At 51.2% G+C, this 69,004-nt stretch overlaps 3 protein-coding genes across 6 annotated transcripts; 1 reads left to right on the forward strand and 2 right to left on the reverse strand.

Annotated features, from left to right (window-relative positions):
• Window positions 1-461: 461 nt before the first annotated feature.
• HNF1A (HNF1 homeobox A) lies at window positions 462-18,147 on the forward strand. 3 transcript variants are annotated; one of them, XM_068989512.1, is made up of 10 exons: window positions 462-981; window positions 8,671-8,870; window positions 10,557-10,743; window positions 11,548-11,789; window positions 12,646-12,797; window positions 12,908-13,109; window positions 13,744-13,935; window positions 15,250-15,371; window positions 15,436-15,598; window positions 16,935-18,147. In XM_068989512.1, exons 1-10 carry the CDS (start codon window positions 650-652, stop codon window positions 17,054-17,056), a joined length of 1,914 nt encoding a protein of 637 aa, XP_068845613.1. In that variant the 5' UTR covers window positions 462-649; the 3' UTR covers window positions 17,057-18,147. The 3 variants fall into 3 exon arrangements, with proteins under 3 accessions (XP_068845613.1, XP_068845612.1, XP_068845614.1); XM_068989511.1 differs by having other exon boundaries at window positions 15,454-15,598; XM_068989513.1 differs by lacking the exon at window positions 13,744-13,935 and having other exon boundaries at window positions 15,454-15,598.
• Window positions 18,148-18,225: 78 nt separating this feature from the next.
• Window positions 18,226-28,350, reverse strand: C17H12orf43 (chromosome 17 C12orf43 homolog). 2 transcript variants are annotated; one of them, XM_068989873.1, is made up of 6 exons: window positions 28,212-28,350; window positions 24,596-24,638; window positions 24,299-24,397; window positions 20,554-20,627; window positions 19,915-20,005; window positions 18,226-19,417 (listed from the first exon to the last, which is right to left on the reverse strand). In XM_068989873.1, exons 1-6 carry the CDS (start codon window positions 28,333-28,335, stop codon window positions 19,081-19,083), a joined length of 768 nt encoding a protein of 255 aa, XP_068845974.1. In that variant the 5' UTR covers window positions 28,336-28,350; the 3' UTR covers window positions 18,226-19,080. The 2 variants fall into 2 exon arrangements, with proteins under 2 accessions (XP_068845974.1, XP_068845973.1); XM_068989872.1 differs by having other exon boundaries at window positions 18,226-19,414; window positions 28,212-28,335.
• Window positions 28,351-31,809: 3,459 nt separating this feature from the next.
• On the reverse strand, window positions 31,810-46,471 carry OASL (2'-5'-oligoadenylate synthetase like). The gene is made up of 4 exons (XM_068989874.1): window positions 46,280-46,471; window positions 39,814-40,105; window positions 38,785-38,960; window positions 31,810-31,833 (listed from the first exon to the last, which is right to left on the reverse strand). Exons 1-4 carry the CDS (start codon window positions 46,469-46,471, stop codon window positions 31,810-31,812), a joined length of 684 nt encoding a protein of 227 aa, XP_068845975.1.
• Between the last annotated feature and the right edge of the window lie 22,533 nt (window positions 46,472-69,004).

Below are 69,004 nucleotides of genomic sequence, written 5' to 3' on the forward strand. Positions count from 1 at the left end.
TTTTCCTCCTGGGAGGCCTGGTGCCCGGGCTGGCTGTGGGGGGTGTCCCCAGATGGATGTGACCTTGCCCTGCCCTTGAGGAGAGTTGGCCCAAAGGCCCGGAAATCCTTGCTGCTTCTGTTCCCAAGGGTAACCTGCTGTTTGGTTCCCTTGCTCCAGCCTGACCACTACAAGGTCCTGCGGGGGTGGGACCGGATGCTGGTCACCCAGAGGCCTCCCCGGCTGCCAGCACCTTGCAGCCCAGCTGTCTGGGCCCCCCGTCGCCGCCTCCCCCACCCTCCACTCTGCCCGTTCCTGTTGAAGGCCGCGGCTCTACCACTCTGCACTGCCATGAGGCCTGCACTGCGCAGGGTGAAGTCCAAAGTTCAGTCCCTTCGCTAAGCACACGGATAAATATGAACCTTGGAGAATTTCCCCAGCTCCAATGTAAACAGAGCGGGCAGGGGCCCTGATTCACTGGCCACTGGGGCCAGGGTTGGGGGTTGGGGGTGCCCACAGGGCTTGGCTAGTGGGGTTTGGGGGGGCAGCGGGTGCAAGGAGCCTGGCTGGGGCCTGCCTGCGGGCCGGCCAGCACGGAGCCAGCCCACGCGGTCGGGGGAGGCGGCCGGCTCGGTGGCCCCTGGCCGCGTGGCCCGGCGCTAGTGGAGCCATGGTTTCTAAACTGAGCCAGCTGCAGACGGAGCTCCTGGCGGCCCTGCTCGAGTCAGGCCTGAGCAAAGAGGCGCTGATCCAGGCGCTGGGTGAGCCGGGGCCCTACCTGCTGGCTGGAGATGGCCCCTTAGACAAGGGGGAGTCCTGCGGCAGTGGCAGTGGCCGAGGGGAGCTGGCCGAGCTGCCCAATGGGCTGGGGGAGACCAGGGGCTCGGAGGACGAGACGGACGACGATGGGGACGACTTCACGCCGCCCATCCTCAAGGAGCTGGAGAGCCTCAGCCCGGAGGAGGCGGCCCACCAGAAGGCCGTGGTGGAGACCCTGCTGCAGTAAGGACCCCTCCCTTGTCCCCCGCTCCCAAGGAGCCCTGAGAGAGGGACCCACCCTCGGCTTCTGCCCGCCCTTCCCAGTCCAGAGTCCCATGGGCTGTAGCCTGGTTGTTGCGACGGGGACAGGGGCCCGTTAGAGCTTGGAGGTGGTGGGAGGGGGGTTCTGACTTGGAGGCTGGAGTCTCCAGTGCCCGATCCGGCCCTCTGCAGATCCGGCCCTGTGCAGGGTCCCGTCCCCATGAGCCTAGGCTTGCAGCCCAGAGCCTGGGAAGTGAGGCATGCCCCGCAGGGGAACCCCAAGATGGGAACAAAGCAGAGAATCCACAATTTGAGTACCCGGGGAGAGAACCAGGGAAGGGGCGGTGGTGGGAATTTTTAGCTACCAGGCGCATTTCTAGTCCCTCAATCCTAACTTCCCTGCTAAGCATCGGGGCACAGCCCTGGCTGGGGTTTTGGGGGCCCCCTTGGCCTCCCCAGAACTCGAGCTTTCAGCCAGGAGAACCCAGGTCTTTCTTACCTGCGGGAAATGGAGCCTCAGGAGGGGAGCTACTCCCCTTTCCAGCACAGCCTCAGGCCCCCCATCACCAGCGGTACCGCTAGAAGCCTCCCCGCTTCGTACCCCCACCCACCGGATGGCTCTCCCTATCTCCTGGAGGACGGGGTGGGTCTGAGCCCTCTGCTCCCCTCTCCTCAGCAGAGCTGAGCTGGTTACTAATTACCCATGGGCTTTATTATTTCTCTTTTGTTTTATAAATTTATAAATGGCAAAAGGCTCTGATAAGGCCTGTGATCATTAACTTGTAGGGCTGGTGGCCTGGGGAGGCCTGAGCCAACTCCGACTTCCCCCTAGGTGGGGGTGGGGGAGGTTGGAGGTGAGGGAAGGGGAGCCTGGGGGCTTCAGGGAAGGCCCCCCTCCAAGGCTCTGTAACCTCCCTCCTAACAGCCCGGGGAGGGGTGCCCCGCTAAGGTTTCACAGGCGTCATTTCGGGCAATGTTGAGATGAACTCTAGAGGAAGCTACATACAGAGAAGGATGAGGAAAGGAAACTGGGGCACAGAGAGGGGGAAGAGCTGGACCAAGGACACCCAGCTGGGGCTCCACGTCCCTCTCTTGGGACCGGGGTCGGAGCTGGGGGCAACTGGGGGTGACTGGGGGGGTGGGTTGCTGAGGAAGAGTTCCCAAAGACTATCTCTTTTCTGTCCAAGGTCCGGATCACAGCCTGGGGTGGGGGAGGGTGGGATCCATCCCTCAGGGAGCCCTCAGGGCCTGCCAGGCCTTCTGAGGGCCGGGGAGGGGGCAGGGGAGCAGCCAGGGCCCCCTGACTTGGCAGGAGGCGGAGGGCAAAGGGCCCTGCCGGGCTGCAGGGGAGGGGCATAGAGTCAGGCATCACCAGACCCAGGGAGAGGGCAACCTGGACAGGGTGGGGCTGGGCCAGAACTGCTCAGGGCCCCAGATGGGCCTGGGGGCTTTCAGCAGGGAGTAGGGGGCAGGGAAGGGGTACCAAAGGCCTTACCTGGCTAGGTGGGGCCTCTTGACCAGTAGCCCCTCCGGTGGGATGATAGGTGGACAGGAAGGCTTGATCCACAGCACGCGACTGGGAAGCAGGGGTCAAAGTGCTCTCTGGGGACCAGCAGAGACCTGGAGGCGGAGGGAGAGAGGGGAAACAAGAAGGAAGAGATGGGAATGGCGGGGGCATCTCGGGAGATGATGGAGAGAGAGACCTGGAGAAGCAGAGTGGAGCGGAGGAGCCAGGAGGGGCCTGGGGCTGACATGCAGCTGGGAGAAGGGGCTGGGGAGAGAGCGAGGTGCCCCAAGCTGCGAGGAAGCTGGAGTGCTTGCCTCCCGCCCCGACTGGGTTTTCTTTAATGCTAACAGCATGCTATTTACTTTCCATTTAAATTTGAGATGTTGCTATAAATTATCAACCAGCTCCTTGTTCCTGCGGAGTTTATAACTAACTACCTGGGTTACTTATTGTTCAGGTAACAAAAGGGATCTGAAAATGCCCCGAGGGGGGAAAGTGGGGCCTTGAGCCTCAGGACACAGGCTGCAGAGGGGTGGGGGACCCCCGTGACGGCCCTGGGTGGTGGGGGAAGTTGAGGCTGGAAAGGATGGCGAAGGGGTAGGACTTCCCCAGGAAGCCAGGTGTGACCTAGAGTTACCTTGGACGTGTCTCTTCTCATCCTGCCTTGGTTTCCCTGACCGGGACAATGAGTAAAATTCACACTCCCCGCCCACCCTGGTTCCCCGACCTCTTCCTCAGGTACCTCTGCCCCCACCACTTTCCCCCACTTACACGACACTGACTTCACTGATTCCCACCTCAGGACCTTCTCCCTGGAGCCTTCTTTCTAGATCTTCCCATGACCAATTCCTTCCCCTTTTTGCTCCAATATCACCTCGTCGGGGAAGCCCTCCCTGATCACCCCATCTAAAGGGAGGTCCCAGCATCATCACTCTCTCTTCCCCTATTTTCGTTGACTTTCTCCTGAAATGCATCATTACTTATGGTCATCTTATTTGTCTGTTTCCTGTCTCGGCCCATGGCTACCGAAGCTCTTCCGGAGCTGTGTTCACCACTCAGACCCCTGGTCTCCAGCCCGGTAGCTGACATACTTCATGAATGAATGAGTGACAACTAGGTTTCTCTGAGCCCTGGGTCCATCTGCTGCTATGACCAAGGGGGGAGCCGTCCCCAGGGCTCCTTCCTGAGTGTCCTCCTAGGCCCTCCTATCTCTGAGCCGCTCAAACTCGAGGGTCTCTGGTCCTCTCCACTGGGCAGTACCAAGGCCCGGAGACGCAGGAAGACAGGGGCTAAGGTGGGGCAACCTGACACCCCGACAGAGGCCAGCCTGCCTGGACTTGATCCCCAGCTCGGCTGGGGAAGGCAGTTTCAGTTTTCTGAGCCCCAGTGTCCTCTGCAAGGCAGAGCCGATCATAACGCTTACCCACAGGGTTAAACAGCATGTAAGTACAACAAACGACTGCTGTTATCAATGGTCCCATTTTACAGATGAGCAAACTATGGCTCAGAGAGGCAAAGTGACCTGCCCGAGGTAGTCTTACAAAGCAGTAAGGCCAGGACTTGGACCCAAGCCCTCCACACTTGACCCAGCACCCTGAGGTCGCAGGCCTGTCTTTGACACGTTCGCCTCCCTCTTTACCCTCCTCCATCAGTCTCACTGTTAACCACTGACTGATTTCCACGCAGTGCTCTAGGGCTCACGTGTGTGTGCGTGCTCAGTCACCAAGTCGTGTCCGACTCTGAGATGCTATGGGCTGTAGCCTGCCAGCCTCCTCTGTCCATGGGGTTTCCCAGGCAAGAATGCTTGAGTGGGTTGCCCTTTCCTCCTCCAGAGGATCTTCCTGACCCAGGGATCGAACCTGCATCTCCAGCATTGGCAGGCGGATTCCCTACCACTGAGCCACCTGGGAAGTCCCCCAGGGCTTAGAAGGGCTTACAAATGCATGAAACTCATTTTCTCCTCCTGATAACCTATGAAATATTATTAGCCCCCTATCACGGTTGAGGAAACTGAGGCACATGGAGGTTAAGCAACTTCCCAGAGCCACCTGGAGGGTGAGTGGTAGAGCTGGGGTTCATGCTGAGAACTCGGCTCCCCTCTAGATAAACGGCCCTTCAGGCTGGTCTCCCAGCTCGGCAACCTTGCACCCACCAAAATCCCATGGGCCCGTAAGCAAGAAGCCCAAAGTCTCAAACCCCTGAGGGACTCCAGAACCGGCAGGAGGTGGGAGGAAGGAGATATGGGCAGATCTCCACCGTTCCTGAGCCCTCTTCCCTCTGCTGCGGGGCTGGGAGGCGCCAGGACTAAATTGTGGATGGTGATGGTGGAGGTGGTGGTGGTAACAATACAGTTGCACTTACTGAGCACTTACTGTGCGCCTGGCCCTGACCTCAGCATTTCACCCCCACTAGAAACTCATCCAGTTCTCTCAATAGACAACTGGGAGGCAGACGTGGATCTATCATCCTGTTACAGGACGGATGAGAGGCGTGTACACGACAGGCGTGAGGTCACAGTGGTGGGATTCCAACCGGGGATTGGCTTAACTCAAACCCATTAGCATGAAGGCAGGAGATGCCTGGAGACTGGGCCTCTTAATTCTGCCCTGGGGAAAATGTCCTGAAAAGAGCCTGTTCTTGGAGACTCCATGTGTGTGTGTGTGTGTGTGTGTGTGTGTGTATGTATGTGTGTGTGTATGAGTGTGTGTGTTTTGTGGAGGTGGAGAAAGCAGAAAACAGAGACAGAGATGGAAAGAGAGTGTGTGTGAAACAGAGACAGACAGACAGAGACACGCGGGGTCACATGGACAGGGGGCGACGGCAGATCTTTAGTTTGAGCCTGGAGAGGCGCTGCTGAAGGAAGACTGGGCTCCTTCTCTCTGCAGAAGAGACAGAGGGAAGGAGGACCTCTCTCTCAGGAGGGGGACGACTGCAGTTGCGGGAGGAGGGACGCCATGGGCAGCCCAGCCCCGGAATCAGATAAACATGTTTGCCGTGGAGCACAAGGCTGGACTTTGTCCTGCCCTTCCCTCCCAGGACTGACTGGCATCTGGGGAGCTAGTGGAGGGGGGTGGTGGCAGGGAGGAGAGGCTTCTAAGGGCCCCTGAAAGCAGGGAGACAGGGCTCAGGGAGATGTCAGGAGTACAGGCAAACAGAAATAGTCCTGAGTCCCAGTGAGGTCCCCTTGGACAAGCACACACCTTTCTGAGCCTCAGTTTTCTCACCTGTGAAATGAGCCGACAAGTAGCACCTACCTTCCAGGGTTAAGATTTAAATGGCCAGCCCTTAACACAGTGCCTGGCTCACTGTGAATACTCAAAAACATGCATTCTCCCGGCTACCAATCAGCCACTGACTGCTGATTGTTTTAACTGCATCTGTCCCTATCTTCCCTTCCTCCCTGCCTCTATGGGAACTGCTGATAAAAAAGGAGGAAGTCAGAGGGCCAATTAGTATGAAGGTCTCTGTGCCCTTGTGTCTCAGAAGGGCACCGTAAGGGGGGCAGTTGAGACTGGTTCTTGGAGGAAAGAGAAGGCCCAGGGGGGAAGGCAATTCGGGGTGGGCTTTAGAGTGCTGGGGGTGGGGTTAACTTGCTTTTAGATTTTTTTTCTCACAATTTAGTTTTAAACATGATCTATGTAGTATATTATCATGTATGATATTGATATATGTGATACATGATCCTGTATCATATAATTTACAAAGTGCAGAAGAGTAACAGAGAAAAGCCTCCCGCCCCGTCCCTAGCATCCAATCAGTGTCTTCAGTTCATTCTGTATCCTTCCTGTATTTTATGTGAACACAAGCAAATATGTAGAAATCTTCTTTTATCCCACTTAGAAAATTTTTTTTTTAAATTTGGCTGTACCAAGTCTTCATTGCAGCATGCAAGAGCTTTATTGCCTTGGGTGGGCTCTTAGCAGAGGCATGTAAGATCTAGTTCCCTGACCTGGGCCCCCTGCCTAGGGAGCACAGAGTCTTAACTACTGGACCACTTTAAATTTCATTTTTATTTTTTTTAATATATAATTTTATTTGTTTACTTTTTGACTGTGCTGGGCCTTTGTGGCTGCGGGGGCTTTTCTCTAGCTGCAGCGAGTGGGGGCTACTCTCTAGCTGCAGCCTGAGAGCTCCTTATAGAAGTGGCTTCTCTTGTTGGGGAGCATGGGCTCTAGCGCATGTGGGCGTCAGTAGTGGGGGCACCTGGGCTTGGGAGTCATGGCTCCCAGGCTCTAGAGCACAGGCTCAGCAGTTGTGGCGGACGGGCTCGGTTGCCCTGAGGCATGTGGGACCTTCCAGGACCAGGGATCGAACCTGTGTCTGCTGTACTGGCAGGTGGACCCTTTATCACTGGACCATTAGGGAAGGCCCCACACAGCAGATGTACCAGACGAATTGTTCCAGCTGAGCTTGTGCAGAGCTTTCTCAGGGGGTTGGAGGGAGGCAGCGCAATTTGGCTGATCAGCTTCGTTTTGCTGGACGTTCAGGTTGTATCCAATCTTTGTCTGTGACACGTGACGCAGCAACACATCACCTCCCGCACACGCCAGTCGTCACTTATGCCAGTATTGGAAGCCTCCGATTTCCGAAAGCAAATCGCTGCGACGAGGCGGTGGGAACACAGGCTTGGGATCGCACAGACCTGGGTTCAAACCCCAGTTCTGCCTCTCTCAGCACGGTTGCACCTGCCATGTGATGTAGCAGAAGCTCAGGAGAGGATGAAGGGAAGAGAGGAAGGCTGAGACAGAGCAGGAGAGGGAAGGACTTATATCGTACAGGCAGCCTGAACCCTTTCTGTTCCCCACGGTGAGCTGAGGACGGGAGGCTGAACCACAGTGGCCTCAGGTCCCTTGAATCCCTCCGGTGACAGAACTACGTACATTTTTTCTTCCAAGAAGTTCTTGGGTTGCCAGCCCATAACCCTGGGACTCTGTTGAAAAACTAGCCATCCGCCTCAGGACTGTGTGGAGACTGGCCGCGCCACCGTCTAGGGTTTAGTGCAGATTTTCAGGAGGCATTGTGATGCTATGTAACTTTTACCAGATGAGCCGACTTAGAACTAAATCCCTTGAGCTGGGGTGGGACTCTGCTGGGCTGACCCCATGACCTTGGGCAAGAGATGCACGTGACACGGTGCTTTGAGCCTCAGTGACCCTGGCTATCAAGTGGGAGAATCATGTTTCTCGCCTTCTTGGCGGATCCAATTTCTTTTTCCCAGTAGGTCACTCTCATCTGTACATCCACCCGCCCACCCACCTATCCCCCCACACATCCATCCATCCATGCTTTCAACTGCTCATCCATCCATCTACCTTACCCCCTATTCATCCATCCATCTACCATCTACCCATCAACCATCATATTGCTTCATCCACCAGCCATCCTCTCACTCACCATCCACCATCAATCCATTGATCATCCCATTACCTATCCATCCATCCATCCATCCATGCTTTTATCCACTTATCCACCCGTCTACCCTACCATCTGTCCATCCATACACCCACCTATCCATCCATTTATCTACCAGCTACCCATCAACCATCCCATTTATCTATCCATCCATTCTCTCACCCACCACCCACCATCAATCCATTGGCCATCGCATTACCTATCCCTGCATCCATCCATCCATCCATCCATATATACACACACTCATTCTTTCACGCAGTCACCAAGGGCATACTCTATGTCAGGCCTAGGTTGGGTGCTGAGAACCAGACAGTCCCTGCCCTCCAGGTGTTCACAGTCTCTCAGTAGATAAGACACAGTCACAAATAACATTTCTAGGTAGAATGAGAAGGGGCCTTTAACAGAGGCACGGAAGTGAGGATCCTCCCCACGGACCTGTGCAGCTTCCAGGGGAGCCTGTTTAAGTCTACATGTGTGTCCGTGTGTCACTGTGTGTTTCTAAACCTATATCTGTTCCTGTGTGTGTGCAGGGCTGGTTGGGGCCTGTCTACACGTCTGCCACGTGTGTGTGTGTCTGTGAATCTCTGCCCCCATGTCCTTGTGTCCTGACATGAGTGCCCATACCTCCCCGTCCCTGCGTCAGGCCACAGGCCCCTAGGCTCCGCACTTGCCTCCACTCACCACCCCGGCCTCCCGGGTGGACAGGGCTCCCAGCGCCCACCCTTGGCTCAGCAGACTGTCCTTTCCCCCAGGGAGGACCCCTGGCGTGTGGCCAAGATGGTCAAGTCCTACCTGCAGCAGCACAACATCCCGCAGCGGGAGGTGGTCGACACCACCGGCCTCAACCAGTCCCACCTGTCCCAGCACCTCAACAAGGGCACGCCCATGAAGACGCAGAAGCGAGCCGCCCTGTACACCTGGTACGTCCGCAAGCAGCGAGAGGTGGCCCAGCGTAAGTAATGACCAACAGCAGCCCGTCTTCCCGGCAGGGCCTGGGACTCCCTGCAGCTCGAGGGCGGGGGCTGGAAGTCTCGCCCCCTCCCCATTCCTCGGATAGGCAGACGGACCAAGTCGAGGAGTGGGTGGTGGGGGGTGGGATTCAACCAGCGTGTGTCACCTGTTCTGCGGGAGGCGCTCTGGTGGAGGGGAAGAGGGTTGATCCTGGGCATCGAGAGATGGATGAACTGGGTCCCTGCCTTCTAAGAGCATCCTGTGCGGAGGGGAAGCCGGAGGACAAATCCGCATGATTCGGTGAGACAAGAATTAAAATGTGATAACACCAACAAGAGCCAGCGTTTCTGGAGCACGCACCATGTGCCAGGCTCAGCACAGGGCACCACAGGAACGTTTCCAAGTGTTGAGCTTGCAGAGAAGAAGCTCCTCTTCCTCAGGGAGGCAGGGGCATCAGGAGGGATCACATGAGGGGTATGACCTCTCGACTAAGTCTTGAAGTGTCAGTTGAATTTTGACCCCTGAAGGTGCAGGGAAGGGTGTTTCAGGCAGAAGGAACAGCAGCAGCCAAGGCTCAAAGGCGAGGTGTACACTCAGGGAACCCTCCACTGCAAACCTGGGGAGAGCTAGGAGTGTTCTCATTCAGGGCATGGTGGGTTTTACCACCTGAGCTTCATACCCTATAGAGTCCCAAGTACACTTCCACACTTTAGAGCCTAAGTGTAAAAAAGATGGGTTTTGATGTTTCTTTTATAATGATCCAGGTTTGTTTTTAGGCAATACTCATACTTAGTTTTAATAAAACAGAAGAAAGATTTTGCAATAAAAAATAGGTGTCTTCTCCTAAAGCAGCCATGGGCATACCTAGTCTCATACAGATCCTTCCAGAGGTATAATATGCATATAGCGCTGCTCTTTAGTCACTTAGTCGTGTCCGACTTTTGCCACCCCATGGACTGTAGCCCTCCAGGCTCCTCTGTCCATGGGGCTTCCCCGGCAAGATTATGGTGAACATTGAGGCACCAGGGATGACCCCCGTGCATACATGAGCCATATACTATATATATATATATATATATATATATATATACACACATATATATATTTCCTCTGCTGTTTGAAGGGCAGCTAGCTGTTCTGTTATTTGGAGGTGCCATTAACTGGCCTCCTACCAAAGAATCAGCTGAGAAAGTGGCTGTATCTCTTCTCTCCTGGCTAATACTTGTACTTTAGGCTTGATTTTCAAGGCTAGAATGTCGAAAATAACTCTTGAATCTACTCAGGAGATACAAGTTCAGGTTTCTGCTCTACTGTGTGGCCCTGGAAAAATATTTAACCTCCTTGACCTTCAGTTACATCTTCTGTAAAATGGGATGGCATACGTGTCCAATGTGAATGAAAGGTGATGCTTACCTGGAGCCTTATATTGAGGACTGTGAGATTATATCGTGGCCCAATAGAAAAGTGTGCAGGGGCTGATTAGTGATGTCTGCCTTGGACGCACGTGAGGCAAGGGGTGGGGTGTGTACTGTGTGTTTGTCATCACGGGGTTAGGCGGTTTCTGGGTTCGAGCAGCAAGCTCCTCTGGCTCAGCAGCCTAGGAATGAGGAAAAAGCAGAGGCATGCTCAGGCTGATGCGGGAAGGTGGGCTGGCCAGTGTCCTGCTCACAGCTCTCTGTGCCCACAGAGTTCACCCACGCAGGCCAGGGTGGGCTGATTGAAGAGCCTGCAGGAGATGAGCTACCGACCAAGAAGGGGCGCAGAAACCGTTTCAAATGGGGCCCAGCCTCCCAGCAGATCCTGTTCCAGGCCTATGAGAGGCAGAAGAACCCCAGCAAGGAGGAGCGAGAGGCGCTCGTGGAGGAGTGCAACAGGTAGGATGGTTGGCGGTCGGCAGGGCTGGCTGGGTCTGGGCTGGGGAGAGGCTGGGGAAGGTAAGGAGGGCTCCAGATCCTGAGGGAGGCCCCCTGGTTTTGAGAGCTCCTGCTGTTGGCCCAGGAGTTCTCAGCTCCTGTTCAGGGCCCGAAACCTGGCTCTATTTCTGGCACCCACCCCCCCACCCAGGGGTCCCCAGCCTCCAAATCTAATGCCTGATGACATGATGTGGAGCTGATATAATAATAATAGAAACAACTGTTAGTCACTCAGTAGTGTCCGACATTTTGTGACCCCATGGACTGTAGTCTGCCAGGCTCCCCTGTCCATGGAATTCTCCAGGCAAGAACACTGGAATGGGTAGCCATTCCCTTCTATAGGGGATATTCCTGACCCAGGGATCGAACCTGGGTCTCCTGCATTGCAGGCAGAGGGAAGCCCCAACAGAAGCAGAGTGCACAATACATGTGATGCATTTGAATCACCCCAAAACCATTCCCCGCTCCCCAGCCCATGGAAAAACTGTCTTCCGTGAAACCGGTCCCTGGTGCCAAAACGGTTAGGAGCTGCTGCCCCGCCTACCCAAGCGCCCCTGAGTGGGGCTGCGTGTCTCACCCGCCCTCCGCTTACTGCGCTCCCTCTGTATGAAGAGACTCAAGAGAGCCTAAGCCATTTGCTCAAGATCGCAGAGCAGACTGGGCTCGGAAGCCAGGTCTGTCAGCTTCAGCTGACTCTCAGGTAGAGAGCCCTGCTTCTCAGAACCTCCTCCAGCCCCAGGAGGCTCACAGTGCCCATCTCTCCAGGGCAGAGTGCATCCAGAGGGGCGTGTCACCGTCGCAGGCCCAGGGACTGGGCTCCAACCTCGTCACAGAGGTGCGTGTCTACAACTGGTTTGCCAATCGCCGCAAGGAAGAAGCCTTTCGGCACAAGCTGGCCATGGACACGTACAGCGGGCCGCCGCCGGGGCCAGGTCCCAGCCCTGTGCTGCCTGCCCACAGCTCCCCTGGTCTGCCCCCGCCTGCCCTTTCCCCCAGTAAGGTCCACGGTGAGTGCCATGTGGGCAGGGGACCGGGCAGTGGGAATATGGGGGTAAGTGGGAGAGGTGGGGAGCACCACCCAAGGACTGAAGCCACACAAACCGCTTAGCACCTCATTATGGCTCCAGCTCTATTCACGCTGCCCTATCCGCCCCACCCCTCTCCTCTCCTCTGACCACTCAGCTCCACCCACCGCCCTCTCTTCTGTCTACTGCATTCACTCCAACCCCACTGGATCTGGGTCACAGCAATTCATTCCCGATCAAGCCAACTCAATTCCTTTCAGCTCAGTTCAATTCAACTCAAACCAGTTCAACTCACCATAATCTGAGTTTCATTTACATTTCATACAGTTTGGTCCAATCCCATTCCCAACTGATCACTTTAACTAAATGTATTTCAAGGAAATTCAGTTAATCTCGTATCGTTCAGTTCAATTTCAATCCAATTCGATTTGATCCAGTTCAACTCAATCAATCTCAGTTCATTTCGAGTTTACTTCAGCTTGATCAGTTTCATTCAACTAGATCCAATTCATTCTGTTCACGTTTGCTGCGGTTTAATTTCATTAGCCTCAATTCAGTTTGGCTCTGTTGTCTTTCACTGAGCACCGACTGCATATCCGGTGTAGCCCTGGGCAGTGGGGGCCACAGAGCTAATAAAACACAAAGCTTGTGTTCAAGGGGTTGAACAAGCAGCCAGCACAGGGCCTGGCAGGAAGTGAATACTCCAGCAAAATCTGCTGGCTGCATAGAGAAAGATGGTGTGAGTGGCCTGAACAAGCCAATACAATTAGGGGTGTTGGGGGCCGTGGGCGCAGGCAGGGAAGTGGGGCGCTGAGGCTGGACACTGCTCCCACTCCAGGTGTGCGCTATGGACAGCCTGCCACCAGTGAGGGGGCGGAAGTGCCCTCAAGCAGCGGTGATCCCTTGGTGACGGTGTCTGCATCCCTGCATCAAGTGTCTCCCACCGGCCTGGAGCCCAGTCACAGTCTGCTGAACACAGAGGCCAAGCTGGTGAGTGTCCCCCCACCTCCCCCATCTCCCCTCGGCTGGGAGATTCTGCGGCAGTACCCAGGGAGGCAGGGTGGGGCCCCGCCCTGACTCAGTCTGGCTTCCCCTCCAAGGTCTCAGCCACTGGGGGCCCCCTGCCCCCGGTCAGCACCCTGACAGCACTGCACAGCTTGGAGCAGACCTCTCCAGGCCTCAGCCAGCAGCCCCAGAACCTCATCATGGCCTCGCTTCCCGGGGTCATGGCCATTGGGCCTGGAGAGCCTGCCTCCCTGGGCCCCACGTTCACCAACACGGGAGCCTCCACCCTGGTCATTGGTAAGCCGGTGGGGCTGGAAGGGGGCCATCTGGGTGAGGGGCTCATGGAGGCTCCCGCTGAATCCAGGAATGGGGAGAGCCACTGGGACTCATTCATTCATAGATTTATTGAGTGCCTGCCCCATGCTCCACCAGTGATACACAAGTGAACCAAACAGCCCCAGAACTCAGCCACCCACGTAGGGGAGACAGATAAACAATACATAAGTTACACAGTACCTGAGACGGTGAAACAGCTTCGGGAAAACAGCATTGCAAGGGGGACTGACGTTTCCTAGGTTTTAGGGTGTTTTTTTTTTAAAGCTCAGAGACTTTATTCACAGAACTATTATGCAGAAGCTCAATATATGACAGAGAGGGAGTTGCTGGGGAAGGGTTACAGAGTTAAGCCCCAGGGCCTTTGCACAGCTGTGGAACCCCAGGGCACCAAGGAACCCTCTTTGACACACTCCCTGCCCTTATAGTGAGCTAGCAGCTCAGAGAGGGGGAATCACTTGCCAGGGCCTTAACGCAGTGCAAGGCTGTTTCCGGATTACCTCATCCCCTCCTCCAAGCCACAGGCTCTAGGAGGGAGGGATGGTGCCCCTGGTGGTGCCGGAGGCCTGGCCGACCCCTGCCCCTCCCACCACTCCAGGCCTGGCCTCCACGCAGGCACAGAGCGTGCCGGTCATCAACAGCATGGGCAGCAGCCTGACCACCCTGCAGCCCGTCCAGTTCTCGCAGCCGCTGCACCCCTCCTATCAGCAGCCACTCATGCCCTCTGTGCAAAGCCACGTGGCCCAGAGCCCCTTCATGGCCACCATGGCCCAGCTGCAGAGCCCCCACGGTGAGCACCCCTTGGCCCCCTGCTGGGGGGTGGGGTGGTGGGAACCCAGGGGAAGGGGCGGCATGGCAGATGCTGTGGTCTGTGTGTGTGTCTGATACTCACAGAAGTGTGAGTGCCTCTGTGATGGGGGCTCTGAGGGTGCTCAGATGCATGTCCATGGGCTGAATGCATTTCAGGGTGTGAATCCATATGGTCATGTGTACACACCCACGTGTGCCCTTGGGGCCATGTGTACCTCTCAGCTTTTAGAAAGGTGATATGGTGCATATACCGTGAAGACATACAACACTCTCAGCAAGGCTTGGTCCAACACCCCCTCATCAAACACCACTGTTTCTGCAGCCAAAAGGAGAATTCCATGAAGGGCAACCCACTCCAGTACTCTTGCCTGGAAAATCCCATGAATGGAGGAGCCTGGTGGGCTGCAGTCCATGGGGTCGCTAAGAGTTGGACACGACTGAGCGACTTCACTTTCACTTTTCACTTTCATGCGTTGCAGAAGGAAATGGCAACCCACTCCAGTGTTCTTGCCTGGAGAATCCCAGGGATGGGGGAGCCTGGTGGGCTGCCGTTTATGGGGTCGCACAGAGTCGGGCATGACTGAAGTGACTTAGCAGCAGCAGTAGCAAGGTTAATAGGCTCAGGAACGACTTCGTCACCAGACAAGCTCTAGCACCAACCTGATGAACACCTGTTAGTTTTCAGACCTTTCTGGAACCTGGACTCCTGGATGAGGGATTTGTGGACCTGACGTCTGTGTGTGTGTGGTGGAGGGCACCATTTATGTGTGTCTGTGGGTGGCTGTGTTTTCATCTGAGTCCACACGAGCATATGTGATTTGTGTCGCTTCTCTGCTGGCGTCTGTGTGTTTTTGGGGGGCTGGGATTGCAGATGAAATGCTGGTTTACGCTGTGCAGAGGGGTCCTGGAGGTGGGGGATAAGATGTGCCCCCCTCACCAGGGCACCGACCCTTCCGGGCCCTTCCGTCTGGGGGCCGGTACTGAGTACCTCATCAGCACCTGCATCTCTGGGTCCCTTCCACACCTGCGCTCTCCAGGTGACGGCCGGGGTGGGCTCCCCGCCTCCCCCAGGCTCCTCCCCACAAGACAGGCAGAGCAGGCCCCTGCAGTTGGTGACAGCGCCCATCTCTTCTATCTGGAGCTCCCAGGTTTTAGAAATCAGCCGAGTCCCCGACCATTGCCCCACTCGGGGGCTCACCAGGCCCAAGCCCCTGAGTTGAGGCCCCTCGGGGGAGGAGCCCAGCCGGACCCAGGTGCCATGTCCGTACCCTCCTTTTTCCTCCCTCCTGGCCAGCCCTCTACAGTCACAAGCCTGAGGTGGCCCAGTACACCCACACGGGGCTGCTTCCGCAGACCATGCTCATCACCGACACCACCAACTTGAGCGCCCTGGCCAGCCTCACGCCCACCAAGCAGGTAAGGCCCGGCCGGCCCCGCCGCTCCACGGGCCCTGGCCCAGCCCTCGTCCGGCAGGGCTCAGGAGCTGCTCTTCCGCCAGGTCTTCAGCTCAGACGCTGAGGCCTCCAGCGAGTCCGGGCTCCACACGCCGGCGTCGCAGGCCGCCGCCATCCACATCCCCGGCCAGGACCCTGCTGGCATCCAGCAGCTGCAGCCCAGCCATCGGCTCAGCGCCAGCCCCACCGGTGAGCCCCCTTGCCCCGCGCCACCCCTTCTCGCTGTCCCCACAGCTGAGGAGGGAGGTGGGCGCGGCGGGTTGGGGGGAGGGGTGGACATGCGAGGGGGCACCGGTGCTCCCCTGAAGTGAGACAAGAGGGGTGTGAAACCACAGGAAGCGGGCCTGTCTCACCGGAACGTCCACTAACTCGGTGGAGGACGAAGATAGCCTGAAGTAGGGCGGAGTCAGGCGCGCGAAGGGCTTGCTGCGGGCGCCGGAAGTGACTCCGTGGTGGTGCTGCTCTGGCTCGGCGGGTGGCGTGTTTTGAATCTGTTGCCAACAGTTAAAAAACTAAGCGCTTTCACACCTTTCTGGCTTCTCCTGGATAGTCAGAAGGACTCATGTTCCCCCGTAGCGACCACAGAGGCCGCCACATCCCACCCGAACCCTGCATTTCCGTTCCCCAAGAACCCGAGTCTGCAGCCCGCAACGCCACGGTGACGAGCAGGCACTGTGGAGTCAGGCTGCTGGGCTCTGAGACCTGGGGCGGCTACTTGCTAAGTGTGAGTCTTGGGGTCCTCCATCCAGCCCTGGAGGCTGCAGGGACGGTCCCTGGGGGCTCCGCGGTCCAGGCTCTGTGCTCGACCCATGAGATGGGCGGCAGCATCCCTGTTTTCCAGATGAGAAAGCACCCGAGGAGGAGAGGGACTTGGAGGTGGTGGGGCCAGGACCCAGACCCAGGTCCAAACTCCACATCCATTCATTAACCATGTGAATCAGTCAGGGTTCTCCTGAGACGCAGAACCAATAGGGATACACACACACGTATTTAAGAAATTGGTTCATACAACCGTGGGGTCTGCAAGTCTGAAAGCTGCAGGGCAGGAGGCCCTGCTGCAGTCTCCTTCTCTGGTAAGCCTCACCTTTTGCGCTAAAGGCTCCGACTGATTGGATGAGGCCCACCCACACTGTCAAGGGAAATCTCCTCTACTTAACACCAACTGATGTAGGTGTAACCACATCTGCAAAATACACGGCAACATCTGTACTGGGCTTTGGATCACGACTGGGTACTAAACGGCAAAGCTGACGCAGGAAACTAACAACGCCGGTTCACCAGGGCTCCTCTGACGTGCTCGCTAAACTGTGCTGGGGCTGTGGGGGCCACACCCTGGCGGCCCTGGAGCCGGGCTGGGTTAATAAGGCCTGAGGGCTGAGGTGTGACTTTGGGGTTCTAACCTGCTGAGACTCAGGAGGTGGTGGGGTGCTACTTTCCCATCCCAAACACCCTCAGGGACGGTGGTGGTGGGGCGTGGGGTCGGGACCAGCGTGGCAGGCACCAGCCGCCTCCTCTGCCTCCGCAGTGTCCTCCAGCAGCCTGGTGTTGTACCAGAGCTCAGACTCCACCAATGGCCACCTGCTACCGTCCAACCACGGTGTCATCGAGACCTTCATCTCCACGCAGATGGCCTCTTCTTCCCAGTAACCATGGCCTCCCAGGGGCCCTGGAGCCTCCAGTCTGCTGGATGGGTGACCAGGACATCTGAGCCTGCAAACCTTTACTGCTCACCGGGCAGCGGCTCATCCCTGGAAAACTGTGCCTCAGTCCCCATCCCCATCCTGGCAGCTTCAGAAACGGGGGCTTCTGAGGCGCCCCAACCTGAGGAGGGTTGCTTCAGTGCACAAGTGGGGACCGTGGAGAGCTGGAGAGCAGAGCCTGTTCCTGGTGGGTCACGGGGAGGGACTGTCCCTGCTGCCCAGGGTAAATCTTGTTGCTTGGAACACAACCACCCCGAGGCTTGGAGCCCTTGCACCCCGCAGGGAACTGCCAGCCACACTTCTCAGGACAGCAGCCCGTGTAGCTGGCAAAGGTCATAGGTCAATGTGGCCCCAATTCTGTCACCTATGCCCCAATCAGGCCATTCCACCCAGCCCCCCTGCTATTAGCCGCATGCCCCTTTGGACCTACCTGTCCCCCACTCACCTAAGCCTCACCTGAGTGGCTCCTCTGGGCTGGGGCCTGGGGAAACGCAGGCCTCTCCAGCTCTCTTCCTCCAAAGCCAAACCTCTCCCCAGCCCATGACCTCCGGTTTTCAACATTTGTCCCCACTGAGCACCACACCTTCTGAGGCCAGCCTGGCATCCTGCATCTACTGGAAAGCCTCCCTCCCCTGCAGGCCGAGGCGTCGTCCCTGCCCCTAGTGAGAGCCTGGTGCCAAGTCGAGGCTGTGGGGCAGCACACCCTTCCCACCTTCAGGAGTGAAGCTGCTGAGCTCAGAAAGCAGCAAGGCCAGGAAAGCAGTGCTGAGGGGCCCAGAGGGAGAAGAGAGGCAAGATCAGTGGAGGGGTTGCACCTGGGAGCTAGGGCCAGCTGGCTGAGGGGAGGGTTCCCAGCCTCCCACCCCACCCCCCCAGGAGGCTGAGGTCCTGAGCGATAAGGCAGCAGTGTCAGCCCAGGGCTCACATGACCTCATCTCTCGGGGGGGCTGCTGCAGATAACCCAGCCCTCTTAGACCATCTCGACCCTGGAGTGACAGGGCAAGGGGACAACTAGCATCAGTGCAGCCTGCAGTCAGCTGAGAGCGAGCCTGTACATTTATTTAACTTTTAGTAAACATGGACTGTGTCGAACATCTTGCTTGTCGTGTAGGTGGGGTAGGCAGGCGGAAGGGGGCTCGGGGCCTGAGGAGGGGCGGGGCCGGCACACACACTCTCACATCCCACCTCTGTCTTCCTGGCTCCACCCAATCTCCGAGGCCAGGCCTCCGAGCCGGAATGCCTCCTTCACCGTGAACTTCTGCTACTTCTTGCAGGACATGTGGGTCCAGGAGCCCCAGGCCACGAGTGCTGTGACACTTCCTGCAGTCTTGAAGTTGGGGTGTGGGAACACTTCCTGGGGTGTAGGCAGGAGGACCCCACCTGCGTGATGCTCATCAAGTTCAGCACTGACTCAGGGGCAGCACCCAGATCCCCGTTACATTTCCGTTTCCTCGACAATTTATTTTCCATAATCTGGCTGGCTCAGAGACACAATCACATACGGCATATTCATATTGTGGAGACAGAAAACTCTGGAAAGCTGGGTGTGGGGGCAGAGTAGATCTCTCTCTTTTCTAGACAGTGTTTTATGAAGTCTGTGTGGAGGGAGACACACAAGGGGCTCCAGGGCCTCGGAGGCCCACCCCACCTTGTCTCCTTCAGGTTGTCTCCTGCACCAGGCTGCGGCGGTGGAGCTCGACTACTTGGCCTTCAGCCTTGAGTAACCGGGAGTCTCCTTCTTCCTGGGGTCACAGAATGTTCTGGTACCATAGGTCTGACGCGGCCCAGGGGGAGCACAGGAGGGCAGACCCCCCTCACCCTATGACCGCTTCTCAGCCCCAACGCCTGGGCTGGCCCCAGTCACGGGCAGAGCCTGGACTCGTCAGCCAAATTCTTGCATTGGAGAGGGACTCAGGGCTCGGACAGGCTAGTCTCTATGGGAAGCCTGAGCTCCCTGCCCGCACACTGGGCTCAGTTCGAGGGCATGGCAGCAGCACTCTTTGTTGGCGGGGACAGGGAGGCCTCACTGGCCTTCTTTGCTTTTTTCTTCCGCTTCTTCTTTTTGGTCCCAGGGGGCGCCTGGTCCCCGTTGAGCTGGGCACACTCCTTTTCCTGCCTTCCGACTGCAGCCTTGCTGGTGGCGATAGAGGCCACGTCGGCGCTGTCCTCATTCTTGGCTTTCTTTTTCAACTTCCTTTTCTTCTTTTTCTCCACGAGGACAGGGCCGTGGATGGCGGACTCCTGGAGGATGTCGGAGGCGGACACAGCCGCCTCTCGGCAGCGCTGTAACTCATCACCATCATCGCTGCTGCCAGGGAGGGCGGGGGGAGTGTTAGAGGGACTCGGGATGGGACCCCAAAGCTGCCGCGCACTGCCCCAGGCCAGGCCATCAGACAGAGGCCAGGGAGAGACAGCGGTATGCGGAGAACTCAGGCTTGGCCGGGGGCAGACCTGGGTTCCCACATAGGCTTCTCTCCTTCCAGGCTGTGTGACCTCATTTCGTGACTTAACCTCTCCGACCCTCAGGGTCTTCACGTATCAAGTGGGGATCTTAACAGAGCCTAGGCCTCACAGGGATGTCCCAGGAGTGTGGTGTCGGGCACGAGATGGGTGCTCCGAGAGCAGTCAACATCCAGCCCCCAATGGAAGCTCTCCCCCTCCCACTGAGTTACTATGTCTCCAGCTACCTGGCGGGACTCCTCCTGGGTCCAGGCCTGACTGGGGTCTGCATGGCTATCTGTGGGTGGAGGTGGGGGCGGATCTGGTCAAAATGAGGAAACCTGAGGAGAGGACATGTCATCTCACCTGGAGCTGGAAGGCAACCGTTTCCGGCAGGGCTCGGGAGCAGCTTCCTTCTCGGGGCCTCTGGGGATGGACGTGAAGAAAAGGCGGAAGCCTGCAACCCACGGGGATGGAGTCAGCACGGCCAGGGGCCCGCAGGTGCCAAGGCTGCCCCACCTCTGTCCTCACGGAGCCCCTGGTCCAGAGGGCATTGCTCCTATCTAATAAGAGAGCGGTGCCTTGCAGGATGAGAGGCAGCATGCTTCCTTCTACTGCAGAGACGGGACCGGGTGCTTGAGGGGTTGCCAGCCACCAAGTCAAGCCAGCAAGTCTCCCGAGGCTTCTGGGACGCAGCAGCTGAGCTGCCTGCCTACGGCAGCTTGCAGAGTGGTGAGTGAGTCGGGCAGGGGACAGAGACTCATGTGTGAGAGGCTGTGGGGTGCAGCAGGCGCTCCTGCTCAGGGTCACCTGGGGCCAGTGGCCGCATTTCTGGCCCCAGCTCCCCTCATGGGTCCGCCTGTGAACAGGGTCACCATAACATCTGCCTCGGACAGGGCCTGCAGGCATGAAGGAAGATAGTATGCCAAAAGGGCATTTTGTAGCTCCAGACTCACAGGAGGGGCTTAATAAAGGAAAGCTGTTATCAACAGTCAAGCTGCTCACCATCATCCTCCAGGGCGCCTCGCTGCACCTCGGCCTTTCTTGGCTCCTTCACGATTTCTGAAATGGTAATGGAGCTACGGGAAGAGACAATGGATTTAGGATGAGATTTTGGGTAACAACAACAAAAATTATTTTTAATTAAAACTTCTTTTTGTTGTTGCTAAGTGGAGGGGACAGAGTAACGCAATGTTACACACGGAGGCAGAGGGCCCCCAGGCTGATGGGAACATGCCTGGTCACAGCCATAACGTGGTGAAGAGCCCCTGTCAGCTCAAACGACGGTGACTTACTGGTTCAAACCCTACTTTATCCCACAAAGTGCTGAAGAAGTTTTGAAGATACTCACAGTACAACAGAATGCAACTTCAAATAAGGCAAAGAGAAAACGAGAGCAAGAGGGACAGAAAGAGCCAGAAGTGTGGCCAGGAAGCCCGACAGACTTGCTAGACAGAGGGCACACATTTGGTTCTCAACTTCCTGGCAGCAAGCCCGAAAAGGGAAACATGACTGGTTGAGGAAAGAACGTTTCAGAGGTTCAGCTCCTAGAACAGGCAGACCTGCTTTTTTTTTTCTTTTCTTAAAAAAAGCTTGAGTTAATACATATTGACACTCAGTGCCAAGAAATAACATGGGGAGACCCCAGGTATTCCCCACCTGGTTTCTCCCTCGGACAACACCATGTGTAACTAACATCCATGATCACAACTGAGAAACTGACTTTGTTACAATCCACTGACCTTTCTCAGGCTTCAGACCTGGGTTTTAAGTTCTGATTTTTGTCACTTATTAACAAGGGACTTCATCTCTCTGAACCTGTGTTACCCGTCTGAACACTGGGAGTGATGAGACTCCCGGCTTCCTAGAGCTGTTACAAGGTTCAAATGAGAAAGTGGACTCCAATCCCTGAGCATGGAGCCCGGCTGTGAACCAGTAAATGCCAGCCATAACAATGATGAAGATGACTACTGCTGTAAGATAAGCAACCAGTGGAGTTCCCTGGTGGCTCAGTGGTAAAGACCAAGCCTGCCAATGTGGGTTCAATCCCTGGTCCAGGAAGATCCCACATGCCATGGGGCAACTAAACCCATGAGCCACAACTACTGAGCCCGTGCAGGCCTGCGAGCTGCAACTACTGAGCCCATGTGCCACAACCACTGAAGACCGTGAGCCTAGAGCCCGTGATCCCAACAAGTGAAGCCACCACAATGAGAGCCCCTCGCACCTCAATGAAGAGGAGCCCCCACTCGCCACAACTGGAGAGAGCCTGAGCAAAGCAAGGAAGACCTGGCACAGCCGGAAAAAAAAGATAAGCAATGAGCTCCACAGCAATGTGCTTTCTCTTGCACAGACGAAGAGGGGAGAACTGCCGAGACCAGGAAGCAGGTCTTGGGGAGTGCTGGCGAGGCAGTCACCTCGCAACTGGAGACCAACGCTCTAAGCGACGCCCTTGCAGCAAACAGAATGATGCGCTGGGCGCTTCTAACTGCCTTGTGTAGGTGCCGGAGGCCTCGTCCTGCATGGGACACGGTCTGGGGAGAGGGAACAGAGATGATGCCAACAGGGTCCTGAGCCTGTCCTGGGTATCTAACCCAGTGGTTCACTGTCAGTCAGCAGGGCCATTAGGCGATGTCTGGAGATACAGCTGGTTGTCACGGCTGGTGGAGCAATGTTACCAGGATCTCGTGGGTAGAGTTGAAGTACGCAGCTAACCCTGCTATAGCGCTCGCTACAGCGCTTGGTACAGCCCCGCACAACCATGAACAATCTGGGCCAAAATGTCCATGGTGCCAAGATAAGAAACCTTGATCTAACACAAGGGACTAACTGGGGTATCATTTCTTTGTGTGTGCTATGTTGATTCAGTCGTGTCTGACTCTGTGCGACCCTATGGACTACAGTCCATCAGGCTCCTCTGTCCATGGGATTCCCCAGGCAAGAATACTGGAGTTGGTTGCCATTTCCTTCTCCAGGGGATCTTCCCAATCTGGGGATTGAACCCACATCTCTTATGTCTTCTGCACTGGCAGGCGGGGTCTTTACTGCTAGCACCACCTGGGAAGCCCTTAAAACACAAGACACTGGCTCAGGATAGCTGTGCACACTGTGTGCGTGCCAAGTCACTTCTTTGGAGAGAAATAAGTACAGACCACTGCAGGAACTATCCTGATGGTGGGTGACCAACGCCCTGGTGGATTTCCACCTGGGGAAATGCTCGTCATGGATCACTGCAATGTCAGGTGGCCCTGGTTACCCTGAAGCCGAACGGTCACTGAGAAAAATCACTCCCTCGGACTGAGATGCCCACCTGACCTTCCTAAACACGGTAAGCACATTCCCACACTGGGGACTGGCACTAAGGCCGTGGGGGTGCAGGCTGCTGAGGGCTGGCCCAAAGTTCTGTATGGGATTAGCAGCAGCTGTGCACTTTGGGAGGGCTCATCTGTCCTTTTTGATGGTTACTTCATATTGAAGGACCATAGCCCAAACATCCTGAGTCTCCCTTTCGAAATCTGCTAGGGCTTTGTCAAGTGAGGATAGATCTAGCCCAGCCTGCCCCAGACCAAGTCCCATGCCACGCCACTGGTCATCCTCGGAACAGAGGCCCTGTGGCCAAACATGCTTGGAAGATGCGGGCTAAACAAAGTTACACAGGACTCTTTACTGCAGGACTTTTCAGAGCCTTGAAGACACTACTAAGAATCTAAATCTCCCAGGGCAGGGCTTCCCTGCTGGCTCAGTGGTAAAGAATCCGCCTGCCAATGCAGGAGACATGAATTTGATCCCTGATCCAGGAAGATTCCACATGCCGCAGAGCAACTAAGCCCACTAAGCCCAGTAAGAAAACTACTGAGCCTGTGTTCTAGAGCCTGGGAGCCCCAACTACTGAGCCCACATGCTCTAGAGCCCTTGCTCTATAACAAGAGAAGCCACTGCAATGAGAAGCCTGTGTACTTAGAGAAAAGCCCACACAGCAACAAAGACCCAGGATGGCCAAAAGTAAATAAATAAAATTACAAAGATAAATTAATTAACCTCCCAAGGCACAGTGGGTATGCAGAGTACAGCATTTCTCCACCTCCTCTTTGCAGCTGGAGCCCTGGTGCCCAGAGCCGCACTCTGGACTCAAGTTCCTGGGCACCTACTTTAAGAATGCTGATCTGGATCTCTCTCTCTTTTTTAAGTATTTCTTTGGCTGCGCTAGATCTTACTTGTGACACACGTGATCTTTTCTTCAGTTGTGGCATGTGGGAGCTAGTTCCCTGACCAGGGATTGAACCTGGGCCTCCTGCACTGGGATCGTGGAGTCTTAGCCACTGGACCACCAGGGAAGTCCTGCCGACCTGGATCTTCACAGATTATATTCTCGCAGCACCTGCCATACAGTAAGCACTCAGGAAACAGGAATTCCACTGGTCCCTTGTCCTCTTGTGGGGGGAATAAGCTCTTGCACCCCGGGGTCCCCTCTTCCTCTTGGGGCAGCAGGAGAGCACAGTGGTTAAGAGCAGGGCCCTGGAGCTGAGCCCACTCTGCTCCCTCCTCCATGACTGCAGGCACATGCTTCTTCTTACAGACGGGAGCCTTTTCCCACAGCTGGAGAACAAGCACGACAGGCCCTGCACAGTAGGGTGATGCCTTGTGCTTACCACAGTGCCAACTTACATCTGCTGAGCTCCCAGGCCTCGGGGGCCATTAGTCCTGGAATGAATGAATGAGGGGAGGAAAACAGAATGTAGGTGTTTGCTACCTGTCCAGCAGGGCTCCCAGTTTCTTGGCTACATGGGCTCGGAATTCGGGGGTGGTCTGAAGCTCATTGCCATCTTGTTCGTGCTCATCTACCTTGTGCCTGCAACACATACGAAAGGACCTCACCTCCTGCCAGCTCAGAGGCTGCCCCCAAGAGGGTGGGGAAGACATGTGTCTTGCTCACCCTGACATACCAGGGTGTAGCAGGGAGTACATGGGGTGGGGGTGGGGGGCGCAGGTGGCAGGGGCCAACATCAATGAATGAACAGATGAAACCTGAATCCAAAGTGCACAGTACCTGAGGCTTGGCTGGTTGGCTGGCAACTTAGCATTTGTAGCACCTGTGGAAATAATGAACACTGAGGTATTTACAGAGGAAACAACTATACCATCTCTTGTGTGCTGGGCACTATTTTATGTGATTTACACCTATAATTTGTTGAATCTTTCCAAAAACCCGATGGGACTAACAGGGGTGGGAGTGGAGGTGGAGCAGTCACCATCCCCCATTTACAGAGGAAACTGAGGCAAGGAGATGTAAAATAGCTTGTTGTTGTTCAGCTGCTAAGTCATGACTGACTGCGATCCCATGGACTGTAGCCTGCCAGGCTCCTCTGTCCATGGGCTTTCCCAAGCAAGAATGTTGCCATTTCCTTCTCCAGGGGATCTTCCTGACCCAGGGATCAAACCCATGCCTCCCGCATTGGCAGGTGGATTCCTTACTGCTGAGCCACTGGGGAAGCCCTGTTAAACAGCTTAGCCAAACAGCTAACAAGTGACAAGAACTGGGATGAGGATCCAGGCTGTCTGGCTCCAGAGCCCCCTCTTCATCACCATGCTGAATAAGCACGTCTAAGTGTACTTTGATTCCAGCATTTATTGAGTGCCCACTGTGTGCTTAGCTGTGTGCTAAGTGCTCTGGAAGAGAGAAACAAAGGGGGCTGAGTTATGCTGATCACTGGACGGGGAGTCTTGCTGGGGTCTCAGCCTCCTCACTCCTTAGAGGCACCTTTCCGGCAAGTTCATTCATTTAAGAATTATTTTGCTGAGCAAGGTACAGGCCCTGGGGATACCATGGTGAACAGACACTAGACCTTGTGAAGTTCACATCATGCAACCTCTCACTCAATAAATTTGCGGAGCAAGTATGAGCCACAGTTGACTCTAGGTACTGGGGTTGGAGGGGTGAAAGGAAAAAAGGCAGGATAAGCAAAGAAGCAATGTAGAAGAAAGGAAAGCATTACATATGAAGGGAATCACATAAAGTATGATGATCGTGGAGAGAGGGCATGGAACCCAGTCCTCCTGAAGAGATGGTGTCTCAGCTGTATTAAAGGATAAATTGGAGCCAGACAGGAAGGGGAAATGAGTCCATGGCGAGAGACCAACCACATAACTGCTGCTCTTTACTGGGCCTTTAATGTGTGCCAAGCACTGCAGATACATCATCTCTGCTCCTTACAAGGGTGGGTACTATCCTTACCCCCACATTACAGATGAGGAAATTTAAATACAGTGAGACTTAAGTACCCTGCCCAAATTCTTCCTGCTAGTGAGTAGTGGCAGGACTTTATTTTTTGGGGCTCCAAAATCACTGCAGATGGTGACTGCAGCCATGAAATTAAAAGACGCTTGCTCCTTCGAAGAAAAGCTACGACCAACTTAGACAGCATATTAAAAAGCAGAGACATTACTTTGCCAACAAAGGTCCGTCTAGTCAAAGCTATGGTTTTTCCAGTAGTCATGTATGGATGTGAGAGTTGGACTATAAAGAAAGCTGAGCGCTGAAGAACTGATGCTTTTGAAGTGTGGTGTTGGAGAAGACTCTGGAAAGTCCCTTGGACTGCATGGAATTCCAACCAGTTCATCCTAAAGGAAATCAGTTCTGAATATTCATTGGAAGGACTGACACTGAAGCTGAAACTCTAATACTTTGGCCACCTGATGGGACGAAGCAACTCATTGGAAAAGACCCTGATGCTGGGAAAGATTGAAGGCAGGAGGAGAAGGGGACGACAAGAGGATGAGACGGTTGGATGGAATCACCGACTTGATGGACATGAGTTTGAGTAGGTTCCGGGAGTTGGTGATGGACAGGGAAGCCTGGTGTGCTGCAGTCCATGGGGTTGCAAAGAGCTGGACACGACTAAGTGACTGAACTGAACTGAACTGAGTGAGTGATAGAGATGGAAAGGCATTTCTGCACACAGAAAATTAAAAAATGGCAGAGTTATGGTGACCACAGATGAGAGGACATAGCATGGTCTGGAGCCTACCTGTGGAACGTGTGGCAGGAAAGCAAGCTGGGAATTGATTACCAAAGGCCGGGAATTGATTACCAAAGGGTTTGTAAGTCCTTTTATTTACTTATTATTTTAACTTTTACAGAAATTATTGATTTACTCAGCTCTGCCGGGTCTTAGGTTCGGCACTCTGGATCCTTAGCTGCAGCCTATGAACTTCTTAGTTGCAACATGCAGTCTAGTGCCCTGACCAGAGATCCAACAAAGGCCCCCTGCATTGGGAGCATGGAGTCTTAGCCACTGGATCACCAGGAAGTCCCGAGGGCTTGTGAGTCCTTTTAAACAAAAGCAGGAGTTAACCTTGCTTTGCTATGGCCTGCTCTGGCAGCCTGGATCCTTCTCAGAATAATCTTTTAGATGCAAAAAATACAACACATAGGATTACAAAGAAAACCAGTGATAGCGAAATTCAGTTATCATTAAGAGTAAAAAGCAAAATTTGGGACACTTTAATACATATGCTTCTTCATTAATGTATTAAATTAGATCTACTGATGGACCTAAAAATTACTGTAATTTTTAAAAAATTAATATTTATTTATTTCTGGCTGTGCTGGGTTTCTGTCGCTGCCTGAGGGCTTTATCTAGTTACAGCAACTGGGGGCTACTCTCTGGTTTCCGCGCTCTGGTTTCTCATTGCAGAAACCGGCTTCCCTTGTTCCAGAGCACCGACTCCAGAGCTTACCAGCTCTGTGGTTTTAGTGCTCAGGACTTAGTTGCCCTGTGGGATGGGGAATCTCCCTGGACCAGGGATGAAACCAGTGTGCCCTGCGTGGGCAGGTGAGTTCTTAACCTCTGGACCACGAGGAAGTCCAAAATTACTTTAATTTTAAAGCAGGGATGAGTGGAAACGACTTTGTTTCCAACATATTCACAATAGTGAATAAAATATTTTTGACATATCTGAAAGACTAACGGGATTTGAAAGTCTTGAGACTTTTGTTAAGACAAAGTAACAGATATTGCCAAAATTACTGCGGTTGTTCACACGCATGATGGAAAGAGAGGCTAAATTTCGGAGACTAGTGAAAGTGAGATGAAATATTTTCCCCATTCAGATTCACAGGCCCTCCGCAGTCTACCCACCATTAGGTGCCCTTATGTTACGCGGTCTGGGATTTATTCCCAGGGCACTAGGGAGTCAGTGAAGGATGGGGAAGATAGTGAAGGATGGGGAAAGCTGGCGGGCTGCAATCCATGGGGTTGCAGAGGCCACGGTCAAGGAGGTGTGGGACACAGCTCGCTGGCAGCCCCAGGGAGTGAGAAAGTGCTGGAGCCGAGGAAAGGCTGGATGCAAGAATCCAGCTCTCCCAGTAATCTCCGAGGGGTGGCGGGGCGCCAGGGGTGCAACAGTTAGGATGGACCCAAGGAGGCAGAGTCAAGAGATACTCTGGTGCCTTGATTTCCCGAACTGGGGTCATGGAACAACCCGCCCCGCTGCCCTTGTCCTTATTTTGACTCTGAATCCTACTCTGAACCCCACCCAGGCCGTGGAGCCTCCTCAGGGAAAGAAGTCGAATGCCGGTGACACCCTCTTCACCGTCCATCCTCTCAGGCCTCAGGGGAAGATCATACGCTCTTCGGCCAGACCCCCCGAATATAGCCCCCTACCGACTCTTGGCTTCTCTGGACCCCTCGGGCGCTGCTCCAAGCCCCAAGCCGGCATCGCTGCCTCGCGGCATCGTTCCAGCTCCTCTTCATCGCTGCTGCTGCTGCTGCTCTCCAGATCACTCATGGTGCCACTGGGTGCCGCCACCTTGAAGCACCGCAAAGGATTGTGGGGAGCGCCTCCTGGAGCGGTCGTCCTCCTAGGATCCAAAAGGGAGCTGAAAAACGCAGGGCATTGTGGGGATTGTAGTTCTTAAACTCAGGCCACCATTGGTCCTAAGTTGTCCTGAATGGTTTCCTGAAACGTGAGAGCTGGAAGGGCCTAAGAGATCAACAGATCTATCCTCGATGAGAAAAATAACACCTATAGACAGGAAGGAATTGCCTAAGGTCACACAAGGGGTTAATGACAGTCAGGATCGGTTCCCACGTTTTGGTCCAATGCACTTTGATTATTATCCACTTATTCTACAAATTCAGAAGTGTGTTTGGGCATCAGAAGTACCTTAGGGACCTTTGTGTCTGTGGCGGGGTAGGGTGGGGGGCAAGGGGCTTCCCAGGTGGTGCTAGTGGTAAAAAACCTGGCTTCCAGTGCAGGAGATGTAAGAGTCACAGGTTCAATCCCTGGGTCAGGAAGATCCCTTGGAGAAGGGCCTGGCAACCCATTCCAGTATTGTTGACTGGAGAATTCCATGGACAGAAGAGCCTGGCGGGCTACAGTCCATAGAGTGGCACACGACTGAAGCGACTTAGCAAGCACGCATGCACGTCTGTGGTAAAAGTCACATAGTATTTTGTCGTTTAGTTGCTAAGTTGTGTCTGACTCTTGCGACCCCACAGACTGTAAACTGCCCGGTCCTCTGTCCACGGAAGTCCCCAGTTAAGAATACTGGAGTGAGCTGCCATTTTCTTCTCCAGGGGATCTCTCCAACTCAGGGATCAAACTTGCGCCTCCTGCATTGCAGGTTGATTCTTTACTGCTGAGACACCAGGGAAGACCACATCATATAAAACATACTATTTTAACCATATTTAACTGTACGCTTCACATTGTTGTGTAGGGGACTTTTTAAAATGCAGATTGTTGAGTCTCACTGAAAACTAGGCAAAGCAGAGTCTCTGAGAGGTGGGACTCAAATCCGTATTCCTTTCAATATCCTAGGGCCTTGGTACCACTCTCAGTATGATCCATGAACAAGCAGCATCAGCAAACTCCAGAGCCTGTTAGAAATTCAGCCTTGGTTTCAGCCTAGACCTGAATCAGAACCTGCATTTGAACAGGATCTCCAGGTGATACGGACTTCCCTGGTGGCTCAGCAGTAAAGAACCCGCCTGCCAATGCAGGAGACACGGGTTTGATCCCTGGGTCAGGAAGACCCCCAGGAGAAGGAAACGGGAACCCATTCCAGTATTCTTGCCTGGGAAATCCCATGGACAGAGAATCCTGGTGGGCTACAGTCCATGGGGTTGCAAATAGTTGTACTTGACTTAGCGACTCAACAACAACAGCAACAACAGTAGGCTATTACAGAGTGCTGAGTCGAGCTCCTCATGCTATACAGCGGGTTCTTATTAGTTATCTGTTTTATATGTAGTGTGTATATGTCAGTCTCAATCTCCCAGTTTATCCCTCCCCTTTCCCCCTTCGCCCCTGGTGACCATAAGTATGTTTTCTACATCCATAACTGCACGTCTATTTTGTAAATAAGTTGAAGGGATTTTTAAAACTACATCATCCTCCATCTCCCTTATCTCTATCTCACTTTCCTGCACAGTCCTTACTTTCCAGAGTTGAGAGGCTCACATGCTTAGGCTATAACTCCCAGGACAGCCTTAGCACCTGTGGAAATAAATGAAGACCGCCCGAAAGAGAACAAACGAAGATTATTTATTCCCAACTCGCTATAGCCAGGGGGTTAGCCACCATCCCTTGCCTGTGGCAAAGACACCAAGGCAAGGAAGGCGGTGAGACAGCTTTATAGTGGCATAAAGAGAAGCCTTCAGGTATACCCCAGTTGAGGTTGTTTGCATGGGAAGCTGGAGGTGGGCTAATTAGAAGCAGAGCATCCTATATGATTGGTCAGGGAGCTTGTTTGGCTTTCTTTCATCAGTCCTAAATTGAAAGGGAGGAAATAGGGAAGCTAGTAGTTGTTGGCTAAATCCTGATGGTTTCCAGTTAGTTGATACAATGGTTTGGCTTCCAGGCTGGTGGCTGCAGAGCTTGTGGGTCAGAATTCTATTGTCAAATACTCTCTGGCTATTGTTGGTTTGCATATCTAGTCTCACATCTCTCATCATCCGTCTACTGGCAAGGTTAGGTGAAATTGATGGGACCTAGATTAAACAGCAAAAACGCACTGAGAGATGTTTCAGAGGAAGCTAACTGGGTGGAAATAGAACCTATTCAGCTGTCTTCTTGGAGAGGATGAGCGTGGTGCTGTCTCAGACACCACAGAAACTCAAACTCCACTCATCCTGCAGGACTTGGCTTTGGAACTCTAGCTGTTGCTTCTTTCTGAGTAGCCCCTCCCTCACTTCAATCTGACACTTCAGGTCAAGGACTAAGCTGCTGGAGTAAATGGCATAGGCGTGGCTCCCACCACTGGGATTCTTCAGGAAGACCTGCATCTCAGGAGAGACAATCTGCAGCAGAGAGATATGAGCGTCAGAGAAGATACTGTAATCTGCCAAGGAGGAGATGTTCCCGAGGACCTGTCGCTCCCCACCAGGCTCCTGGAAGGACAGAGGCTGTGGGGCCGAGGACTCCAGCTTACACTGGATCTTCTCTTTAAGCTTCTGTATGGACTCATAAGGATTCACCTGGGTGATGAAATCCACACAACCCCGCTGCTCCACTGTCACCTTGATGTCTCATGCAAACTGGAAGGGAGAGGACAGAGAAGGGTTAAATCCACCTTCCGCTGTCTGAGGACAAACGTGCCCTTCAGGGATTTCCCTGGTGATCCAGTGGTTAAGACTTCACCTTCAAGTACAGGGAGTGTGGGTTTGATCCCTGGTGGGGGAACTAAGATCCCACATGCCTCGTGATAGAAAAAACTGAAAACATAAAACAGAAACAACAGTTGTAACGAATTCAGTAAAGACTGAAAAAGTAGTCCACATTAAAAAAAAAAATCTTTAAAAAAATTCTATTGTGTGGACGGATGTTAAAAAAAAAAAAAAGTGCCTCTCACCTGTCCTTGTCTTTGCAACAGCAGCAGCTGCAAACATTTTGTTTGGTTGCTAAGTCATGTTCAACTCTGTGACACCATGGATTGAAGCCCACCAGGCTCCTCTGTCCATGGGATTTCCCAGGCAAGAATACTGGAGTGGGTTGCCATTTCCTTCTCCAGGGGATCTTGTGGACCCAGGGATCAAACCCCTGTCTCCTGCACTGGCAGGTGGATTCTTTTCCACTAAGCCACCAGTAACTCATTCTGAACTTCTAGCCTCTGGCAGCCAGAGAGGAGACATTACCTTCAGTTTCCAGTTGGGGATGCATGTCTCATTGTTGTCGTAGCAACAGGACTCTTTCAGGCAATGGCAGGCCCTCTGAGCCACTATATCCTGCCTGTAGCCTGTTGCCACATTGTAGGTGGGGTCAGCCGGATCCAAGACGATGGGCCTGCAACACAGAGAGAGGGAGCCCAGGTTCTTTCTTGTTTGGAAACCTGAAAGCCCGAAAGAAATCTTCTTAGCAATTATCTGAGCATCTGCTGTGTTCAGAGCCCGGGGTCGTCAGTCCAAGAGGGTCCACAAATATTGCCAGAGAGTAACAGAATGATGAGGGCTTCCCAGGTGGCTCAGTGATAAGGAATCGGCCTGCCAATGCAGGAGACTCAGGAGACCTGGATTCGATCTCTGGGTCAGGAAGATCCCCTGGAGGAGGAAATGGCAACCCACTCCAATATTCTTACCTGGGAAATCATCTGGACAGAGGAGCCTAGGGGGCTACAGACTGTGGGGTCACAAAGAGTCAGACTCGCCTGAGTGACTGAGAAGCAGCAGCAGCAACAGAATGAAGAGGATTCTGTTTCCAAGAATTCCTCAGGACTTCCCTTGTGGTCCAGTGGCTAAGACTGCACTCTCAGCGCAGGGGGCCTGGGTTCGATCCTCAGTCAGGGAACTAGATCTTGCATGCTGCAGGTAAAGATTCCGCAGGTAGCAACTACAATCGAAGATCCTGACTAAATGCCACAACTAAGTCCCAGTGTGGTCAAAATAAATAAATAAATACTTAAAGTAAATTTCTCTTGGGGAGTGTATTTTAGGTATTTGTAAGGAATCTTTGAGGTGTACAGAGGTTGAGACCCCCAAAGCCATGACGGAACAAGAATACCGGTCTCTCAGGCAGACCACACCAGCGTGTGGGCCTCTTAAGTTCAGAGCTTTCACTTTGCTGAACAGGCTACATAAATGAGTTCAAACCTAGAGCTTCTGAATTGCTTTGGATAAAAACAATACTGCTGATACCATTTACTGACGTTTCCTGAGGCACGGGGTCAATCTCTAAGTAATCTATTTTAATCCCTGCAACAATTCTCTAAGGTATGACAATGATGGTGGTGATGATGATAATTTCTCCCCACTTTACAGATGAGAAAACTGAGGCACAGACCTCCCTAGGTTCTCCCAACCTGAAGATGGGATTCTGATCCATCTCCTCTGCCTCAGCAGAGGGGAGATTGAGCTTCCTCCAAGTGTCTCTCCTCTAGGTAGCTGTTGAATAGATATTTTAAAGACAATTGGCTTGAAGGGGTCTAATACCTGACTGAGGATGCATGGAGTGACCATAGGTCTTGGATGTCAAGCCCATGATGAAGCCCTGGCCCTTGTGTGGTTTTCCGTTTTTGTTTTATTTGGCTGAGCTGGGTCTTAGTTGTGGCGTGCCAGTTTTCACTGTGGCACGTAGGATCTTGGCTGCGGTACACGGGATCTTTTTAGTTGTGACTTGTGGGATCTAGTTCCCTGACCAGGGATCAAACCCGGGCCCCTGCATTGAGAGCATGGAGCATTAATTACTGGATCACGAGGGAAGTCCCAAGACCTGGACCTTGTACCCAGGAGCTTTTGACTTAGGCAGGAGCTGAGACTTTATCTAAGTGACAGAATGTGTTAGCAGGCTAGTGACATGAACTGGACACTTTAGGCTCCATGCTTTCAACCCCCAGCATCCCTGGCTCCCTGAAATGGTCCTGCCTGACGGAGTCAGGGAGCAGTGCCACTCTGTCCTGTGGATTCGACTCACCTGATCCAAGTGACCCACCAGGTGAGCTGGAAGGTAGAGCCTCTGCCTGCTGCTGCTGCTGCTTCTAAGTCGCTTCAGTCGTGTCCGACTCTGTGTGACCCCACAGACAGCAGCCCACCAGGCTCCCCCGTCCCTGGGATTCTCCAGGCAAGAACACTGGAGTGGGTTGCCATTTCCTTCTCCAATGCATGAAAGTGAAAAGTGAAAGTGAAGTCTCTCAGTCATGTCCGACTCCAAGCGACCCCATGGACTGCAGCTACCAGGCTCCTCCATCCGTGGGATTTGCCAGGCAAGCCTTTTCCAGAGCCTCTGCCTAGTAATCAAATTAGTTCCCTCTGGAGTTTGGACCAGAAATGATGGATGTTCCTCATCACCTTGGAGTAAGAGGGGAGTAGGGCAGGTATGGAGAGAGAAACAGAGGCAGTGAGAGGGGGCAGGAAGCACACGGGCCATGAGAGGGAATGACAGAGAAGAGGAGTCTATACTAGTTTGCCTCAGGTCCCGACGGTTTTCCCCAGGTCAATATTCTGGGCATCCATACAATAAATTGTCTTTTCATAAGGAGACCTGGTTACTCTTTCTTGTTTAAAAAAAAAAAATAAAGACCTGACACTCACATGAGGGAACAATAAATATTCTTATGATATTGCTTACAGTGACCCAAAGCTTCCAGCATAAAGAGTTGTCTCAGGCTGGGTTCTCCCAGAAGCAAAACCTAAGATGAGGATTTGAGTGCAAGTCATTTATTTGGAAGGAGGTGCCAGGAAGCACCAAAGAGCAAGTGGGAAAGTGAGACAGGGACGGGAAGGATGCCAATAAAGGATATGCATCAAGGTGATTATCTCTGTGAGCAGCTGGGGGTTGGACTCTGAGAACTAGTGTAGAACACCCGACCCAGAAAGAGTCCCTCCATCTGAGATGGGAGGGAGCTGAGATATTTACACACCAATCTCCACCAGTCACTAAGGGAAGCTGAAAACCCACAGGCAAAGGGACACAGGTGCTGACCTTCCTGGAGGTTGAGCCAACCTTCCCTGAAATGGTAAAGGCCCAGGGGATGCAAACGGGTACAAGCAACATGTGTTACAATACTGGACATTTGGCTGGCATCTATCATAGGCTAGAGATACAGTGGCCTCTTACGTATATTTTCTCTGACTATCCTAAGAGTCCTTCATGGCTGGTGCTAATTAGTCCTGTTTTGGGCTTCCGTGGTGGCTCATGGGTAAAGAATCTGCCTGCCAGTGGAGGAAATGGGTTCAATCCCTGGATTGGGAAGATCCGCTGGGAAGGAAGTGGCAAGACACTCCAGTATTCTTGCCTTGGAAATCCAATGGACAGAGGAGCCTGGCAAGCTATAGTCCGTGGGGTCTCGAAAGAGCTGGACAACAACAATAACTCCTGTTTTACAGATGAGGAATGGAGGCTCACAGAGATGAGAAAACGGCAGAGCTGGGATTTAACTTGGGTCTCCATGGTTTTTTTTAGTTTCTCATGCTGGGAAAAAGCACTGAAATGGTCTTCTGAAGGTAAGAGGATTAACATAGAGTGGAGTGATAGCTCAAGGAATAAGGAACAGGCTTATAGCCCCTAAGGCCCTGGCGATATGAAAGGCAATCAGCTTGAGATGTCAGCTGTGTTGGGGTGAGATATCCGCTTTTCTACTTAATAAAGTCCACCCAGGCTTCCCTGGTGGTCCAGTGGTTAAGAATCCGCCTTGCAATGCAGGGGACACAGGGTCGATCCCTGGTCCAGGAAAATTCTACATGCAGTGAAGCCCATAGTGGCCACAGCTACTGAAGCCCGTGCACCCTGGAGCCAGTGCTCCGTAACTAAGAGAAGCCACTGCAGGGAGAAGCTGTTGAACCACAGCTAGAGGGCAGCCCCCCGCTAGCCGCAAGTAGGGGAGCGCATGTGCAGCAACAACACAGCACAGCCAAACCGTAAAACAGATGGATCTTTAAATATATATATTATGTGTAGTGATTTTATATACAAAATAAAGCCCGCCCAGGAAACTCGGTACCACCTTTCCCTTAATCCTCTTTCTCTGAGATGTGGCTGGCACGCGACCATCCAGTACCTCTTTTCTCTGAGCTGGTTTCTGACAAAGTCCTCAGTGATCGGGTTCTGCAACGTGTAGTACTTGGTCCAGTAGACGCAGAGGTGCTGATATTCGTGAGCAGCAGCAGCAGCACAGTGACCAGGCCTTTGTCCAACCTGAAACGCTCTTTCTCCTCAGTACCTGTTTCCCAGGCATAGACGGTCAGTAGCTCAAGGGCATACATAGGGGGCAGCTCCACCCTAGGGCACTTGGCTTTCACATACTGTTGAAAGACATGGGAAGAGAGAGAGAGTGACCCCAAGATTCCTTCAAAGGATGACATTGGACCCGAAACTGGAAAAATCCAAGTTCTTGTCCCAGCTTTGCTACCTACCTGCAGCGTATTCTTGGCCAAGTCACTTTTCCTCTCTGGCCTTACCTGGGTCTCCCCATCTTAAAATTAAGCAACTGGGTGAGTCCAGTGGGTTTCAAACTGTACTTGACATAACTTCCGGAATGGAGTGATGAAGAAGTAGCCCAAGGAGTGAGCAGGGACTTTCCTGGTGGTCCAATAGCTAAGATGCCCTGCTCCCAGGTTCCATCCCTGGTCAGGAAACCTAGAGCCCACATGCCATAGCTAGAGATCCTGCCGCAGTGAAGGCAGAAGATCCCACATGCTGCAACTAAGAGCTGGTGCAAACAGATAAATACTTAAAAGAGAGAAAAGGGAGTCAGCAGATTGGGCTCTGTCACCAGCACCCCAACTGAAATAACTCTTATTTTAATCTATTTGGGCTTCCAGGAGATTTCTTTTAAAGAAAAATCTTCTTAGCTAAAGAGAAAAAAATGTGTTTGTGTGTGTGTTGGGGGACTATGTTATCGTTGCTGTTTAGTTGCTAAGTCGGGTCTGACTCTTCTCCACCCTGTGGACTGTAGCCCGCCAGGCTCCTCCAGGACTCGGTAATAGCTGAGAATCTGTAGTGAATGTTGGGGTTGCTTCTCTAAAAGGCATGTCTTTCTTCCCCATTGTTTTAGTGGCCATGCTGTTTGGATGCGATTGGCCCAATCCTCATCTCCAGGGTTGGCCCTGACTGGACAGGATCACGAGGATAAACCTTTCCCCCTTGCCAAGTGGTTGGTTCAAGAGATGCCTTGTGATCTAAGCTGGCTCAACTTGAGTCAAATCTAGTTCTTTTGTTCTGTGGTTGAGAGAAGAGAAGTCTAAGTGAATGTGAGGGCAGGAACAGATGCGGCCATTTTGCCACCATGAGGGAAACCAGATTGGGGACCAAGTTGACATAGAATATTAAGAGCAGCTGTTCCAGGTGGCGCTAGTGGCAAAGAACCTGCCTGCCAATGCAGGAGACATAAGAGATGCCGGTTCCATTCCTCGTTAGGGAAGATCCCCTGGAGGAGGAAATGGCAACCCACTCCAGTATTCTTGCTTGGAGAATCCCATGGACAGAGGAGCCTAGTGGGCTACAGTCCGTGGGGTCGCAAAGACTCAGATATGACTGAAGCAACTTAGCACACACGCACACACAAGAGAATTACAGAGAAACAGAGCTGGAGCCTTCACCAAACAGTGCCTGAAGCTCTCTCCACCGTTGTAGGTTTTCGCACATGAGCTGATAATTCTCTTTATTGGTTAAGCTAGTTAGAGTTGGTTTTACTGTTACTCTCAATTAAAAAACAAAAAGAAAAAACATTAGAATCAATTACCCAGGTTAATGTTCTTATTTTTGATGGCTATATGAGGCAGGGAAAAAAAGCTTTCTTTCTTTATCTCCTACCCTCAGTATTGGAGAAGGAAATGGCAACCTACTGCAGTATTCTTGCCTGGAAAATCCCATGGATGGAGGAGCCTCGTAGGCAACAGTCGTGGGGTCACAGAGTCAGACATGACCGAGCAACTTCACTCACTCACTCACCCTCAGTATATGGCTATACATAGTGCAGACTTAAATGATATAGCATTCCAACTGACATATCAAAATTTTTTAAAAAAAATGACTTTGTGCATGAGCATACACAAACTTGGACATCTCTGAGATCAGTGATCTTCTTACAGTTAAGATTTGGTGAAATCAAATAAAACCTAGAGAATCTAACTTACACATTCCTTGGCCCCACTGGATGAACTGGTAAGAATCAAAAAATACTTTTGAATCATGATGGTAAATGACAACTCCTGGGTTGTTACAAATTCTCCAGATAAAAATGAACTGACAACCTTTTTAGCATTACAGGACTCTAGTTCTGTTTAACGTATAATATGAACTCTTTGTGTCCTTGAGCGTTGATCAACACGTCTTGTAACACTTGGCTAAATAAAAATTCTCAAATAAAAGAAAACATCAAATGAATAACACTGAGTCAACAAACTTTCAAAAAAAAAAAAACATATACAGCCAACATCTTGTCTTAGAGGCAGAGTCTTTTAAAGGTTGTTTGTTTTTAGGCTGTGTGGGGACCATGGTTCCCTGACCAGGGATGGAACCCAATACCCCTGCAGTGGAAACTCGGAGTCTTAAGCACTGGACCGCTGGAGAAGTCCCTTAGAGGCAGAGACTTGTACAGAGAAAGGGCTATAGAAGTAAAGCTGGCATGCTTTCTTGTGGACATTGCCAATCAATGTGCATGTTATATTCAGGAAGAAAACACTTTGAAAACTTAGTCAAACAAACAAAACAAACAGGTCATTCTTTTGAGTTCTAGCTCTTCAGATCCACAAAACTTTGGATCATTTCCTGTTTAAGTGACTGACTGGCCGAAAAAACCAATTTCTTTCTTGACTTTGGTGTTGCTAATATATGAAGATACATCACAACCTTTGTTGAGGTGATAACTATGTAAGAAAACGCTATTTTTCCATCATAAACATACTAAAACAAACTTTCATAGTATCTTGATTTTTATCTTTAACTACTATTTTTTTCTTTTTTGGTTAAACCAGTCTAAACTCTGACTCTCACCAATTTTTTTTAAATAAGAAATCTTTTTTCTTTCTTTCTCATTTTTTGTTTGCTTCTGAGTCTTCCTTTCATAAGCGGAGATGACTCTGCTCATCTGGCTATTTGGAAATACCCTTGGTACCATGAAGACATCCTATGTGAAATCTAAAAAGTAGCTTGTCATAAAACAGGCAACTCACTCACTCCTCTCCCTCCCCACGACCGTTACCCCTCCTCACAGTATCCCCCTGATGACAAGTCTGGTTCCTGCCTTTTCTTCCCCTCCCTCCCCCATCTTCTGCTCTTGCCCCCATCAGGCAGCCTCCTCACCTCCAGGTACCAGTGTTTTACCAGCCGCAGGAGGCTCTTCAGCTTGGTTGGCTTGTATTTCACGAAGTTTCTCTGCAGCTCGCTGAAGGATGGGGAGAAGTGTCCAAGAGTATGGCAGGCCTTAATCAGTCTCACATAGACCTCTGGGGAGGGGTGAAAGTTTGGAACAGAAGGCCCTGAGGAGGCAAAGGGGAGACAGTGAGGGCTTAGAAAGCCCCGGTTGCTAACAAGTCCTCAAGGGTTTTGTTGTTTAGTCATTAAGTCATGTCTGACTCCTCGTGACGCCATAGACTATAGTCCGCCTGGCTCCTCTGTCCATGGAATTTCCCAGGCAAGAATACTGGAGTGGATTGCCATTTCCTCCTCCAGGGGATCTTCTTGACCCCAGGGGTCGAATTCATGTCTCCTCTATTGGCAGGCGGATTCTTTACCGCTGAGCCAGTGGGGAAGCTCTCAGGGGAGAGACTGCTAATTCATTTGAGTATCTCTCCAGGGAAGCCTGGAACCACAAAGCTTGAGAGACTAAAGGCTTGCCTTCTTGACTGTCCTTCTGGAGAATGAAAAGTGAGTTTTGCAGAAACAGATTCACAGATATAGAGAACAGACCTGTGTTCCCAAAGGGGGAGACGGATGGGTGGGGTAGGGATAGATTGGAAATTCGGGTTTAGCTGACGCAAACTATTATATATAGCGTGGGGAAACAACCACCCCCAGGGTAAGTGTTCCAGAGTCACCCCGGGGGTTGCTCTAATGCTTTCCCTTCCTTGACTCTCTCTCCCTTCCTCTCCAATCATACATTTATTTGCGTGATTCCTTGATAAATCTGTTTGCCCCATTGAACCACAAGGATAGCCAGAGCTGAGTCAGTCCCAGGCATTTCAGTCGCTGAAATGCCCAGCACCCAGCACGGGATATGGGTTGAATGGGTGCATGCAGGCGTCTGCACGTGGCCACAAAGGAGAGGTGAAGGAGCTGTGGGTCCTCCCCCTGGGGAGGGCAGGTGTGCGAGTCAGGTGGGCTTTCCCTTACTCAGGACCCTGTAGGCCGGCACGATGGTGACAGTGACTTGCTCTTCCATCTCCCAGGTCTGAATGGTGAAGGTGACAGCAGAGGTGACTCCGTGGACCAGCCTCAGGTTCTGGGGCTGGAGGTGAAGCAGATCTGGGCAATCCGTGAGCTTTTCACAGAGCATGCTCAGAACATGCTTGTGGTGGTTGTGGTTGCTGGCTTCCTCCTGGAAGCTGCTAAAACCACTCAGGAACATCACCAGCTCCACCTCCGCGTGGTTCCTGAGCACCGTGCCATTCCCGAAGGAGCCCACCTGTGGAACACAGAGTCCCATCACCCCAAGGCCACTGCCGGGACCAGGAAATCCCTACGGCTCTCCCACAGATGATCCCGTTCATCGTTACCTGCCTCACCGATGGGTGGGAAGTACCCACATCACCTCTTTACAGGGGAGGAAAGTGGAGAGGTCAAGACAGCAAGCTGATCACCCAGGGTCACACAGTGGATGTGTCAAACCCAGGCAGCCAGACTCCACAACCATGTTTCTTATTTACTCCACTGTCATTCTTCTGAGACACAGCCTTATCTGCAGAGTGATCCCCACTCCAAGGAAACCATCGTCCTCTACAGGGTGGCAGTTAGAGGATTCTAGGGGGTGGGAGGGGCAGGTCTGAATAATTTTGTGCTCTGTGTGTGTATGCAAAGTCACTTCAGTCGTGTCTGACCCTTTGGGACCCTGTGGACTGTATAATCCGCCCAGCTTCTCTGTCCATGAGATTGTCCAGGCAAGAATACTGGAGTGGGTTGCCATGCCCCTCCTCCAGGGGATCTTCCCTATCCAGGGATTGAACCTGTGTCTCTTACCATCTCCTGCAGTGACATAATTTTATGTCATTAAAAAAGGCTGTGGAGACCTAGGGGCTTCCTAGTTGGCGCTAGTAGTAAAGAATCTGCCTGCCAATGCAGGAGACATGAGTTCCATCCCTAAGTTGGGAAGATCCCCTGGAGAAAGGAATGGCAAACCACTCCAGTATTCTTGCCTGGAGAATCCCATAGATAGGGGAGCCTGGCAGGGTACAGTCCATAGTGTCACAAAGACTCAGACACGACAGAAGTGACTTAGCACACACTCATGCCCTTGGTGATCTAGCTGGGTGGGATGAAAGGAATGGGAGGGAGGTTCAGGATGGAGGGGCTATATGTATACATATGGCTGACTCACTTTTTTGTACAGCAGAAACTAACATAACATTGTAAAGCACGTATACCTCAGCAAAAAAAAATTTTTTTTTCTCAATAAAAAGGGGGCACAGGATTTCTTGGTGGATAAGAGCCATGGGCTGGGGAATGGGGCAGCCTAATCTTGACCTCCCCTCTCGCCCCTGTTCCTCATCAGTCATCTCAGAGTAACGACAGCACATGAGTCACTGGGTTATTGGGAGGATTTGGTAAGACTATTTGTGTCAAGGGCTTGCCGTGGTGCTGATTACACAGGAAGTCAGCCATATAGCTCTCTTCCTTCTCTTTCTCGAGTTGACTTAGATCACGTCTTCTGCTTGAGCTTCAGCTTCCCCATCTGAATTGAAGGAGACTGAGCTGGATGATTTTGAAGGGGTCTTTTTGATGTTCTGAGATCCTGGACTTGCTCTCCAGTCCTGCTGCTTCTGGTATACAAAGGCCCCCAACTCTTTGGCTTTCTCTCTTTCTCACTCGGGATCGAGAGGTGGAATTGCCACAGATGTATCAGACCTCAGGTGGGTTACCTCTGCTGGTGGGTGGAATCATTGAACATTGACTATGACCCAGCTGCCACCAGCTGAGCCCTCACTGTGTCTGGTACCACTGAAAGCCTTTTATACAAACAGTCTTTTAATCCTCAGTCTCACTAATTGAGGCAGCGTGTGTCAGTCTCTCAGTCGTGTCTGAGTCTTTGCGACCCTGTGGACTGTTGCCTGCCAGGTTCCTCTGTTCATGAGCCTTTTCAGGCAAGAATACTGGAGTGGGTTGCCATTTTCCATCCCCAGGATATCATCCCAACCCAGGGATCAAACCCAAGTCTCCTGTGTCTTCTGCATTACAAGTGGAGTCTTTACCTGCTGAGCCATCGGGAAGTGCCCAGTTGAGGTGGAGGGACTAGGATAATTATCCCCATTGTACAGACGAAAAAAAGGAGGCAATTGGGGGTTAACAGATTTGCCATGGACTCATAGCCAGGAGTCATGGCCACAGTCAGACAGAGGGTCAGAACACAGGGTGTGGTTCATCTGCCTCTTTATTGCCAGTGACCCACGTCTACGTGCCAGGCCCTGCGTCTGTGGAAGAGAAGTCTGCCATCTTTATTTTCCTCTTCCTTTGTTTTTGGCCTCACCATGTGGCATGCAGGATTTTAGTTCCCCATCCAGGAATCCAGGAATCAGACCCACATCCCTTGCATTGGAAGCGTGGGAGTCTTAACCACTGGACCTCCAGGGAAGTCCTCCTCTTCCTTTTCCATTTTTCTTTTCCCACCTGCATTCAGAGTCAGCATTTCTGCCCCATGTGAGAGCACTGGGGATGGCACTCTGTGTGCCGATGAAAGCCACAACCCCTTGAAGGCTGTTCCCTTCCTACCTTTCCCAGTGGGAAAATACAGGCAGAGAAGGGAGAACATTCTAGAACAGGCTGTGTGATGTGCTCCAGTCCAAACCTATTCCAACCCAAGGATAAGCATTCACTCATATGGGCCAGCACAGCTCACCAGATTTTCATGGGAGGGAAGAGAGTTTAAAGCCCAAGTAGAGTGCTAATTTCTCAATGGCCATTGCTCTTTGGGTGTCTCTATAATTTATTCGTTTCAAGATTGGAGAAAGTTGCAGGCAGGATTTGAGGGCTGGGTTAATATCACTTGCTGCCATCAAAACTCATGTTTGAGACATCCTTCTGTCCCACTCACTTGCCCCATGCCATCTGCATTATTCTCAGGGTTGGTGGGGTGGGGTGGGTTTGGTCTGGGAGGAGTCATACTGGTGCTCCAGGCCCAGAAGAAAGCTCGAGCAAAAGTTGATAACAATGCCTTTGTTTTTGAACATTGACTAATCATTTAGCCTGCACCACTCTATTTGGTTGATGAGGGACAGATGATGATGATGGTGTGGGTGCGTGCTCAGTTGCGTCTGACTCTTTGTGACCCCATAGACTATAGCCCAGCAGGTTCCTCTGTCCATGGAGATTCTCCAGGCAAGAATACTGGAGTGGGGGCCTTCCCTGATGGCTCAGTGGTAAAAGCATCCATCTGCTAATGCAGGAGACGCAGGTTCAATTCCTGGTCCAGGAAGATCCCACATACCACAGAGCAACTAACCCCACATGCCACAACTACTGAGCCTGCGCTCTAGAGCCTGGGAGCTGCAACTACCGAGCCCTCGTGCCACAACTGCTGAAGCTGGTGTGCCCTGGAGTCCGTGCTCTGCAACAAGAGATGACACCACAATGAGAAAACCGTGTATTGCAATGGAGAGTAGCCCCTGGTATCCACAACCAGAGGAAAGCCCATGCAGCAATGGAGACCCAGAGCATGGCCAAAAATAAATAAATAAAATTACATATAAAAAAAAAGAATACTGGAGTGGGTTGCCATTTCCTCCTCCAGGAGATCTTCCTGACCCAGAGATGGAACCCGAGTCTCCTGTATTGGCAGGCAGATTCTTTACCACTGAGCCACTAGGGAACCCTTGCCTCCCACCCCCACTGTGATGCCGGTGATGTCATCCCAATTACACATGAGAAGACTGAGGGTTTGAGAGACAAGACTGTGACTCTAAGGTCACCCAGCTAGTGAGGGAAGAAGCCAAGAGTCAAGCCCATGCCTCGTGTCAAAATGTATGGTTTCTCACTTCTAAATCACATGGCTTCAGGCTCTGGGTGCTGGGGATGAGAGTTAAAAAGTAACATGGGCCTGCGGCTTCTAAACCCTTCCCTGCAGTGACTGCTCCTAAAGGCAGAATTAGAGCACTGAGCTTCGAGTCAGGAGTCCTAGTGTTAGTCTTGCCTGGACCACCAGCTTGCTGTGTGAACGTGGAAAGTTTCTCACCCTTTCTGTGCCTCAGTTTCCTTAGTGTTTACAGGAAGGATTGGCTGAGACTGTCTGCCTCCAGGACCTTTCATGTTGGGAAGCTGAAACTGGTAGATTGAATTAAGAACATGAAGGGCTTCCCTAGTAGTCCAGTGGTTAAGAATCTGCCTTGCAATGTAGGGGACACCGGTTCGATCCCTAGTCCGGGAAGATTCCCTACGCAGTGGGGCAGCTGAGCCCCTGCGCCACAATTGCTGAAGCCCGTGTGCCTAAAGCCTGTGCTTTGCAACTGGAGAGGCCACTGTGGTTGAGAGGTCCACACAGCACAACTAGAGAAAGCCCTGGTGCAAAACAAAATCCCCAGTGCAGCCAAAAATAAAATAAATAAATAAATTTAAGAATATGTAGGTTTTTACTTGATGAATGAGGGGGCACAAGCCACCCATATGGGCAGGTAGCTGCCCCAGCAAGCTCCCCTGTAGGGTAATGAAACTCACGGGGCCATTTAGAGGAAAGATACAGTTTCAGTATACCCATACAGAGGAAGTGGAGTCATAAGATTTATTACTTATACAAACAGATAACTAACGAGGACCTACTGTACAGCTCAGGGAACTCTACTCAACGCTCTGTGGTGACCGAAATGGGAAGGAAATGTCAAACAGAGTGGATAAACGTGTAGGTATAACTGCGTCCCTTTGCTGTACAGCGGAAACTAACATTCTAAAGCAACTGTACTCCAATAAAAATTCATTAAAAATTAATTTTAAAAAAGGCTTATTACTTACAGATCCCAGAAGCAAGGGGACTCAGTGAACTGGGGAGAGAGCAGGCCTTCTCCCCAGGTCACAATTCAGCAGGACGCAGAACAGGGTAGAAAGCACCCAGTTCTTACAAGGTGATTGGGGCAGAGGTTACTAACGTTTTGCAGGCTTAACTTTCAAGTGGTTATTTTATTTTATTTTTTAATTTAAAAAATCCATCTTGACTCTATATTTAAAAAAAACTTAAAAAAACATTTCGTTATTTCTTTTGGCTGCATTGTGTGGCTTGTGGAATTTCTCTGACCAGGAATCGAATCTGTGTCCCCTGCAGTAGAAGTTCAGAGTCTTAACCACCGGACCGCCGGTGAAGCCTAATAACTGGTTATTTTAAAAGGCCGCACCAGGAGAAGCAAAGCATAAACTTGCAGGGTGCCCAAAATTTATCTAAAGGTCCAGACTCTGGACTTTTGGTGTTAGCAGGATCATCATACTGTAAGGCACCTAGGCAGCAACTCAGAAAAAGAAAATTGTTTTTTTGTTTTTCCTCATCACACCTCAAAAGTCATTTTTTCTCATCACACCTTTCTAGTTTTGACCCTCTTGGAGTATTATCCTAGTTAGGACCAGAGGTGATGAGAGGCAGTTGCTGAAAGGGTTTTGGGGAAATAAGGCTCAGTGAGGGCAGCCCAGAGTGGAGTAAGAAATCCCAGCTTCACCACCAGCTGTGTGACCTTCAGTAAGTCCTCACCTCCCTGATCTTCCATTAAAAAAAAAAAAAAAAAGTTCCATTATCAAAAATTGTAAACATAAAAATAGAAAGAGAAAACAAAGAACATTTATACTTCCGCCCCATCAGATTCAACAAGTTTAAACTTCTTGCCATGTTTGCTTCAACTAAGCCACTTTAAAGTAAATTACAGGGACTTCCCTGACTGTCCAGTAGTTAAGACATCACCTTCCAAGCCAGGGCATGCAGGTTCAATCCCTGACCTGGAACTAAGCCTCGAGACCAAAAAACCAAAAGATAAAACAGAAGCAATATTGTAGCAAATTCAAGACTTGAAAAACGGTCTGCATCCAAAAATCTTAAAAAATAATAATAATAAGATAAATTACAGAAACTGAGGACCATTGTCCATTAATACTTCAGCATTTATGTCCAACCAAAGAGAACATTTGCCCCCACAACCACAAAATTATTACACTTCAAAAAAAAATTCCCATATATATACATATAAAATCCAACATTCTGGCCATATTGAAATTTTCCCAATTGTTCCCAAATTATATTCTCCGGATGGTCCATTCACACCAAGATTTAACCAGAGACCTTGCGTAGCATTTAGCCATTATAGATCTTAAGTCACTGAGTTTGCATTGTGCTCATCTGTAAACTGGGAAGACTAGTGCACACCTCAGAGGGTGTACAAATTAGAGACAGTACCTGAGAAGGGCTTAGGCAAGTGCATCCAAAATGTACGCTGCTATTATCAGCTTCCTTACTCAACTTGCCCTGCTCCAGGCAGCAGTGTGTTGGGATGCTGTGTCTTGAGATGTCAGTAGCATAGACTAGAGATAATGAGGCAAGAGGGCCCTAGCATCTTCAGAGACATGGACCCATGGGTTGGGTTTTGCCCAGCCCTGGCTGGGAAATGGAGGGGACCAGTCCCACCTGGATCACCTTCAGCACCTTCTGGTCCAGCCCATGGTCCCCCTGGAAGTGCTGCTCCTTCAGGAACTTCTCCATGGACCGCACAGCCTTCACCACGTCTTCTTTCCACTCCTTGATGTTAGGCTGGCACTGAGCCACAAAGGAGTTCAGCCTAGAAGCTGGGGTATCAAACAGCTCCAGGGATACTGCCATCTGTCTTGAGAGTACCACTGGCGGCTAGGTATACAGCTATGCACCTACCTAGCTGCTGGCACACGCCCCCTTCTTTAAGGACACTCCTCTCCAGTACCCTGTGGAATAAAGGACCAGAGTGGAGAGGAAACCAAGGGTGTCCGGCTGACCTGGGGCTCCTCTTTATTGAGGCTGTGTACTGCGGCTGGCATGCCTCAGACACTGAGTGATGACTGGAAGATCAGGTGCCACCTTAATGGGTGTGGCTTTCAGTCACCCTTCCTGTGGCAGGTTTCATATCTCAACTGTTAGTTTTCTTTTTATAAGTTGCAAACTGACATTGGCTTGAGGATGGCCCTGGAAGAGGCAACTCCCCCAGTTGGATGGTATCCACCAATCCCATCGCCCTACGTTGTCATCCAAAACAGGCTGACAAAGAGCAGGGACCTGCTCTAGGTTGAGCAGAAGCATGGGAATTCTAGGGTCCCCAGTACAAACGCTGGAATTCCAGTCTGCCCTTTGTCAGACTCTTAACCTCTCTGCTGCTGCTGCTGCTGCTGCTGCTGCTAAGTCGCTTCAGTCATGTCTGACTCTGTGCGACCCCATAGACGGCAGCCCGCCAGGCTCCCCCATCCCTGGGATTCTCCAGGCAAGAACACTGGAGTGGGTTGCCATTTCCTTCTCCAATGCATCAAAGTGAAAAGTGCAAGTGAAGTCGCTCAGTCGTGTCCGACTCTTCGCGATCCCATGGACTGCAGCCTACCAGGCTCCTTCATCCATGGGATTTTCCAGGCCAGAGTACTGGAGTGGGGTGTCACTCTGACCTTCACATAAATAATCCTTAAAATGGGTTTAGTAATAATACCTATCCCTTAGGGTGTGTGGATTAAGCCTGAGAACATTTAGAAGGGAAAGTATTAAGCAAATGTACATATTGGACTTCCCTGGCGGTCCAGTGGTCGAGACTCTGTGCTTCCAATGCAGAGGGCATGGGTTTAATTCCTGGCTGGGCAACTAGGATTCCACATGCTTCACGGCCAAAAGCAAAAAATATATGCAAGTATTATTATTAGTTTACTACACATCTAGTGAGGCTTCCCAGGTGGCTCAGTGGTAAAGAACCCGCCTGCAAATGCAGGTGACATGGGTTCAATCCCTGGGTTGGGAAGATCCCGTGCAGGAGAAAATGGCAACCCACTCCAGTGTGCATGCCTGGGAAATTCCATGGATGGAAGAGCCTGGTGGGCTACATTCCATGGGGATCACACGAGTCGGACACGACTTAGCGACTAAACCATCTGCCATTCCACATGTGTGGATAGTGAGGGGTGATGGTATTTGGGAGGTCAGTCTCAAGTAAGGTGGTTAGGGAAGTTCTGAAAAGCAAATATTTGAGCAAAACATGAAGGAGGCAAAGAGTGAGCTGGATGTACGTCGGAGGAAATAATGGGAGAAGGGGCAGCAAGTACAAAGGCCCCGTGGTAGCAGTGTGCCTGGTGGGTGTGAAGAAAAGCAGTGTGATGGAAATGGGATGACCACGGGGGGAAAGTGGGAGGGGATGAGGTCTGAGTAGTACAGAGTTGGGGGCAAATTGTGTAGGATCTTGAAGACTACTAAGACTCTTGCTTTTACTCTGAATGAAATGGGCTTCCCTGGTAGCTCAGATGGTAAAGAATCTATCTGCCTGTAATGCAGGAGAGCCAGGTTTGATACCTGGGTCAGAAAGATCCCCTGGAGAAGGAAATGGCTACCCACTCTCGTATTCTTGTCTGGGAAATCCCAGGGACAGAGGAGCCTGGCAGGCCACAGTTCATAGGGTGGCAAAGAGTCAGACATGACTGAGCAACTAGCTTTCACACTGAATGAAATGGGGAACCATGGGGGAGTTCCAAGCAGAAGAGGGACATGGTCGGACTTTTTACAGAATCACATTGGCTCCCGGTGGGAGGATTAGATTAAAAGTAGAGGGTGAGAGAGGCGGTGAGAGCAGAGCAAGAATTCATTAAGAAGTTACTGCAACAGTCCAAACAAGAGATGTGGTGGCTTGGATCAGAATATTAGCAGCGAAAGGGAGGGAGAAGTGGTATTATTTATTTTTCTTATGGAAAATTCCAAACATGAACAAAAGTAGAATATAATGAATGTCTATGCGTCACCTCCCACTTCAACAATTATCAAAGTGAAAGTAAAGTTGCTCAGTTGTGTTCGACTCTTTTCGACCCAATGGGCTGTAACCTGCCAGGCTCCTCTGTCCACGGGATTTTCCAGGCAAGAATACTGGAGTGGGTTGCCATTTCCTTCTCCAGGGGATCTTCCCAACCCAGGGATCGAACTTGGGCCTCCCACATTGACGGCAGACTTTACCATCTGAGCCACCAGGGAACCCCTTCAACAATTATCAACCTATAGACAATTTTTTATGTTTATTCAGGTCTTCTGCCCATTTGTGTGTGTGTGTGTGTGTGTGTGTGTGTGTGTGTGTGTGTGTGTGTGTGGCTATGTGGCTTGCAGGATCTTAATTTCCCAATCAGGAATAGAACCTCTGCAGTGGAAGCACAGAGTCCTGATTGCTGGGCCTCCAGAGAAGTCCCAATCTAGAGACAGTCTTTCTTGAATGATGTCCCCATCTCCCCTCTTGTGTTATTTGGAAGTGAATCCCAGACATCACGGGGGCTTCCCTGCAGGCTCAGTCAGTAAAGAATCTGCCTGCAATGCCGGAGATGCAGGTTCAACCCCTGGACTGGGAAAATTCCCTGGAGAAGGAAATGGCAATCCACTCCAGTATCCTTGCCAGGAAAATCCCATGGACAGAGGGGCCTGGAGGGGTACAGACCATAACCTTGCAAAGAGTCGGACACAACTGAGTGACTAAGCATAGGCACGCAGCGAAGACATATTTAGAGGCATGAGTCTGGATGACTTCAGCAAGGGAGTGAGTGTAGAACAAGATGAGAAAAGGACTAAAGATTGAGCCCTGGAACACTTAATAATATTGGAGAAATGCAAGCATCCAGTAAACAAGAATGAGGCAGATCGAGGGAGGTGGAAGAAAAATCAGGAGTGTATCTTGATAGCCAAGTAGAGACACTGTTCTGGGAAACAGAAAGTGACCCACTGGGTCAAATGTCAGGCAAACCTGTGCTGACTTTGTCCCGAGGACAGTGGCAAATCAGACGAGAGACCAGAGGAAAGGTTGCCACTCTGGGCAGATTGGCCTGGCTGCTTCTGCAGGGAGGGTGGACTGCAGGGGCGAAGATAGATATAGGCAGACATGTCAGGATGCTGAGCTGTGGCCCAGGTGTCAGGGAAGGTGTGCTGGACTCGGCTGGAAGCACTGGAGGTGGGAGAAGGGGTGGGATTTTAGGTCTACGTTGAAGGAAGGGAGGACAGGATTTGGTGACTACAGGTAGGAGGTGAGGGAGAAGACAGGATGGCTATCATCCTTCTGGCTTGGGTATCTGGGTAATGGGTGAAGGAATAGAGACAGGGCAGGAACAGAGACCCAGAGGTAGAGAACAGACCTGCGGGCATGGCTGGGGGCAGTGGTAAAAGAGGGAAATGAATTGGGAGATTGGGCCTGACATACAGACACGACCATGTGTAAAACAGATAGCTAGTAGGAACCTGCTGAATAACACAGGGGGCTCCGCTCTGCGCTCTGCGATGACCTAGATGGGAGGGATGAGCGCGAGTGGCGGGAGGGGGGGAGGGAGACTCAACAGTGAGGGATATATGAATGTCTATAGCTGATTCACGTTGTTGCACAGCAGAAACCAACACAATATTGTAAAGCAACTCTACCCCAGGTGAAAAACAAGCAAAAACAAAGAGAGGAAGGTACAAGGAGGAATGGAAAGCGGGGAGGTCGAGAAGGGCAGCTGTTTAAGCCAGAGAGCTTCAAAAAGGTGTCCATATTGCTTAATGGTTCTGGTGAGTTCAGGAATCTAGGCTTGAGATGCACCCAAGAGGCTGCCGGTGATCATGATGGTTCCGCTGTAGGGAGAGCGGGGAGCACGGGCCAGGTTGGGGGGCTGTTGAGTAGTAGGTTGGGTGAGGGGCATGAACACCAGGAATGGAGATAACCCTTTCAAGAACTTTGTTGTGAAAGGATGGAGAGAGACAGGCTGTGAACTGGACGAAGTGGTGAGGTAAAGTCTGTTTAGTGTCTTAAATACCATTTGTGGACAAATAAAATGAAAACCCTCAGTCATGACACATTTCAGTGTAAACGTTACAACTGGCTAACTCTAAATGGAGAAAATCACATTTTTAGTTACATAAATTCTTAACATATCCAGATTTCCCAAGTTTGTTGGTGCTTGGTCCTTAAACAGGCCTATATTACAATGGTTTAAATGACAAGAGCGGTTTTGCAAATGGTGGTCAACAATAAACTGGGATTCTAAACATTTGTCCAATGTTTATAATGACAGATAATGAGGTTCAAGGCAAAATAGAAAAGTTATTCAAGCAGTGAACATTCAGACTTGACATCTTAGTTTAAAAAATTTTTTTTGAAATATAATTGATTTACAATGCTGTCTTGGCTTCAGGTATACAACAAAGTGACTCAATAGTTTTATGAATTACACTCCATTTAAAGGGCTTCCCTGGTGACTCAGTGGGTAAAGAATCCACTTTCAATGCTTTAGATGCAGGAGATGTGGGATCAATCCCTGGGTTGCAAAGATCCCCTGGAGGAGGGCCTGACAATCCACTCCAGAATTCTTGCCTGGAGAATTCGATGGACAGAGGAGCCTGGTAGACTACAGTCCATAGGATCACAAAGAGTCGGACATGACCAATCGACTTCACTTTCACTTTCTGTGCTGTAGGATAGATATCAGTTCAGTTCAGTTCAGTTACTCAGTCATGTCTGACTCTTTTTGACCCCATGGAAGGATGCCAAGCTTTCCTGTTCATCACCAACTCCCAGAGCTTGCTCAAACTCATGGCCATTAAGTCAGTGATGCCATCCAACCATCTCATCCTCTGTCGTCCCCTTCTCCTCCCGCCTTCAGTCTTTCTCAGCATCAGGGGCTTTTCCAATGAGTCAGTTCTTCACATCAGGTGGCCAAAGTATTGGAGTTTCAGCTTCAGCATCAGTCCTTCCAATGAATATTCAGGGTTGATTTCCTTTAGGATGGACTGGTTGGATCTCCTTGCAGTCCAAAAAACTCTCAAGTATCTTCCCCAACACCACAGTTCAAAGCATCAATTCTTCTGCGCTCAGCTTTCTTTATAGTTCAACTCTCACATCCATACATGACTACCGGAAAAACTATAGCTTTGACTAGATGGACCTTTGTTGGCAAAGTAATGTCTCTGCTTTTCAATATGCTGCCTGTGTTGGTCATAACTTTCCTTCCAAGGAGCAAGCGTCTTTTAATTTCATGGCTGCAGTCACCACCTGCAGTGACTTTGGAGCCAAATATAAAATAGATATGTCCTTGTGCATGCGTGTTGTTGCCTCAGTCGTGCCACTCTTTGTGATCCCATAGACTATATAGCCCGCCAGGCTTCTCTGTCCATGGGACTCTCCAGGCATGAATACTGGCGTGGGTAGCCATTTCCTTCTCCAGGGGATCTTCCCAACCCAGGGAGCAAACCTGCGGGGCGGGGGTGGTGAAGGAGAATGAAATGACACCAACAGGTTCCCTGGCTTACTCCTCCCCAAGGGGGATGGGCGCGTGTCTTCCTCATATGGGGCGAGCGTAGGGGTGTGTCCAGGGGTCGGGCCAGCGGGGTGGCTCGGGTGTTTTGCCCACCCCTCTGGCAGTGGTGTGTGCAGGGACAGTGGGGTGGAATGGGCAGTACCCTGGTTTTGCTCCAGGCTCCTCAAAAGAGGCAGTTGGGTCTTTTTGACCTTTGGGTCCAGCATTTCCCCCAACTGCACCCGCAGGCAGTTATTTTCAGCCCTCTGCAGTTTTGCTGTATTTCGTTGCCTGAGGAGAGGTGTGTCCAGGTGCGAGCACTGGAGCCAAGTGTCCCAGGTCCCAGTCTGTCTCAGACTGTGTGTTGATTTTATGGTTTGTCAAAAGGCCACCCAGTTGAGCACGTTTCTATGGGGGTGGAGGAAGAGACAGTGGTTAGAAAGGGTGTGGGCTAGGTTTAGGAAGGAGGAAGATACATAAAGAAGGGTTTTCTTTTCACTTGTATACCTCTAAATGCAAACCCTGAGACAATGATTTGCATAAGACTTGTTTTAGGAAATGATCCCAAGGGACGGGTGTGGGGGACTGAGAAGGAGGGAAAACCAATCCAAGAAATATCAAAAACTCGATCACTATCACAGGCCGCTGAGGTTTTGTTAGGGTAAGCACACTGACTGAAACCGCCCACCCTGGCCAGGCACCATAGTAACGAATTGGATGAGTTGTTTGACAGGAGGTCCTGGTAAGGAACACAGAACTAGTAAACCACCACCAAGCAGGAGAGCTCAGGAAAGGTCAAAAAGGGACACCACGTGTCCAACCACCTCCCAGAATCCTAATCGTTGGCATCCATCTAGGCTGAACAAGGCAAGTACCACCAGGAAGGACTCTGAGTCAGAATGATTGGCTGAAAACAACCTGGAAACTAATCCCATCAACATAAAACCTGAGACTGTGAGCCACATGGCAGAGCAGTTCTCCTGGCTTCCCTTACCCTGCTGTTCTCAGTCTGGGCGTCCTTTCCCAATAGTCTCTTGCTTTGTCAGCATATGTATCTCCTTGGGCAATTCATTTCCGAATGTTAGACAAGAGCCCACTTTTGGGCCTTGGAAGTGGTTCCACTTCCTGCAACAGTTTGATCCCACTTGAGAGAGCAATGTAGAACATGCATCAAAATTATCTACCTGAGAGGTGTAAGAGGGGGGTATGTACTCACTAGTTCCCATCTTTCCAGGGGGCAAGGCTTGCCCCGTGCAGTGTTAAATCCCTAGAACTTCATTTGTGCTCAGAGTTACTTGGAAGTCTTAAGACACAGTCTGGTGAGTCTTACCACCAGAGGACCTGACTCAGGTAAGTCTGGGATAGTTGCTGAGAATTTGTAGTTCACAGAGATTCCCAGGTGATGCCGATTCTGCTGGTCTGGGGTCCATCTCTACTTTTGAGGATCAATGATTTAGAGTTTTGAGTACTGAAAGATGATAACATGGGGGAAAAGGGTAGTTGACTCAAAGTCATGGAGTTGTGAGCCAGCATTAAATGTTCTGGAATTACAAATGTTTGGCCACATCTGATGTGTTTTGAGAGTGATGAAGAATGACTGCAGGACCAGCAAGGGGTAAATGATCTAAGATCCTGAACGCCAAGCAAAGGAACTTGAACTTAATTCTGTAGGTAATAAGAGCCTATCTGAAGGATTTTATTTTATTCTTTTACTTCTTGGTTTGTTTGTTTGTTTAGAATCCCTGACATCTACCAAGTCTCTCAGCATTTTATTTTTATTTACTTTTATTTTTGGCTGTGCTGGGTCTTCGTTGCTCCGAGGGCTTTTCTCTAGCTGCCATGTGTGAGCTTCTCCTTGTTGGGGAGCATGGGTTTTAGGGCATGGGGGTGCAGTAGCTGTGACTCCCAGGCTTTAGAGCATAGGCTCAGTAGTTGCGATGCACGGGCTTAGTTGCTCCTCAGCATGTGGGATCTTCCCAGATCAGGGATCGAACCTGTGCCTCCTGCGATGGCAGGAGGATCCTTTACTACTAGCACTACCTGGGAAGCCCAGAAATGTGGGTGAGAAGCAATTCCAACAGACAAGAATGATCCTGTTTGTCCCTACTTTGGCCTCATTTCACCCTGGGCTTCATCACTTAAACTCAAAACACACTTTTAATATTTGGTGCTCGTAGCCATCACAATGTACTACTCTCCACAACCCATTAATGAGACCACAAGGAACTATAAACAGGTCTGGCTTTCCATGGCACCACATGCGTGCTCAACTGCTTCAGCCACGCTCACCTCTTTGAGACCCTCAGGACTGTAGCCCGCCAGGCTCCTCTGTCCACGGGATTCTCCAGGCAAGAATGCTGGAACGGGTTGCCATGCCCTTCTTCAGGGGATCTTCTCAACCCAAGGACTGAACCTGTGTCTCTTCGAATTGGCAATTGGGTTCTTTACCACTAGCCCTACCTGGGAAGCCCAACCACTTGTCCAAGCCGGTACTTTCCCACATTTGATCAATGGATCACTGACACATAAGGACTGTGCAAAGTAATGAGAAAAAAACTTTATTATACATTATGAAGCGAACATGAGGGTTCTGGAAGGAAGACAGGGAGAGGGAAGGAGTCAGCTGTAGGCAACGGGGGAGGGGGTGGGCAGCGGAAGAAACAGGACTAGGGCCTTTGTCTGCTGTCCTGAGGACTGACCACTGGGATGGGACAACAGCCTCGAACAGCCCACCTTTGAGAGGGGAAGGTGGAAGGCGGGGGAAGGGAACGGAGTGCTGTATCTCCAGGCGCCCAGTTTGCTCTGGAATTAGAGGGGTTAGGGTTAGACTCGAGTTTCACATGGAAACAGCGCCCATACGAGGCCCAGCCTGGGAGGAAGGTAGACACTGTCTGTCCCCAAAGTTCTTGGCTCAGGTCTTCATCCGCCTCTTAGACTCCAAGGGAGTGGATCTCGCCCTGGAGGAGGACGACTTGGTTGATGGCCCAACAGTCTTGTGTCCAGCCAAGTCCTAAGCAGGTGATGGGTCCCTAACAGCATGGTGTCTCCTGGCTGTGACCCCTCTGGAGCTGGGGCTGCTGGGGGTAGAGGGTGGGGTGGACATGCCTCTGAAAGCAACCTTGGCTGGGGGTGGGCTATCTCTGGGCTGGAAGTATGGGGGCTCTGCCTGGGTGCACCCCCAGGCATGTGACTGAAGATAGGGGCAGTAAAGCCTCCAAAGCCGGGCTTATTCTTAGCACTGGGCTTCTTCTTAGCCCTGGGCCCCACGGTCACCATGGGGGGCTCTGGCCAGGAAGGCCCCAGTGTGGTGGGCCACTCTTCCCACTTTGCTGTGTGTGGCTCTCTGGGCTCCCCTTCTTTCTGTTGAAATACTGAGAGCTGCAAAGGGGCAGCAGAGATCCAGGACAGACGCTCCCCTTCCAACGCCACGAGGTTCTGCCGAGACACCCGGCCTGCAGGGGGCTGTGCTCGATCCACCAACTGTGGAGCAGCGTGGCCTGCTGTTGGGCCCAGCACTGGGCATGGCCTGGGGCACGTAGGTGTCAGCTGAAGAGCCAGGGACAGGGGCTGGGCCGGATGGGAATGCAGCTGGGGTGGCAGCCAAGGCTGGCTGGGTGTGGGCATGGGTGCCCATGGGGGAGTTGGTGGGTGGAGCTGGGGGCCCTGGAGCAGAGGTTGGGTCCCTGGTTAGGGCTGGAGCTGCCGGAATTCCATAGTGTGGAGAGTGGTCCCAGGCGCGGGCTCCGAGCTGCTGGACATCAGGGGCCCCACCGATGGGCTGGGCAGGGGCTCCAGTGTGAGAGGAGCTGCTGAACCCAAGTGCAGGCAAGCTGGTGCTGACTGACAGGGGCCGCACTGTCCCTGGGGGGCGTCTGCAGGGCCTGGGAAGATGGGAAGAGGCTCCCGCTGGAGCCAGGGGGAGACCCGAAGAGAGGAGACTGGGAGAGTGGAATGGTGTCCATGGGGGTGACCTCAGTGTCAGAAGCGGGGTGGGGAGCCAGGTCTCCAGATGTGCAGTGTGAGGGTCTGGTTTGGTGAGCAGACGGGATGAGGTGGTTGGTGGGGGGCAGGGATCGAGGGTCAGATACGGGAGGGCGGCTCTGGGGGGTGAAGACAGGAGAGTCCAGGCACATGGGTGTGGAGGACCCCATGTCCGAGGAGCCGGGCGCTGCAGGGAAGGCCGGTCTGGCATCCTCCGCAGCCAGACCCCACGCCGGGGGCTGGGAAGGGCCGCCGCCTCCTGCCGCGTTTGTAAGAGGCCCCCAGACGGGCTTCTGCTGGAAGCCGGGAAGCCAAGCCGCACCCGGGGCCGGAGCCAGGCTTCCCGTCGCACCCGCCGCGCCTGGCGCGGGGGCCGAAGCAGGGGCGGAGGGGCCTGGAGGCCGAGCAGACAGGCCCGCGCTGCCTGATCCTGGGGAGGAAGCGCGGGTGGGCAAAGTGAACCGGGCGGGGGCCCGTGAGTGGGAAGGAGGCCCCGGGAGAGGCTGGGACCGGGGGGAGAGGGGCCCCGGGGAGCCGTGCCGCCCCCTGACCAGGGATGCGCAGAGGAGGCCCCTCCAGCAGACGCCCGGGTGTCCACTGGCGCTGGGGAGGCCGACTCCCTCTGGTCTCTCTCGGGCCGAGGAGCCCTGCCGGGGGCCGGAGGGTCGGCGGGCGCGGGGAAGGGACGGCAGGGCTGCGGGGCCGGGGTCTCATCCCGCAGCGCGCTGTTGATGCGCCGGAACGCCGCTGCTTTCTCCGCGTCCAGGTCTTCGGCGGTGACTCGGAAACCCAGCTCGGGGGGTGGGGGCAGCCTCAGCGGCTCCCCTTGTCTGCGCGGCAGCAGAGGAAACCTGCGTTTTCCCGGCCTGGGACTGTCCGACGTAGGGGCGCCGTTCTCCCAGGTTCGTTTCTGCCCCCTGGTTGCCTCCGCGTGCTCGTCAGGCCGGCTGTTGCTCTGGGAAGCCACCTGGGCGGCACAGGGCGGCGGCGGGCCCCCCTCGCTCGCTTTCCTCGAGGACCTCCGGGGCAGCCCTCGCGGGTTGCCGGGGCCCGTCCTTCTCCGCCCTGGCGGGAAACCTCGGGTGGAGCTGTAGGAGCTCGTGATGGCGTTTCTTTGGGGGCAGGAGCTCACACAAGAGGTCTGGAGTTTCTTGGTGGATCTGTCTACTGAGCTCTTGGTGTGGAGGTTTCTCCGCAGAGGCCTGGGCCTGGGCACGAAGGCAGAGAGGCCTCCCTGGACCCCCAGGGGACTCAATGTTGATCGTGCACCCCGAGAGCCATCGGGGCCGCGTTTCTGATGGTCCTTCCCTGTGAATGCGGGGTCTTCCTCCTGCTGGGCCATGCCCTTCCCGCTCTCTCCCTGGGCCCTCCTCACCATCTTCTCTGTGCAGGAGCCCAGGGCGCACCTCAGTGTGGTGGGCGGCACCGGGGTGACCTGCTGCTGGCGCCCGCCACACACACTGACCTTGCCCACTGCGGACGCCGAGCCGCGGCGCCTCGTGGAGATGCGAGCGCCCAGCACCGCCTTCCTCTGATGGCATCGTCTGCAGAAGGAGGTGAGGGCCCCCAGGAAGGAGCGCAGGGTGTGCGGAATAATAGAACACCGCCTCAGGGACGCTGTGACAAAGCGCAGATGCAGAGTCACCGGGTACTTGTGGGCTGGGCTGCGGGTGGACAGCGGGGCCGCAGCTGGGTGACCTGGGCCGGCCACGGAAAATCGGCGGGTGCGGGGATCGGGCTGCGGGCAGCCGAGCCCTCCTGGCAGGTGCTGGCCCCCCACAGCCTGGGGTGGGGGTGAGGGCCAGGGCCTGCCCAGGTAACTGCCCATAGGGCACGTGGGTGGGTTTTCAGCGCTTGGATAGAGAGCTGAGCTCAAAGAGCTCTGGTTCAGCTGCCAAGTCAGCCAAAGGCAAATCAATCACTGCTTGGGGCGTTGCTGGGACGCAGCTCTAGAACCTGTGAGCAAACAATGAGCGCGCGTGCGCAGGGCGCGAAGGTTCTAGAGGGATGGCACATGCGCGGGGGAGTGTGCGAATGTGTATGTGTGTCCCTGTTGTGTGTGTGTGTGTGTCCCTGGTGTGTGTGTGTGCCCCTGGTGTGTGTGTGTGTCCCTGGGGCGGCATAGGGATGCGTTGCCGAACTTGGGCGCTTCCAGATCTCCAGGAGCTGTGGGTTGGAGGTGTTTGCCCTGAGAATCGGAGAAGGCAATGGCAACCCACTCCAGTACTCTTGCCTGGAAAATCCCATGGACGGAGGAGCCTGGTAGGCTGCAGTCCATGGGGTCGCTAAGAGTCGGGGACGACTGAGCGACTTCACTTTCGCTTTTCACTTTCATGCACTGGAGAAGGAAATGGCAACCCACTCCAGTGTTCTTGCCTGGAGAATCCCAGAGACAGTGGGCCCCTGTCTCTGGGGTCGCACAGAGTCGGACATGACTGAAGCGACTTAGCAGCAGCAGCAGCCCTGAGAATGACGAGCTTCTTGACGGGACAGGCGCCCCTTCTCCGGGGCTGAGCTCTAATTGTACAGGATCGGTCCCTGCTTAGCAGAGTGGGGACACTGGGGACCAGGGTGCCTGGCTCAGCAGCCACTGCATGGGATGGCAGCTTTGACATCAGCACTGCGGGTCCTCCTGCCCTCTCACTTGGTTACATTGGAGAGAGCTGCTAAGAACAGAAGCGCCCACGCCACTCAGATCTGCTGGGGTGACAACTGAAATGGCGGCCAGGGCAAGTGAGAGGGACCTATACTCCCTGTATATTCCCCAGTCCATGTGGGAGAGGAGGAGTCTAAGTTCCATGGGTACTAAATAACACAGAGATATGTCCTAATCACAGAGAAAATCCATTGTGAACTCAGGAATAACTCAATGCGCTGGACACACCACATAGGTCAACCCCACTTCAGCACTGAGAAACTCTCCTGCCTTTTGTTTCAGCTGAGCTCAGGCAGAGTCTTAGCCTTTCTCCATTACTGCAGTAGTCTTCAATATCATCTTCCTTGCCTGTTTAACTTTTTTTTTTTTTTCTATTTTTTTAGCCACACCGGGCATGAGGGTTCTTAGTTCCCCACTGGGGTTGGAACCCTGCAGAGGAAGCTGCTGTCTTAACCACCAGACCTCCATGGAAGTCCCCTGTTTAACTTATTTGGGGCGCAATTTTTGCTTTGACCATAGTAAAATGTAGAGGCTTTACAGCAATATAGATTTTGTTACCCTTTGCTCTTTGTTATAGTTGTCATGGGCTTCTCCCCACCCCACCCCAACCCCCCATCCCCAACCCCCACGGTGTTAACAGCTTGGTATTAAGTTCCTAATGGGCAAGGGAAGGAGAACGCTTTTATAGAGGGGGGAAAGGAAGTTGGGCGGGCTCTAGAAAAGAGGTCATGGCTTTTCATTGGCTGAAACCTTGCCAGGAAAGAAAAGGTGCCTTCCTTCTTCCTGTTGTGCTCTGCTATAGTCAAAGGGCATGAGAGCTCCCACTGTGGCCTCCCAACTTATTTGATTGTGGTTTCTGTTTATTAATTTTTTACAGAAGCATCATGATTGAGGTTGAAAGCAAGTCTTGTCTTCTCAATGAATTAAACAGCAAACAGTGACATACCGTACACCCATCTTAGTCATAAAATAAATGAGTGGATAAATACCACCCACTTGGTGAATGAATAAAATTACACTATTAATTCATAATTTTTTCCACCTTAAAACAATAGCCATTGATTATCACACAGTTCTCTAAGTCAGAAGTCCATTCTGGCTAAATTGGATTCCTTACTCAGGGTCTGGAGGTGTGAGGCCAGCTGACTCCTTTTATTGTTTTAGATGACACCCAGAGAACTGGAAAAGTGTAGGGAGGATGAAAACTGGGAGAAAATATAAAGGAAGTCAGACTGATTTCAGATTATTACTTTTTAAAAAAATATTTTTTGTCCACGTCTTGAGGCATGCAGGATCCTAGTTCCGCCACCAGGGATCGAACCCCTGCATTGGAAGCGCAGAGTCATAACCACTGGAACACCAGAGAAGTCCCTCAAATTATTACACACAATTGTTTATCATCCCACAGTAACTGTTTGCGGCCTACTTTTTTCTGGATATCTTTGTATTTGTCCAAAATCAAGGCCACAGACTCCGCTTTCTACTAAGTTTATCTCTTTAAAGAATCTTTAAGATCACACCAGTTGGCTTCCCTGGTGGTTCAGTTGGCAATCCGCCTGCAATGCAAGAGACCAGGGTTCAATCCCTGGATTAGGAAGATCCCCTGGAGAAGGAAATGGCAACCCACTCCAGTATTCTTGCCTGGAGAATCCCAGAGACAGAGGAGCCTGGCAGACAACAGTCCGTGGGGTCTCAAAGAGTCAGGCACGATTGAAGCAGCTTAGCACACACAATCCACATAAAACTGGTAACAGATTCTGTTAGAAATGTTTATAAATTGTCCTGGGAGAGCAACATAAACCAATGTTTTGCCTGGAGACAAAAGGAACGATTCCTAGAATAAGGAACAGCTGATCAATGGGCATTGGGTGCAGTGGAATTTCACTGTCATTCAGGGTTAAATGCCTTGAGAAAGAAGGAAAGCTGAACATTTACCTATGAATTTAAACTGCTGTAATTTTTAATATTGTCACCCTGCTTATTTAACTTATATGCAGAGTGTATCATGCAAAATGCCAGGCTGGATGAAGCACAAGTGGAATCAAGATTGCCGGAAGAAATATCAATGACTTCAGATACGCAGATGACACCCCCCTTATGGCAGAAATCGAAGAACTAAAGAACCTCTTGATGAAAATGAAAGAGGAGAGTGAAAAAGTTGGCTTAAAATTCAACATTCAGAAAACTAAGATCATGGCATCTGGTCCCATCACTTCATGGCAAATAGATGGGGAAACAATGAAAACAGTGACAGACTTTATTATATACTTGGGCTCCAAAATCACTTCAGATAGTGACTGCAGCCATGAAATTAAAAGACGCTTGCTCTTTGGAAGAAAAGCTATGACTAACCTAGACATCATGAGAAACGCTGGACTGGAAGAAACACAAGCTGGAATCAAGATTGCCGGGAGAAATATCAATAACCTCAGATATGCAGATGACACCACCCTTATGGCAGAAAGTGAAGAGGAACTAAAAAGCCTCTTGATGAAAGTGAAAGAGGAGAGCAAAAAACTTGGCTTAAAGCTCAACATTCAGAAAACGAAGATCATGGCATCCGGTCCCATCACTTCATGGGAAATAGATGGGGAAACAGTAGAAACAGTGTCAGACTTTTTTTTTTGGGCTCCAAAATCACTGCAGATGGTGACTGCAGCCATGAAATTAAAGGACGCTTACTCCTTGGAAGAAAAGTTATGACCAACCTAGATAGTATATTCAAAAGCAAAGACATTACTTTGCCGACTAAGGTCCGTCTAGTCAAGGCTATGGTTTTTCCAGTAGTCATGTATGGATGTGAGAGTTGGACTGTGAAGAAGGCTGAGCACCGAAGAATTGATGCTTTTGAACTGTGGTGCTGGAGAAGACTCTTGAGAGTCCCTTGGACTGCAAAGAGATCCAACCAGTCCATTCTGAAGGAGATCAACCCTGGGATTTCTTTGGAAGGAATGATGCTAAAGCTGAAGCTCCAGTACTTTGGCCACCTCATGAGAAGAGTTGACTCACTGGAAAAGACTCTGATTCTGGGAGGGATTGGGGGCAGGAGGAGAAGGGGATGACCGAGGATGAGATGGCTGGATGGCATCATGGACTGGATGGACGTGAGTCTGACTGAACTCCGGGAGATGGTGATGGACAGGGAGGCCTGGCGTGCTGTGATTCATGGTCTCGCAAAGAGTCGGACACGACTGAGCTACTGAACTGAACTGAACTGAACCTAGACAGCATATTAAAAAGCAGAGACATTACTTTGCCAACAGAGGTCTGTCTAGTCAAAGCTATGGTTTTTCCAGTAGTCATGTAGGGATGTAAGAGTTGGACTATGAAGAAAGCTGAGTCCTGAAGATTCGATGCTTTTGAACTGTGGTTTTGGAAAGACTCTTGAGAGTTTCTTGGACTGCAAGGAGACCCAACCAGTTGATCCTAAAGGAAATCAGTCCTGAATATTCATTGGTAGTGTTGCAGGAAGGCGGACCCCTTCCAGGGCCCGAAACTGGGCACTTGTCTAACACTCGGAAATGAACTGTCCGAGGAGACACATGTGCTGACAAAGCAAGAGATTTTATTGGGAAAGGGCACCCGGGTGGAGAGCAGTAGGGTAAGGAAACCCAGGAGAACTGCTCTGCCGTGTGGCTCACAGTCTGGGGTTTTATGGTGATGGGATTAGTTTCCGGGTGGTCTTCGGCCAATCATTCTAATTCAGAGTCTTTCCTGGTGGTGCACGCATCGCTCAGCCAAGATGGATGCTAGCGAGAGGGATTCCAGGAAGTGGGCGGACACGTGGTGTCTCCTTTAGACCTTTCCTGAACTCTTCCAGTTGGTGGTGGCTTATTAGTTCCGTATTCCTTATCAGAATTTCCTGTCATAAAACAACTCATGCAAATGGTTACTATGGTGCCTAGCCAGGGTGGGCGGTTTCAATCAGTGTGCTTCCCCTAACAGCAGGATTGATGCTGATGCTGAAATTCCAATACTTTTGCCACCTGATGCAAAGAACTGACTCATTGGAAAGGCCCCTGATGCTGAGAAAGATTCAAGGCGGGAGGAGAAGGGGACAACAGAGGATGAGATGGTTGGATAGCATCACTGAGTCGATGGACATGAGTTTGAGCAAGCTCTGGGAGTTGGTTATGGACAGGGAAGCCTAGCGTGCTGCAGTCCATGGGGTCGTAAGAGTTGGACACAACTGAGAGACTTCACTTTCACTTTTCACTTTCATGCATTGGAGAAGGAAATGGCAACCCACTCCAGTGTTCTTGCCTGGAGAATCCCAGGGATGGGGGAGCCTGGTAGGCTGCCGTCTATGGGGTCGCACAGAGTCGGACACGACTGAAGCGACTTAGCAGCGGCAGCAGAGCAACTGAACTGAACTGAACTGAATTTTTAATAATCTTGTGAGGACTAGATAGTCAGGATATTGTAGTGATCAAGAGACAGAAACGGTTACAGAACTAAAGAGTCATAGAATCAGATGGGTCCTTGCCTTCTGGCAAGGATATTTCAGAACTTGGAAGGGAGGTGAGAGGTCTGGCTTCGGTTCAGTTCAGTTGCTCAGTCGTGTCTGACTCTTTGCGACCCCATGAATCACAGCACGCCAGGCCTCCCTGTCCATCACCAACTCCCGGAGTTCACTCAAACTCACGTCCATCGAGTCGGTGATGTCATCCAGCCATCTCATCCTCTGTCGTCCCCTTCTCCTCCTGCCCCCAATCCCTCCCAGCATCAGGGTCTTTTCAAATGAGTCAACTCTTCACATGAGATGGCCAAAGTATTGGAGTTTCAGCTTCAACATCCCAGGACTGATCTCCTTTAGGATGGACTGGTTGGATCTCCTTGCAGTCCAAGGGACTCTCAAGAGTCTTCTCCAACACCACAGTTCAAAAGCATCAATTCTTTGGCACTCAGCTTTCTTCACAGTCCAACTCTCACATCTGTACATGACCACTGGAAAAACCATAGCCTTAACTAGACAGACCTTTGTTGGCAAAGTAATATCTCTGCTTTTCAATATGCTATCTAGGTTGGTCATAACTTTCCTTCCAAGGAGTAAGCGTCTTTTAATTTCATAGCTGCAATAACCATCTCCAGTGATTTGCAGTTCAGTTCAGTTCAGTTCAGTCGCTCAGTTGTCTCCAACTCTTTGCGACTCCATGAATTGCAGCATGCCAGGCCTCCCTGTCCATCACCAACTCCCGGAGTTCACTCAGATTCACATTCATCGAGTCAGTGATGCCATCCAGCCATCTCATCCTCTGTCGTCCCCTTCTCCTCCTGCTCCCAATCCCTCCCAACATCAAAGTCTTTTCCAATGAGTCAACTCTTCTCATGAGGTGGCCAAAGTACTGGAGCTTCAGCTTTAGCATCAATCCTTCCAAAGAAATCCCAGGGTTGATCTCCGTCAGAATGGACTGGCTGGATCTCCTTGCAGTCCAAGGGACTCTCAAGAGTCTTCTCCAACACCACAGTTCAAAAGCATCAATTCTTCGGCGCTCAGCTTTCTTCACAGTCCAACTCTCACATCCATACATGACCACAGGAAAAACCATAGCCTTGACTAGACGGACCTTAGTCGGCAAAGTAATGTCTTTGCTTTTGAATATGCTATCTAGGTTGGTCGTAACTTTTCTTCCAAGGAGTAAGTGTCTTTTAATTTCATGGCTGCAGTCACCATCTGCAGTGATTTTGGAGCCCCCCAAAATTAAGTCTGACACTGTTTCCACTGTTTTCCCATATACCTGCCATGAAGTGATGGGACCAGATGTCATGATCTTAGTTTTCTGAATGTTGACCTTTAAGTCGACTTTTTCTCTCTCCTCTTTCACTTTCATCAAGAGGCTTTTTAGTTCCTCTTCACTTTCTGCCATAAGGGTGGTGTCATCTGCATATCTGAGGTTATTGATATTTCTCCCGGCAATCTTGATTCCAGCTTGTGCTTCTTCCAGTCCAGCGTTTCTCGTTATGTACTCTGCATATAAGTTAAATAAGCAGGGTGACAGTATACAACCTTGACGTACTCCTTTTCCTATTTGGAACCAGTCTGTTGTTCCATGTCCAGTTCTGACTCTTGCTTCCTGACCTGCATATAGGTTTCTCAAGAGGCAGGTCAGGTGGTCTGGTATTCCCATCTCTTTCAGAATTTTCCACAGTTTATTGTGATCCACACAGTCAAAGGCTTTGGCAGAGTCAATAAAGCAGAAATAGATGTTTTTCTGGAACTCTCTTGCTTTTTCCATGATCCAGCGGATGTTGGCAATTTAATCTCTGGTTCCTCTGCCTTTTCTAAAACCAGCTTGAACATCTGGAAGTTCACGGTTCACATATTGCTGAAGCCTGGCTTGGAGAATTTTGAGCATTACTTTGCTAGCATGTGAGATGAGTGCAATTGTGTGGTAGTTTGAGCATTCTTTGGCATTGCCTTTCTTAGGGATTGGAGTGAAAACTGACCTTTTCCAGTCCTGTGGCCACTGCTGAATTTTCTAAATTTGCTGGTGTATTGAGTGCAGCACTTTCACAGCATCATCTTTCGGGATTTGAAATAGCTCAACTGGAATGCCATCACCTCCACTAGCTTTGTTCGTAGTGATGCTTTCTAAGGCCCACTTGACTTCACATTCCAGGATGTCTGGCTCTAGGTGAGTGATCACACCATTGTGGTTATCTTGGTCGTGAAGATCTTTTTTGTACAGTTCTTCTCTGTTTTCTTGCCACCTCTTCCTAATATCTTCTGCTTCTGTTAGGTCCATACCATTCTGTCCTTTATTGAGCCCTTCTTTGCGTGAAATGTTCCCTTGGTATCTCTAATTTTCTTGAAGAGATCTCTAGTCTTTCCCATTCTGTTGTTTTCCTCTATTTCTTTGCATTGATCACTGAGGAAGGCTTTCTTATCTCTCCTTGCTTTGAAACTCTGCATTCAGATGCTTTTATTTTTCCTTTTCTCCTTTGCTTTTCACTTCTCTTCTTTTCACAGCTATTTGTAAGGCCTCCTCAGACAGCCATTTTGCTTTTTTGCATTTCTTTTCCATGGGAATGGTCTTGATCCCTGTCTCCTGTACAATGTCATGAACCTCCATCCATAGCGCGCTTTGCTGGAACAGCCGTGAAGAGATACCCCACATCCAAGAGAAACCCAAGTAAGACGGTAGGTGTTGCGAAAGGGCATCAGAGAGCAGACACACTGAAACCATAATCATAGAAAACTAGCCAATCTGATCACATGGACCATAGCCTTGTCTAACTCAATGAGGTATGGCTTAGAACAGGGAAAAGCAAGGTCCTTTCATAGACTTTGACACAGTGCCACCTAGCGGGTTGCTGTGAGATGGCTAAACCCTTTTATGATTACTGACTCAATGGACATATTCATTCCCTCAGTCGTTTCTGACTCTTTGCAACCCCATAGGCTGCAGCACACCAGGTTTCCCTGCCCTTCGCTATCTCCCGGAGCTTGCTCAAAATCATGTCCCTTGAGTCAATGATGCCATCCAACCATCTCATCCTCTGTCATCTTCTCCTCCCGCCTTCAATTTTTCCCAGCATCAGGGTCTTTCCTAATGAGTCGGCTCTTCACATCATGTGGCCAAAGTGTTGTGAGCTTCAGCATCACCATCAGTCCTTCCAATGAATATTCAGGGTTGATTTCCTTTAGGACTGACTGGTTTGATCTCTTTGCTGTCCAAAGGACTCTCAGCACACTTCACAAGCTTCAATTCTATGGCGCTCAGCCTTCTTTATGGTCCAACTCTCACATCTGCACATGACTACTGGAAAAACCATAGCTTTGACTATTCAGATCTTTGTCAGTAAAGTGATGTCTCTGCTTTTTAATATGCTGTCTAGGTTTGTCATAACTTTTCTTTCAATCGTCTCTTAATTTTATGGCTGCAGTCACCATCTGCGGTGATTTTGGAGCCCAAGAAAATAAAGTCTGTCACTATGAATGAATTCAATGGACATCACTGACTCGATGGACATGAATGTGAGCAAGCTTTGGGAGACAGTGAAGGACAAGGAAGCCTGGTGTGCTGCAGTCCATGGGGTTGCAAAGAGTCAGAAACGACTTAGCAGATGAACAGCAACAACGTTAATCAAATGTTAAATATGTCTGCAACTGTCACTCAAGAATTAAAGCCTGTCCAGGGTTTAAAATATTTGAAGAAAAAAATCCAAAATACGTGGGAGCATGTTCAACATCAACAAACTCTTAAATTTCTTCAAGGGTTTAGTAATAAAGGCATTTTTTTTAAGTAAAATTTATAAACTTTCATTATGACCTCATATTTTGAATCTCAAAAACATTTAAAATAAGCATCATGATTTTTGATACACCTTCATTTTAATATTTCCCTATGCCATAGAACATGACGATGGCAATAAGAGATTTCTTCTTTCCAGGCATTGATTGACAATAAATGAACTCAAAGTTTTCCTTCAGGTCTGCAGATATTCTTTACAGTTTCAGAATTCTAAGAACTTTCTAATGCAAAACCCAGGTAATATTAAAGAAGGAACTTGAGATTCCTGTTTCCAGTGTCACTGAAGAGCCCATATTTTCCAGTCACTTAAGAATACTGGAGGCACATGATCCATGGCTACAGTCCTTAAAGATGCACTTCTGGTCGAGTCAGGGAGATATCAGGACCCAGATACATGCCAGAGTTAAATGCAGAGTCTCAGTTATCAGGTGCTTTTGGCTGGACGTTTAGCAGAGCCTGCTCAAACTACTGCACAACTGCACTCATCTCACAAGCTAGTAAAGGAATGCTCAAAATTTTCCAAGCCAGGCTTCAGCAATACGTGAACTGTGAACTTCCAGATGTTCAAGCTGGTTTTAGAAAAGGCAGAGGAACCAGAGATCAAATTGTTAACATCCGCTGGATCATTGAAAAAGCAAGAGATCTGTATGCAGATCAGGAAGCAACAGTTAGAACTGGACATGGAACAACAGACTGGTTTCAAATCAGGAAAGGAGTACGTCAAGGTTGTATATTGTCACCCTGCTTATTTAATTTATATGCAGAACACATCATGAGAAATTCTGGGCTGAAAGAAGCACAAGCTGGAATCAAGATTGCCAGCAGAAACATCAATAACCTCAGATATGCAGATGACACCACCCTTATGGCAGAAAGTGAAGAGGAACTAAAAAGCCTCTTGATGAAAGTGAAAGAGGAGAGTGAAAAAGTTGGCTTAAAGGTCAACATTCAGAAAACTAAGATCATGGCATCTGGTCCCATCACTTCATGGCAAGTAGATGGGGAAACAGTGGAATCAGCAGTGGACTTTATTTGGGGGGGGGGGCTCCAAAATCACTGCAGATGGTGACTGCAGCCATGAAATTAAAAGACGCTTACTCCTTGGAAGGGAAGTTATAACCAACCTAGACAGCATGTTAAAAAGCAGAGACATTATTACTTTGCCAACAGAGGTCCATCTAGTCAAGGCTATGGTTTTTCCAGTGGTATGTATGGATGTGAGAGTTGGACTGAGAGCTTTCTTTTATAAGAAAGCTGAGTGCTGAAGAATTGATGCTTTTGAACTGTGGTGCTGGAGAAGACTCTTGAGAGTCCCTTGGACTGCAAGGAGACCCAACCAGTCCATCCTAAAGGAGATCAGTCCTGGGTGTTCATTGGAAGGACTGGTGTTGAAGCTGAAACTCCAATACTTTGGCCACATGATGCAAAGAGCTGACTCACTGGAAAAGACCCTGATGCTGGGAAAGATTGAGGGCAGGAGGAGAAGGGGACAACAGAGGATGAGATGGTTGGATGGCATCACTGACTCAATGGACATGGGTTTGGGTGGACTTTGGGAGTTGGTGATGGACAGGGAGGCCTGTCGTGCTGTGGTCCATGGAGTTGCAAAGAGTCAGACACGACTCAGCAACTGAACTGAACTGAAGGGTGGCCTGGCATGTTGTGGTCCATGGGGTCTCAAAGAGTCAGACACGACTGAGTGACTGAACTGAACTGAACTGACCAAAGCCTGGGAATCAGAGCAGATCAGTTCCACGCCTCTGTGTGTCCTGGGTTCCAGGACACATGTTCAGGAACAAGAGGCGGGATTTTAGCCCCTGCTGAGTAAGATCTTGAGGCATGGATTCCAATCAAACATAGGAGGATTTTATTGTTATTTTACTTATTTTTTAAATGATTTTGGTGCCTCAAGTTACATAGTTCCCCAAGTAGGGATTGAACGCATGTCCCCTGCATTGGAAGCATGAAGTCGTAACCACTGGACTGGCAGGGAATTCCAAACATAGGA

Source organism: Capricornis sumatraensis, chromosome 17 (genome assembly GCF_032405125.1).
Source record: "Capricornis sumatraensis isolate serow.1 chromosome 17, serow.2, whole genome shotgun sequence".
Taxonomy (NCBI): domain Eukaryota; kingdom Metazoa; phylum Chordata; class Mammalia; order Artiodactyla; family Bovidae; genus Capricornis; species Capricornis sumatraensis.

What these genes read in the sequence shown, in the direction of transcription:
- HNF1A (XM_068989512.1), top strand. Translation starts at nt 650, where the DNA reads ATGGTTTCTAAACTGAGCCAGCTGCAGACGGAGCTCCTGGCGGCCCTG. An exon ending in GCAGCGAGAGGTGGCCCAGC is followed by an intron (nt 8,871 to 10,556) that starts GTAAGTAATGAC and finishes CTGTGCCCACAG; the next exon opens with AGTTCACCCACGCAGGCCAG. An exon ending in CCAGCTGCAGAGCCCCCACG is followed by an intron (nt 13,936 to 15,249) that starts GTGAGCACCCCT and finishes CCTCCTGGCCAG; the next exon opens with CCCTCTACAGTCACAAGCCT.
- C17H12orf43 (XM_068989873.1), bottom strand. Translation starts at nt 28,335, where the DNA reads ATGAGTGATCTGGAGAGCAGCAGCAGCAGCAGCGATGAAGAGGAGCTG. An exon ending in TCCAGAGAAGCCAAGAGTCG is followed by an intron (nt 24,639 to 28,211) that starts GTAGGGGGCTAT and finishes TTATTTCCACAG; the next exon opens with GTGCTACAAATGCTAAGTTG. An exon ending in CGGTTGCCTTCCAGCTCCAG is followed by an intron (nt 19,418 to 19,914) that starts GTGAGATGACAT and finishes CCTCCCTGGCAG; the next exon opens with CAGCGATGATGGTGATGAGT.
- OASL (XM_068989874.1), bottom strand. Translation starts at nt 46,471, where the DNA reads ATGGCAGTATCCCTGGAGCTGTTTGATACCCCAGCTTCTAGGCTGAAC. An exon ending in AGGTGCTGAAGGTGATCCAG is followed by an intron (nt 40,106 to 46,279) that starts GTGGGACTGGTC and finishes TGTGTTCCACAG; the next exon opens with GTGGGCTCCTTCGGGAATGG. An exon ending in GCCGGCCTACAGGGTCCTGA is followed by an intron (nt 38,961 to 39,813) that starts GTAAGGGAAAGC and finishes TTGCCTCCTCAG; the next exon opens with GGCCTTCTGTTCCAAACTTT.